The sequence below is a fragment of the Crassostrea angulata genome, chromosome 5 (assembly GCF_025612915.1).
Source record: "Crassostrea angulata isolate pt1a10 chromosome 5, ASM2561291v2, whole genome shotgun sequence".
NCBI lineage: Eukaryota > Metazoa > Mollusca > Bivalvia > Ostreida > Ostreidae > Magallana > Magallana angulata.
The window spans coordinates 34,834,637-34,895,584 of record NC_069115.1 but is presented as its reverse complement, the minus strand read 5'-3'; the positions used below and the strand labels follow the sequence as shown (position 1 = coordinate 34,895,584).

The 60,948-nt window shown below is 32.5% G+C and overlaps 1 long non-coding RNA gene and 3 pseudogenes across 1 annotated transcript; 3 read left to right on the top strand and 1 right to left on the bottom strand.

The window, feature by feature from the left end:
• The first annotated feature begins 5,707 nt into the window (after positions 1-5,707).
• On the top strand, positions 5,708-8,099 carry LOC128183462 (multiple epidermal growth factor-like domains protein 10; annotated as a pseudogene).
• Positions 8,100-12,183: 4,084 nt separating this feature from the next.
• Positions 12,184-22,895, top strand: LOC128185370 (multiple epidermal growth factor-like domains protein 10; annotated as a pseudogene).
• LOC128183466 (uncharacterized) lies at positions 16,101-19,137 on the bottom strand. The gene is made up of 3 exons (XR_008243606.1): positions 18,361-19,137; positions 17,867-17,966; positions 16,101-17,468 (listed from the first exon to the last, which is right to left on the bottom strand). It is a non-coding gene; the product is annotated as an uncharacterized LOC128183466 (long non-coding RNA).
• A 3,113-nt stretch (positions 22,896-26,008) lies between the features above and the next one.
• On the top strand, positions 26,009-28,288 carry LOC128185368 (multiple epidermal growth factor-like domains protein 10; annotated as a pseudogene).
• Positions 28,289-60,948: the final 32,660 nt, after the last annotated feature.

Below are 60,948 nucleotides of genomic sequence, written 5' to 3'. Positions count from 1 at the left end.
CCTTGGTTTTGAAGTTGATTAAACATTACTTTATCTTGCAAGTTACCCAAATGCGAATGTACATATTCTATTATTCAAAACATGCTTATTGTTAGTTAAATCTTTATAGTTTTGTTTTGTTTAATATGTTGTTTCAGAATGTGATATTGGGAGAACTGGAAGAAAATGTGAAACAATTTGCCGTTATCCAAATTACGGAAAGGATTGTCAACTCGTTTGTAATTGTAGCAAGGTGGACTGCAATCCAGCTTATGGATGTCACAGAAACTGTACGTTATTTTTTTATTTATGTTACATTATTGGTAAGTTAGATAAAACGATCTTACCTATCCTATTTCATAACTGATAGCTAGTACATGGATTTATCATTTGAACCTTTGTTTGTTAGATTATAAAGAGATAATCAACTGATAAAGTTTCATCTTTGGAATATTAAATTCTTTTAAACATAAAAAAGTGTCTAACCTTTTAAAGTGAACATTAAAATCCATAGAAACGTATATATTCTAACTTACCTTTTATTACGAGTCAATTTCTTCGCAAAATGCATAAGGCTTCTCTTTCTTGCAAATTGCCAAGCAATTCATAATTTCTGTACTTTTCAAAAAAAAGGTTTATTTTTTATCTTTATGAATGAAAGATAGACAACTCTGTAGTTTTTACCCAAAGCTTATTACATGAATTAGCTATAACTTCAAAAAATCTTTATCATTTAAACCACATTCCATACACTTATATTTTAGTCAAATAGCGAATGGGAAGTTTTGCTTTCTAAATAAATCATTGTCTTTATATTGATGAATTTCACCATTACCCTGTTTTCCTAGTTATTTATTTAAATAAAACGTTGAATATTTATTCAGACATCGTGAATTTTGTCGTCGTTTCTGTTTAGCATGAAAGTTTATTTTTCGTTTACGGTTTAATACCTTTTGTTATATCTATGTTTAATGAATAAATTTAAAGCAGCGCTTAAACAATTTGTGCTTTTCCAAGTAAGTTCCAGAAATATTTTAAATCCCACTCCATCTGAATACATCAGTCCAAATGATACAACAGTTCAGGTCACAGAGAAAAGTAAGATTATATAGTTTTTTGACTATTCTTTTTATATCTAAATGGCGCTTTAATTATTTAAGTAATTAATTAGGTACATTGTACATGTATCAATTTATATACAATCATTTTAATTTTCCGTACATTTACCCACTGAACGCTTAATAAGGGTGGTTACTAAAAGTTGTCCAAAAAAAAGAGAAATTTAGAAGCAAAATGTTATATTCAACTTTTATATCCAGTGAAAATTGTCGCTTTCTCTTATAATATGATGTTGATTCTGTACAAAACAAAACATGAAGGGGTGCGAGTACTTTACAATAAAGAGCATTAAAACGAAAATTGTATTCGTCATGATGTTTATATAATTCAACTGAGTCAATAGTTGTATAGAACTATTGATGAATCAAAAAAAAATAATCAAGTCCATATGCTACTGAAGTAAGCATCATTCAGTAAGAAACGGTAAGCATTGTCATTTCAAGGAGTGGTTTCTCTTGATTTTCCGATTAAAGGTCTTTTGCAAGTTTCATATTAATCGTTAAACCGATAAGTATTGTGTAATTATTAATCACGTGTATTATCAGGTGCAATTTTTAAGTATATAGCCAGGTCTATCGGCTTATTGTTGTTTATTTCATTTTAGGATTATTCATTTAAATAGGCATCATTTTAACTCATACACGGCCATCAAAAGGCATCAGTTAATAATTATTTTCATTGAAAATCATTCTTGTGGATTAAGTTACTACGCCAGGGAAGCTTGTGCTACCTGATATTAGCAATTATTGAACCATAGTTACATGTATAAATATAAAGTTCCCATGGTCCTTCTTTAAAAAACAATTGTACAAGTTGTTACATAAACAACATATTCACAAGTCTCTCTCTTTGGTTTTTACCCCAGAATGTAATTTGAGGAGAACTGGAGCAAACTGTGATATACTTTATCGGTATCTAAATTACGGAAAAGATTGTCAGTTTCCTTGTAATTGTATTCAAGAGGAGTGCGATATGGCGTATGGATGTCAAAGTATTTGTATACAATTATGTGTTATAGTTATAACTTTTATGTAAGATTTATTAATGTTTAATTGAAAATTATGCAAGTGTTTCAATTTCGTATTAGAATGCACATATACAATTATATCTTCCTTTCCACTGAATGTTTTCATCTAATGAAATTCAACAGTTAACGTCCGATCAGATAATTATTTGCTTCTCAGTTTGTTACATCTCTAATCCTATCAACTCTAGAGACTTCAATATTATATACATGTTTGGCATTAACTTGCTAAACATGACAAGTAATTGCAAAACATGCTAAAACCGAGACGTTTCATTTTCTTTTATATAGAAAGTCATAACCAACGTTATCTTTAAACCTTTTCTTGAAATAGAAAAGCGAAATAAGTTATGCTTTTACCAAGTATTACAAATGATTAATGGGTAGTTAATATATACTTATTAAGGTTACTTTTTTTCTCATGGATAAATGTACTGGGTACATTTTTCAATTAAACAAATATTTATTTTAATTCACAAGATTCGATACTTTATATATACACAGAATAATAAAGATACTTGAAGAATAACTGAGTGAAGAGAAATTGTATATACACATGTACAATATATATTTCAAATACAAGGCATGTAAGTTTGAATGTGGTGAAAAGATTTAATTATTGATAAAAACAGAATAAAACAAACGTAGTAGTATTTTACATTTTTCATCCAATAAAATTAAATAAAAATCATGAAATTTAGCTAAATTTATAAGTAGGTGTAAGAACTCATAATATTACACTTTATGGTTTGTTGTTTTTTTTGACAACACATTTTTTGCAGTCAACAATTTTTACTTTACTAGTGAGTTCCAAAAATTCTATAATATCAACTCCGACTGCTGATATCGGGTCACACGACAAAACTTCTCTAAAGATCACAGTAAATTGTAAAAATATAATATTAAAATTAAATTATTATCTTATTCCATTTCCTTTGGTTTTGAAGATGATTAAGTAATATTTTTTTTTTTCGAAAGCGATTCAATTGCCATGTACATATTTTATAATTCATCACATGCTTTTTGTTAGTTAAGTCTCTATATTTTTAGTTAATATATTGATATAGAATGTGATATTGGGAGAATTGGAACAAAATGTGAAACAATTTGTCGTTATCCAAATTACGGAAAGGATTGTCAACTCCATTGTAATTGTAGCCAGGAGGACTGCAATCCAGCTAATGGATGCCAAAGCAACTGTATGTTATTATTTATTTACGTTACATTATTGGTTTGGTAAGATAAAGCGTTTTTAACTATCTTATTTCTTACCTTATAGCCAGTATTTAGATTGATCACTTGAACCTTGATTAGAATTCACACATCGTGAATTTTGTCGTTTCTAGTTTAGCATGCAACTTTTGTTCATTTAAACTCTAATGCCTTTTGTTTTATCTATGATTAAAATAAATTTAAAGTAGTGATTAAACGTTTTGTCCTTTTCCTAGCAAGTTCCAGAAATGCTTTGAATCCCACTCCATCTGAATTCATCAGCCCAAATGAAACAAGAAATTATAAAGTCTTTTAATTATTTTTGTATCTAAATGGAGCTTTAATCATTTTACAAGTACATGTATCGTTTTATGTAAAACCCGTTCACTTTTCCGTACAATAACCAATTCAAAGCTAAAACAGGGCGGTCTGTCGAAGAAAGAGAAACTTAAGAGCAACATGTAATATTTAATATTTTATATCAAATAAAAAATTGACGCTTTTTCTTATTTTATGATGTCGATTCTGTACAAAAAAAACCCCAAAGGTATAAAAGGGTACGCGTACTTCTAAAGAAAAAGCTTCACAGCAAATATTTTATTTGTCTTACGCATATTTCCGTATTATGATTACAATCAAATACATTTTACAATTTTGTAAAACAGAACAGAAATCAACAAAAAGAACTTTGTTTATAGTTCATGAGCCATCATTCCACATGTAGCTCATAGCTAAAACTTGTCATTCATTTTCAATATTGATATGCCAAAGTTTTCCGACACATTTTATAGTTTTACAATCTTCTGATATTTTTTAAAACATTTGCTTTGCGCCTCATATTTTTTTTATTAGATTTGCTCCTAATGACAAAAACATTAACATGATGTACTCCATATACTGTTACACGAATTATTTTTTTTTCTAAAATATAACGAACATCCTATTCTTTTTAAAACGTTAAATATACTAGTATGCTGTTAAAGCGGGAATGTAAATATACATGTATATTTAAAAACAGCATTTAGACTGATTACAGAAGATTATCCAGTGTTCCCCTTTAAGATTTGTTTTCATATTTCTGAAATAGATAGAATATAAATTAGATAAATGTTTAGATTTGGTTATTGATGATGTGATGCATATTATGATTAAGCATCCAAACAACTTATGAACAATTGTTCACGATTTGTTACCAATCAAAATGATTTCTCAGTATCCAAAATACAGAACAACTAATGCATACTGTAGATTCCTAATTAAACGTGAGGAAATAGTTTGTCGTAAAATCGTGAAAAGCAATTCTTGCGGGTTTTAGATTCTTACTTATATTTTTCAGACAGTTTTAAACTGTAATGTTAATTTATAACCAAAAATTGTTGATCGCGATTTTATATTCTAGCGATATAATAAAAAAAAACGTGGAATTAAGTACACGCGTAAAATGAGCAATGTACACTAATAATATATTTAAGAGTACTGAAAGTACTCGAAAGCGGTTAGCAAGCTTGTTGTCAAGTTATTGGAAATATTTGCATCAATACTGTGTTTTACGGTGCTGTACAGTTTATTCATACGCAAAGAATAAAAACCTCAACATTTTAGCTAAAGACATTGCACACCTAAAGTGATAGGGACAACTGCCGATATTAATGTATATTAAAGTACATAAAAATTAGAATACTTTCAGCAGCTTGGTATTTTCCAATTTTACACTATTTAACCGAAGAAATAGCTTTTTAAATTTTCTGGAGAGGTAAAAATGTAAAACCTAAAGCGGCATTCGATCTCCTGACGTACAGATTCGTAGTACACATTCCAACCCACTGCGCTACACTGTTAAGTGACAATATTAAGAAAGAAACTACTTATATAATTAGATTTTATCTTATTGGTTTATTATTCGATAAACAATGCGTCACAACATAGAGGTGTCCCATACCATCTTAATTCTAATGCATACAGAAGAAGAGGACGATGTTCGTGTGTGAGGCAATATACCTAAGATTACTTTTTACTCGGAAATGATTATTCTTTCAACCTAATAATCCAGTTACCTAATCTCATTCAATATGTTGTTTCATTGCCTATCTCTGGATCAAAAGTCAGTAAATGATTGTTTCATATAAAAAAACAATCACTTTTATAGTTTGAAATAGTAATCTGTCATTCTTGTTCAAAAATATTATACACACAAACATCAAACTTGCCCAACTTTCAGTAATCTCAACATCCTGTTTGTTTTGGGGGGTTTTTCTATTAGGTGTAAACTTCATCCTGCATGTATAGATAAACACTGTACACATTACAAGTCTTAAATGATGAAGGAGGTGTACAAATAGCCAATATTTTATTTACTCTTGTGAGGTTTTAGCATTTCCTTGGTTAATAAATACATAAAACGTATCAATTAAGTGCAGTATTTTAAACCGAAATCAAATTTCGAGAACATGAACATTTTCAAGGATGAAACTAAAAATCAACTAGGAAGACGGAAATTTTGATAGACAACAAATATTTACATTAATTTGATTGAAGATATGTTTAAATTAGGCAACATTTTGATCGCAATTTTACGTGTCATCGACACATATTCACACCCATGTGAAGGGTAAGTGTCTGTTACTCCACCTTTTCGACGAATGCATAAATTTTCTTTTGATATTCTAATCACATGGCAATTATAAGATGCATTTTCAAGATAATGATACTAACATACTCATGTTACACTAGATTATCATTTAAATCTAAATTGTACATTGATTTTCATTTTTCTGTTTTTTATAAGACCAAATGGTCCTGATTGCTGCTTTGGATATGTTTGGAACGAAACCATTAATAAATGCACACGTTTGTATCTCAAATAGAAAAACAAACACAATCTTTAACAACTTGATACAAAGTTCTATATATATAAACACAAATGTACTTTAAAGGTTGTAATGTCGGTTCTTTTGGACAAGACTGTAGAGAACGATGTCCAGCTCCTGCCTTTGACATCGACTGTCAGTTCATATGCAACTGTAGCAATGACGATTGTCACTTTGCATTTGGATGTAAACGTTCAGTGTCAGGTACAGAGTAGTCTATTTTTTACGGTATCAACTTATTTATTTTGATTATCAATACTATCTTCAAATTCTCTTTTATAACATTCCTATTACATTGTTTCATTGTATACTGTAGAATGTGAGACTGGGAGAATAGGCTCGTATTGTGAAATACTTTGTCCATACCCAAATTACGGAAAAGAATATCAGCAAAAATGTCATTGTGAGAATGTTCTCTGTGATCCTGCTATTGGATGTAACAGTAAGTCATTATTGTATAATGCTATGCATAAAATATATAGTTTAAAATGCTCTACTGATACATCTTTAAAAGGTTTATTACTCATCAACCAAGTTCATATCCCTGTGAGCTTTATCAACTAAACGTCGCTTGTTTTTCATATTTAAAAGTGGGAAATTTAGAGTGTTAACTTATAAACTTTCATTCATTTAAATGCAATAATCAACCTAAAAACCACGCGATAAGCTTTGTGTAGCTGTGTGACGTGTTTCTTTTATTGATTTGACAGGCACAACAAGAGCATCACACAGGAAGGAAATTACTGGTGTTCCACTTATTCAACGTTTCCTTTAGGACAATATAATAGTAAAGATCTAAAATCTACGTTTAATAGTTTTTAAAGATAAATACAGAAATAAATATATTAAGTATCATTTTAAAAGATACGAGCATTGGTTTTAATCGTTTATGCTTATTGATTTCAAATGTTTTTTAGAGAGTACAAATTCTACCATCATTTCCAGGAAGACAGGAGCTTCTCAAATTTCAAAATCAAAAAACGGTACTTCTTCAGTCATGATATATGGTAAAATTTCCAATGCATGCCATTTTTATAAAATTAGAGTTTTTAAATCAACACTTTGCAAAAGGCTATACAAGGTCTAATAGTATCAATAGTTCCTTTTACGTTAATTTATTGTTGTCTGAGGTCAGGTTTTAGGCAATTACTTCACAATACATTTGAAAACTAAAAGATACACATTTAACGTTTAGACTCGTCTTCAAATGAAACACATCTCCAAATCAAAGCCAATATTTCGACAGCGATGATTTCATTTGGTAAAAATTTGATCTAAATGTATCTGTGTAAGAAGTTGTCAGCTATTGCGTAGAATATAAAAGGAGGGCGATGTATTGTTATTTATTTGTACTGATTCAAATTAAGTTTTTCTTTACAGGCGTAAACATTTTATTCATAAGTACCCGTTGCAATAAAAACGTTAGTTTAACTTATTCCTTAAAGGTTGTCATCACAGAACAATTAGCCAGTGTTATTCATCCTATTAAATGCATGTTGTAGTTTTGGTGTTTCACAAAAACATTTCAGGGTTATATGTGATATCATATTATGTTTAAAGAAATAGTTGTAATATGTTTGTTTTTGCTGTAATCGGATATTTATATATTCATTGATTATATTAATCATTTCTTGCATAAGTAAAAATACATAAAATACATGAATTAATATCATTTTTCTCTTTCATCTGCATATTTTTTCTATTGATTTAATCAACAGGTATATCAACACACTCGAGTTTCAACAATGGCTCAATGAAGAGAATATGCAAGAGAGCTCATACAGGCTCAAATAATTTGCTTTATCGTGTTACAGTCGGCCTAATAATTGTTGCAGCAGTGTTTTTTTATATCGTACATTGGTTTAACTATTTATCAATGTATGTTAAGAATTCCTTAAACAAACACGTTGTCGTATACAGTAGAACTGTAGCTAACAGGACTGTCTTTTTGTGTATCCTTCAGAGATTTACAGTGTGGTTTTAAATTTGCTAGCATTGCCTAATCATTAACAAATGAAATGTAGTAATTTTTGTATTTCTTTATCACTGTTAACATTAAAGTAACTGTTTATGTGTTTTGATAGAATTTCTCATCTATAGATAAGCTATAAATCAGACATCAAATGCAAAATGCAAAATATTTTTGGGTAGTCACAAAGGTTTGATTTCATAATGATAGTCCATCTTTGAAACAAACTGTAAACTAAAGTTATGTAGTAACGCGAGAATTTATTTACTTTTAACGAAATGTCAAAGATGATTTCCAACGAACAAATTTAGCTGGATATTGTCTTGAAAAAAAAAAACAACACCTCAAGCAGTATTAAGGCATTATAAAACATTTAGTTGCGAAATATTAACTATTTTTTTACTACCTAGACCTAATCTAAAGATATAATCCTATAGAATAATTTATTAAGATAGATTTTTATGGTAGACACACATAAATATTAGGAATATTATTAACGACTTAAAATATAACCCAATTTTATGCATGATCTATTGTATTTAGGTTTAAAGGCGTCCAAAACATTGATATATATTGTTTCCTAATAATTTTCTTTCGAATATTTTTCCGTAATAAACATTAAGGGTGTTGTTTACTCAGGGTTTGAGTTCTCAAATTCGGATTGTTATAAAGTTCAATGTAATGAGTAAAATTTGTTCTAAACAAAAAAAGTATTAATAAAATGAATTATTATTGACAAAACATTTGATATTTTTACTTTATTACATAATTAGGCTCAAACAAAAATAGACTTTTAGCCAAACAGAGGAAATTCGGACTAAATTTTGTAGATTTTGTTTTCCGCTAAAACATTTTTGGCAGTACTCTAATATTGAAAGTTAAGATTTTACATTTTAGTCTATATAATTTTTCATATTTTCTGCTGGTTTTATCTCACTTATTCATTAAAATAATTGTATGGCACGAATTACGAAAATATTAAAAAATGCTTAAAAACGATACAGACACCACATCTCAAAATTTTGATCATTGACCTCATATAAATTTTATGCCAACAGAATAAGGTCAATATAAGAAGTTCAATGCTATAAATGTTTCTGTATTATCATCATTCAATTTTTTGTAAACTTAGATCAAAAATGGGTAGGAATTTGAAAACTGATAGAGGAAATTCGGACTGGAATATTTTTTCAAATTGTAGCTGAAATCTTAATGTTTTGTACCTATTTAGTGCCACTGCCATTCATAAAATGTATTACACTTTTTGAAGTGCTTTATTATTTGAAATATATTTACAATTAAGAAAATTTCAATTGTAGTGTAAAATTTGATGGGATTTTTCTTGATTTTTCAAAAAATATTCAATGGCCATTTACTCAGAAAGTAGGTCATTGACCTACTTTTTTGAAAGTGAAAAATAACACTACAATCAAAGGTCTATAACATGCAATAGATGGGGTTTCATTATCATCAGTGGAATTTTTTTTCATTCTGAGTAAACGTCATCCTTAATATTAAATACAGTTAAAATTTACTTTCTTGACGTGAAATTTCGAAACTCGTTCGCACTTGTTGTAGCTTCCTGAAAAAAAATTGAAAATCACCTTTTGCTCATTACAAAACATGTTTCGTTTGGTTACAGTAGTTTATAGCCCGACTTTCTCCACTTTGGTGTCATGTGTTTCTTTTGTTTCACAGTCAAAATGCTTTTTCTGCTTTAGTTTGTTCTTCTGTACGCACGATTACATCGTCTATGTACAAAATACACGTGTTTTACAGTATTCTGAGCGCTGTTAAACAGTCCATACGGCATATTATTATATTCGTAATGTCCTCCAAAAAAGGAAAAGGCAATCTTTTATTTGTCATATTCCTTGACTGGAACGTTGTTAAATCCATGACACAAATCTAAGACACTAAAATATTTGGAACTCTTAAGTGCATCTAGCATTTTGTCTATTCTCGAAAGATGGTACACATCCTCTTTGGTGACTTTATTTAGTTTACAAGACTCGTTGCACATGCGTATCTGCAATCTTTCTTCGGTACAAGGTCGATTGGAGCAGAGTATGGGCTCTTGGACGGTCGTACAATTTTGATAGCACACGTTGTTTATATCTGAGACTCCAATAATTCTCCCAGGCTTCGAGGAATTTTGTACGGCCGCAAGCAAATGCGTTTGCTGTCCCCCGTATCTATCGATTGTTTAACTCAATTAGTCCTATCAAATTCATTGTCATTAAATGCAAACAGTTTTCTAACTTATCTGTCTGCGATGGATTTCTTTGTTTTGTCTTTTTTTTTCATTGTTGTGTTTTATTTTTTAATATTCTTGAAATTTTTATCATTCAAAAATACTTCTATATGTTGCCATTCTAATGGAGTGTTTCCACTGATGTGAGACTGCACAATATCTGTCTATTTCTCCGATGCTCATAAATCTATCTGTACAAAGTTTCTGTCGTATTGCTAACAATGAAATCAGAGTCTAACGGTCAAAGAAGATGTTGTCAAAAATCACTGTGTTCATGTCTCGGAAACTTCATTAGATGTGGTATCTTTTAATTAGTAAAAGTAATTGTATAAGTATTATGTATTGGTAGTTCTTTTATCGATCAGTTGCATAGAAGCATGTATATACAGGTGACACTCGATTGCTCGAACTTCGATCTCTCGAAGTTCTTGATCTCTCGAAGTGAAACCTGGGTCCCGTTATACATATATATTTACATTTTCCAGTGTCTTTGCCTGTGATAACACTACGTATCGATTTTGTACTATATAATCCATAATACAAATAACGCCAAATTGAGGCGCCAGCGGGGTTTGCTTATTTATATTTAATCGTATAATGGCTTAAAATTATATAAATATAAGTAATAAGGAATTATTCTTTGAATATTATGAGATGATAATTTCGGTCGGGGCGTGATCAAATCTATCATAAGGCCCATCGGGCTTTATTGGATTTGATCACGCCCCGACCGAAATTATCACCTAATAATATTCAAAGAATGATTCCTTATTCCTTATTTCATTGTGTTTCACTCTTGATAACTCCAAATGGTTGCTGTATACACACGCGGCCGATCAAGCGTATAATCATAGCTCTGCGTGGACCTTAAGTGGATGGTTGAGTCAACTCCTGGGGGCTAGCGAGGTAGTGTTAATTGGTTAATTACGTAAGTGACACTACCCCTTGCTTCCTTCAAAGGATAGATAGGTAATTTGTAACTGATCTATTTATTTTAATAACTTATAAAGTTATGGTAAACTCCTCTTTATTTAAAATATTCTTACGTAATGATTAAGAAAATATAATATGCTTAAAAGATTTTTAACGTGAAAAATACACTTCAAAACCACACAACTAAGTTCTGTATTGTTTAAATTGAAGTAATGTAGCAGAAAATACGAGTGAAATCATGTTGGACTATCCTTCCATGTTATAAATATAAATTTCCGGCTACTATAATTTTAGAACCAAAAATGACCGGAACGAAAATTTCCGGATTTTTAAAAACTTTCGATCTCTCGAACTCTTGATCTCTCGAAGTTTAATCATGGTCCCCTGAAGATCGAGTTATCGAGATTCACCTGTACATGTCCATATATTAGATTCATGTGTATTCGCATTGTATTTACCTCAAATAAAAGTGTAAACTGTCACTTTTAGTATCTATTATAAGATATATTATCCTTGAGTGTTGTCATGGAACACCAAGAGTAACAAAGCGCAGGAACATTATTACATCTGTTTTTGACTTTTTGAAAGAAAGATAACTCTTTCTCATACATGATGTAAATATATTTTCTTTTATTTCCATGATTATAATACTGGATACAGCACATTTTTATTTATTTATTTTACATCTACATATCTACTAATGTTTTTATGTGCAGCAGTCAGGTGTAATCATACTCTACTACTTAAAATTAGCAAAACCTTGAAGTCATTTCTTTTTCCTTATAAAAATCTATATGGGTGATAATGCATTATTTTTGAAAAACGCATGGAAATAGTATATATAAATGCTTCATTTATTATTATAATCATTAGTATGAGACTGTAAAATGTCATTTGCTTTATAATTTACACTTTCAATTTTTGGTACCTAAGGATCGGGGAACCTTAAATACTTTATTGGCGAAAATTGAAAAAGTAAAAAAAATGTAAATTAGTTTGGAAAATGATTCACTAAACTTGCATTAAAGTTCAATACATGTATATTTAATGTCTATATTTTATGCCAATTGTTAATATGGGATTAAGTTCTTTTTTCATATACACTAAACAAATATAGATATTCAGCCCCGCAGGGCGTGGTACTGACATCCGGTTTTCATTATTTTTTTTTCAAAATCAGGCAAACCATAGGAAATCAAATATCATGATTTGTATAGTTTATAGGGGACTAAAGTTGCATTAAATTTTAAGCAGAAGTTAAAACCAATATAAGAAACACTGGCAGTCAACTATCAAATGAGTTAGAGTCACGTCAAAATCAGCCATGGGACCTTAAATGGCCATCATTAGCATTTATTCGCTATTATTTCACCGTGTCGTTGCATATTCAAATTTATGTCAAGGGTAAGTATCTAAGTATCATAGCTTACAATGTATTGATATGCATGAGAGTTAACGAAGTATCGTTTAAAAAACCGAAAAAAATGCATGAATCTGAAATAATCATATACTGTGTTTTACATTGTCTTCTTTATATGCTAATGTAACATTAATCAAAAAGTACTGACTGAATATGATGCACGCATGTAAATTTAATTTGATTAATGTGCAGATCTCTTTATTTGTTGCAATTGTTATTTTTACATCTAGAAAACGGTAAGTTGTCTAAGATAGAGTTACCAATTTATTAAGAAAAGTATTGATTCTTTTTCATTTGCTACTACGAATATACATATTATATCTTAATACTATCATTTATTTAGAAAAACTGAGCATAGGGTTTAAAATAACGTACTTTTCAAAAACGCCATATGCATTACATATATCTTTTGAAATATAATAATCATTTAAATGATTTTGTCTGTAACAGATAGATAAAAATATGTATAAAAAAGATTGACCCAAACGACATCGTTTAAAAGGTATTGATCATGTAAATTCATCATGAAAAGGTCCTTGTGATTTAGATAATTAACAGAGAACATATCATGTTAACTATATATTATCTATATCATCAGGCGTGTTGGGTTTTTTATCAGTATGCTTACTAGTTTATTTTTTCTAAATTAAAAAACCATATTACTTTTGTCACTGTAAAAATATGTTTTACATCTTAATTATACGATAATACAAAATATTCTGATGTATTAAGCAATAAAAAAATATATGGCTACAGTTCTTACAATACTTTTGACTTCATTAATTATCCCAAGATATCCCCCTTTCTCATTTGAATTCTAAAAATTTTAAGCTGATCTTTCCTAAATAATAATTATTAATAATAATTGCAATTTTTTATATAGCGCTTTTATAATGCTAAAGCATTCTCAAAGCTCTTTTATAATTATTACCCCAGCAGACCTTATAGCATTCCAGTTTAGAAGGACATACTTATTCATTCTAAAAGCCGACTTAACACTGATTGAACTAGAGGGAAAGCAAGACATATAATCGAGGTGTATAGGGAACCAAAAAATATGAATTACAACATGTTTAACAGGTAATAATTTAAATAGAATACTTAGAAAACAGTGTTCCATAATGAATTATGTGATCGGTTTTACCATGAATATTAATGCAATTTAATAGTATTAGGAATTATGGTATATTTACTGAAAGCGGAAGAAAATCATAACGCCTCTACCGTAACATTCGATACGTCAGCTTTCTAGGTGAAATTAGCAAACTTATCTCAGCCATGATTTGTTTAAACCATAAGCAACACATTCCTTCTGTCAATTCATGTTGTATGAACATTCTGATGAGAGTGTAAAAAATATTACACAAAAAATCAACTAACCTTTTCAAAATGTTAACCGTTTGATATAGCGTCGCCAATAGAAAGTAGGCTTGTAAAGTTCAATAATGCTTATTAAAAATATGATCACAAAATGTAAATACTTACAAAAATCTGATGTAAAGCAAATAAATATACGAAAGAATAAAATTCATTAATAGGAATTCTTTTGTTTAGATAGTTATCAACTATGGTTGTGAATACTGTTTTAATTAGAGAACAAGTTTAGTTAGAGTTAAAAACTTTGTATTTGAGCCTTTTTCATTATATATCTTGTAGACGTGATGGTTTAGAATGCTGTGAGGGATTTAAGTGGAATTATACTGAAAACAAATGCACACGTATGTATTATTATGTAAGCTATAGAATTGTTGAATTCCTATTAATATTGTTTTCTTAATTTTGAAACGTTTGTGATTATCTTCAAGGTTGTTTAGATGGGTATTATGGACAAAATTGTAGTCAAACATGTCCAATGCCTAGTTACAGTGGTAGCAACGTTATTGTTGACAAACAACACGCACGATTCTGATACACGAACGATCACGCACGATACACGGACGATCACTAACTTACTGAATCTTCACGATACACGAACAAAAACGATTAAACACGCAACCGAACGATTCTACACCATTAAACACGCAAAATCAAAATTAATTTTTAAGATTTGAATTAAGGAAACGTATTACTTTAATTTGTATTGCTTTATATTTGTATGTTATTGAAAAGCGGCATGTACTTTAGACATGCACTGTTTTGTATTTTACGAGTTAACACTTTTACACATCCATACACAAATATAATGGATTCACACCCAAATTATTTTTCTTGTTTCCTTAACGAATATTAACTTCTATCATAAGTTAAAGAAAATTACATGTAATAGAAAGGAAGATAATGCATAAACTACACAAAATTATTTATGTACGAGTTGACTGTTTATGTAATTTAATTCTCTTACGTACACTGGATGAAATATCTGGTTTCAGCGCTGCGGAAACCCTTTGGAAACTCTGCGGAAACTTAAGGTTACCTTAAGTTTCCGACAGGTTTCAGCACGGAAACTTCAAGTTTCATTAAGTTTCCGCAGTGCTGAAACTTAGGCTGTCCATGAATCCAAATGGTTTCCGCAACGGAAACTTACTGAAACTTGAAGTTTCTGCATAGTTTCAATCTCCATATACGTTTGGGATACATATTGTTTACAAATGGTTCCGCGACGGAAACTTACTGAAACTTGAAGTTTCTGCATAGTTTCAACCTCCATATACAATTGGGAAACATATTGTTTACAAAGGGTTTCCGCAACTGAAACTTACTGAAACTTTTTATATTTTTGCTTTCACAAAAGCTGAGCAAGATTTCTACTTTATATAAAAACAAAACAATTTCAAACAGTTCCAAATTTATTTTATTCAAAAATCTGAAAGTGTTTCCAATAATAAATAAAATACAGCCAAGATACAATAATGGAGAAACATCCATATGGCAATTCCCTTATTAGGGACTTTTATGTAAAAAATGATAAAATTGCACAATAAAAAAAACTCCCATAGAAATCTTTACATTTGTATTTTTTTTATCTCGATTAAATGCCTATCAAATCTCCCTTTAAAAATGCAACAAAGATCTTACTTTTTTAAAAATATGAATGCAATTTACAAAATAACTGCACGTACATGAATAAACAAAGAAAACTTCACTGTTACATGAACATGATACACTTGTCTCAATTTGTTTTGAACTACAATGACTATGTACACCATAAAATAGTTTTGAAAAGTCTAAAGTATCCATCTTTAAAAAAAAAATACACTACAAGATAGTAGTTGACTATAGAGGTATGACCCAGATTTGATTTGAATATGTCAATAAATTCCAAAATGAGGTCAAAGTGACCCACTTACAAGTTGGGATAAACCTTTTCTTTGTTAGTAATATAATCTAATGTTTTACAATAGAACAGGATTTGATATCATTTTTTTGATAATCCATTAAGTCCAAAGTGAACTTTTCATTTCCACCCATGATGTACCAACTGATCAGATTTTAATATCATAAGCCTGTCAGTATTTAATAGATGACCCAGAGGGAGATATGAAAAGCTTGTTGGCCAATAAAAAGCTAACAATGGAGCAGTCTGTCAAATCATGTGCAAAAATATGATGTACACATTTAATTAATTATGCTGATTGCAACACACTTCATTCCTGATGAATATTCTTCTTTACACACGGTTTACCTTCCTACATTTCACTACTTTACCTACATTAATATTTTTAAATATTTTAAATCCAAGACATGAAGTAAAATATACATTGTTTATATATGACAAGTATTACTACATGTACATGTACTTGCTTTTTGTAGCATGAATGTATAAAATACAAAGTATCACACAGATCATTCACCTTACAATTCTCATCAATACCAGCATTTTACTTATGATATAAAAGCTAACTCCAATATATATTAGTTACATAACACAGATTGAAATAAAACCCACATGGAAACAACTTTCCATTCAAGTAATTTTGTTATATAAAAATTGTAATACATGGGGTATATGTTGTCTTTATATATTTTCATATACGACATAATTGAATATTGTTTGGTGTATTTTATCATTTCTATGACCCATGCATTCATCTCCTAATGCAGTGTTTTTACATTTAAGATTGGTTTCTTAATTTTTCATATATTGCTGCAAATAAAAACTAAGTTATCAATAAATGTTTAAACAAAGAAAATGGAAAAAAAAGTAGTTAACACTTATCCACTTGGAGGTGTGAGGATATATGTTACATGGAGTCTAATATTTTATGCAATATTTGCAAATATAACAAATTATTTAAGAAAATGAAAGTTAATATCTGCAAGGTCTAATCAATCATTTAATAAGTCAAAACCATGTGATTTTCTAAGATTCTAGCTTACAGACAGACATTGTAATATACTGGTATTTGATCATATAAAAAAAGTACTTTTATAGTTTATAGGTTTTTTGAAATAAGAATACTTTACAGTTAAAAGTCTTGTTCTGCAGAGGTTTAGTCGGGTCGTAGAGATGTGTCCATTCGAATCAATAAGGAGTGTCCTTGGCTGTTGTTGATGTAACCCGAGTCGTGGTTTATGGAAATATGCCTTTTTGGGGGACTTTCGAGCATTGTCCAGACCGGTGAAGCACTCAAATGATCACATCATGGCTACAGCAGACTTAGTAGTTCTGGACAGTGGTAGCATTAAAATTCTTCTTCTTGCGATGAACTTGTTCCTTTCACTGGGCTGTACTTTATGTCTGTTCTATTTACCTTAAACATGAATAATAAAGTTTCATTTAGATTTTTATAAACATAAGTCATTCAGCCTAACATGTTGTAAAAGCATTCTGAATAAAATTCTGAATACAGAAGCTACTATGCAGTTGCCAGTTGCTGTTTAAACTATGTCATATAATGACTACAGTAGTATCTGGTCTAAAATGTTTCATTTTATGTTTGAAGCTATGTTATTTTCATTTTGATTCAATTATTGTTTGTTGAACAATGGAAAAACTTATCAACAATAAGTGTGTCCCCCCCCCCCCCCCCCCCATCAACATCCTTTTCAAGAACTTAGACCTGGATTTCCCAAACATTACTACAGTAAATTATAAACATCCAACAAATGTATGAGTTAATGGTGAAAATAATCAATTTCAAAGCAATACCTTGCGTTCACATCGTCCAGCTGGTCAAAACATTCACCCGAATCACCGAACAGAGGATGCAACTAATCACCGGAAACATTGACTTTGTATGCTGTCAATGCTGAAAAAGAAAAACGTGATAGATTTCATTTTCCGGGTTTAATTAATAATTTTTTTTCGTTACATTTAGAGTTTGTAAATTGTAAAATGTGCGAAAGATTCATTGTTTGTCTTGTTTACCAACCAAGCATTCATATATTAGGGACGTTTATATAAATATATATGTGTATACCCTGGATAATCTTGATTATCATGCATATGAAGTTGGTTAATGGTTAACTTGGTCAAAACGTATATTTAAAAGAGATACGGTAATAAAAATTAAAACGCCGAACCAAGTTTGAAAAAAAATGACGCCATCTTGATTTGATGGCGCGAGATCTCGTTTACAAATGAGAGATAAATTACAGCCTTGAAAATGTTACTGGGAGTATCTATATTGTGAATTAAGTTACCTTGATATGAGTTCTTCCTTTCTGCATTATCTCCTTGTTGTAGAGGCTATTAATGCTTCCCAATTCTCCATTTTACATCAGCACCTTCTTGTCCATTTTAACCTTCGCTCGGAATCATAAAGTGCGCCAATACTGACCAATCAGAACCCGCTAAATCTTGGAAAAGTGCATCTTGGGATAGTTTAAAATGAATAATGTTTAATCAAAATTATCATTTTTTACCGAATAGTATACTTTTTACATGTATATTTATTTTAAATAAGAACTGTCGGAGTCAGTATTTCCTGGTTAAATACGACAACGTATTGGCGTGTGTTTGTTGCAATTGTATTTGTAACACGTGATAAACCAAAAAAAATGGCCGACCGTTTGTTTACAAATGTCTTATGAAATTAAACAAGTTTTAATGAGACATATGTATCAGATTTTGTCTTTAACTATATTTTATTTACATGTACTGATGATTTTGCCAAACTAAATATGATAGAGCCATATATAGTTTACTGACAAGTTAGTCGTGACTTGTCCAATTTTCACCGCGATTATAAGCACGGTCATATTCTTATTCAAAATATAGAGGTGTGAAAATATTATGTTCATCACAGAGCAGGTTCTGCATGAACACACAGAAATCACAAATATAATTAGATGCCGATCAATTAACAGGGTCCGGTTAACAGCGTTCACCCGTACGGTGAATTTACAACTACGATGAATTGATGGCAATTATTTTACAGTTACACATGTGCACTGATTGGTCATGCAATGAGCAGTACGTTAAGAATACTTATGAAATTAAAATACAAACGCGTTAAACAAGCCGGGAAGTAAGACGTACACGTCGGACTGACCATATATAAACAAAATATAATTTTAATTACTTGGTATACTTTCTACATCAAATGTATACGAATGTATAATCAAATTTTAAAAATGGGATTAAAATCACTTGCACCACATGGCTAGTGCTGGATTTTAAACTGATTTTGTAATATAACGTATAACTTCAGTAAAATCACAAATAATGCTTATTATATCTTATAACAGAAACATGTGCATGTTTCATAAACATGTAACAATATCTGTGTTTACAGTACAGAAAGTAAATACAAAGTATAGAAATGCACGAATCACATAGGCGTCGAACCGAGGGGAGGGGGGGGGGGGGGCTAGGGGGGGGGGGGGCTTAGTGCAAAGTTAGACTTAACCAATAGGCATATAGCCCCCCCCCCCCCCCCCACTTTTTCTCCCCGGAAATGTAATTGTTCCTAAATTTACCTTGAAAGATTGAGAAGTTGGAGTAATAGGCAAACTAGCCCCCCCCCCCTCCTAATATATCAACTTGTTTCCGTAGAATTAAAGGTAGAAAGAGTTTATGCCGTGCACATTGATATCTTGGATAAGCTGCAAGAATAGTAAATTATTTTACAATTGCTCCTTTGATTAGGAATTTCATGATTTTGGGGAAAAAAAATTGGGTAGGGAAATTTATTTTCGGAAGTATATAGTATAGGTATACCCCCCCCCCCCCCCCCCCTCACGGACTAGGATTTTCATGATTTTGGGAATTAGGGTTTTTTAGGGTTTTTCCTCAATATTTCTGAGGATTAGTCTAGCCCCCCCCCCCCCCCCACTTTCAATTTGCTTCCGACGCCAGTGAATCATGATACAGTCATACATGCAGTAAAGTCTGAAATGCATGTAAATAATTAAACAATTATTATATTAGACTCAAACTCCAAGTGGGTTTTACTTGTTATTATCAACTGTAGAATTTAAAAAAAAAATTCCTGTGTACATGTGTTGGCGTGGTATTAAAAAAGAAATGAATTAGCTCTAAACTTCAGGTTGTACGAATATTTGGTACGATTTGTAAAAATTTACAACGACTTTACCTTAATTTGTTTGCTTAATTAGTTACTGTACCTCAATGTTCATTCAAATGATAACTAAATGATTTAAGAAGGAGTCTTACAAAATAGGTATATTAATTTATTTTACTAAATAATTATAATTTACTTATCAGTTTTACTAACTCAGGTACACACAAATTGAAAAAAAATTCCCGCCGGGCTCCAGTTATAAACTCACGCTTTGTACTGTGTATATGTTATGTAACAGTCTTTTGTTCACTCCTGACAGAAAAAACCCTGCAATCCACACAGAATATACAGGAAAATCACAGAGGTGGTCACCTGGACAAAGAATGTATACACATGTATACACGTGCCCGAGTACCTAAGATTAATGATTTCATCATATGCATTAAACAAGATCAGACATCAGTTTTTCTTTTCAAATTCAATTAATTACTTAGTAAGGTTCTTAATCGCCTTATTTGGCACATTTGAAGATAGTTACATGTATACATATAGTTTCAGTCACGCTGAAACCTTACTATACATTTTAGTATGTACGGATTCATTATCATTAGGCTAGAATTAAACTTAAACCTGTTGAAAATAAATGATATCACTATTAAACTCAAATCAATTTTAGTAATAGTTTCAGCAATGCGTAAACCATTTGGAATCTTAACTTAAAGTTTCAAATTCAAAATTTAGTTTCCGCATTGCGGAAACCATCAGGAATCTTAACTTAAAGTTTCAGCATACTGAAACCTAGCGGAAATGTTCTGAAACTGATTGATATTTCCATAATAATTTACACAACTATTCACACGATTCAAATTTAGTTTCCGCATTGCGGAAACCATCAGGAATCTTAGACTAAAGTTTCTGCTGACTGAAACCTAACGGATACTTGCTGAATCGATATAATGGTTTCCGCATTGCGGAAACTATACATGAAACTTCAACTTCAAGTTTCAGCAAGGTTTCCATATAGTTTCAGTTTTGCTGAAACTTGATTTTTCATCCAGTGGTACGATTTAATTATTCGGGATACAGGTAAATTTGTTACCTTGTTCCATAGAATTTCGATTTTTCACATCCAATATTTTCATAATATACAGTACATAATTGATTTATCTCTAATTATTCTCAATTTTAAAGCGTCTAAATAAATTTTATTTCAAACAAATGTGTATACACTCTATTAGATAATAATGCGTATCGTATTATCATTTGAAAGAAAAACGTTGGGAATAATCGTTTAGTTTAAAACGGGGAATGGGTAAGCCTGGCCGCTGTCATTCAACGTGTCGCTTTTGCTAATATGATTGAAATTATTTGTCAAGACACAATTGATGCTTGATATAGGCTGATTATAAAATTAAGCAAAACTAACTCGACCGAACAAAGGATTGAATGAGCTATGGAAATACAAAAATGTATTTTACGACGAAAGAGAGAATGAATGTTGACAACTGTCAATGTTCTTATATAATTTTTTTTTATTAAATTCACATTGTTTTACAAAAACTTCTTGTCTTTCTTTTGAGAATAAATCCTGGCATTCCGTAAAAAAAGTTACAAAACGAAAAAACCGCACGATCACGCACGATAAAAAACGCAAACCAATTTTCCTGATACACGCACGATCCCGCACGTTACACGAACGATCACCCACGTTACACGAACTATTTAAAACGATTGGCTTGTCAACAATAACGTTGTTACCACTGTATGAGTGGAACTGTCAGCTTACATGTAACTGTAGTAATGACCAATGCCACCATATGTATGGATGTAAACGGCTGCAGTCTGGTAAGTATATTGATATCTTAAATTATTACATCGAAATTCAAACTTTTAAGTTATGTGTCTTGATTATTTGAGTATATATTTTAGAATGTAGCAATAGGCGCATTGGCCATTACTGTGAAGTTACAAAAAAAATGTAGTTGTCTTTATCCAAGCTACGGAAAAGAATGCCAATTACAATGTGAATGCAACAAGGAACTCTGTGATCTGGCTACTGGATGTAAAGGTATGTATATTTATTCAACTGTTTCTGTACAAATGTTTTAATGTTAAAAAAAAAGTACACTTTTAAGAAAATTAAGTAATTTTTACTATTTTATAGAGCAGGAATATCGTACTCTAACGCCATCTTTAAGGCGACACATTGACATCATACGTCCTATGAAAGCAACAAATCAAATTAAGGAACACTGTAAGACTACTTATAAAACTATTTTAAATTGTATTTTTATTTTTTAAGCTTGTATATATGTTTCTATATTGCTCATCCTCAGTGATAGATATCATATACAGGTCTGCATAGTCAACTCTTCATAAAATTATATATCGTACACTAGTGTTATATTTTGTCCGTTCGGTTATTTTTTGAGCATTGGTTCTCTCATTGCAGAAAATGTTACGACAGTCCTGTTTACATTCATCAGAAATGGTTCAGGGAATGAACTGGAAATTCGTCGAAGAAATACAGATATCTCTCAAGATATTAAAGACCATGTTATTATCAGTCTCGCGATCATTGTCTTGATTTTACTTGCGTTATATATTAGTCTTACTGTTAAGCAGCGTTCACAAATACATGTACCACAAGATTCAGTTACAAATGAACAAACCCCTCTTGAAAATATTGAACAGCCGTGTTTCAGAAAATGAAATTGAGAAACGTGATTATGAACAACGATGTTTCAAAATGAATGTAAATACATGTATATGAATTTTTGATGTATCAAAGTGCAATTCTACAAATTTTCAAATCCCTTTAATGCTGAAACTTTATTCACAATAAGAAATTTACTTTTAATGATAGTCAAATTTAAAAGTCAACTTATCATGGGTTTTATCTTTACAATTGCATTTACATAACTAATTTTTTTATAAATTGAATTTGCTTAATTATTTTTTTTTTTTTTGAATATTATGACATGTCTTTGTTACAAGACAAATATAGTAAAGGTCAGGTGATACTTCCACTTCTGTGAGATATGTCAACAAATAAACATTGCTTCAAAAATGTTATAAAGCTAAAAAAACAACAGCATTTGTTAAATCATCTGTTCGGTGTAAAAATTTAACCGATTACATTACACACATTTTTCACTTGTTCATCAGTATGATATAGTAACCGTTATGTCAATGTTCACTAAAGTACTGCAAGAGGCAAAATTGTAAAATATACATTGTTCTAACAAAGAGCTATCTAAAAGAATTATAAAAACATAAATTGAACCTAGTAAAAGACTTAAAGTTTATTAACCACGTCAGCTCCATGAGTCCGGATTTTTCTTTCTTGTGGCAACATTTCTGACTCTGGTCTGTTTCCTTTTCTTTTACATGCAGGGATTCGCCTAAACCATTGTATAATATGGAGCAGAACTATTACGGTGCTTATTTTTATTTTAAAAAGTGTGTCTAAAGAGGGGAGTATGTTTAGGAATGGTTACTTACTTTTGTTTAATATGTACATTGTAAAAACTCTTGACAAAGAATACGTCTATATAATAAACGACATTCAATTTAACACCATATAATTAAAATTGTTTTATAATATGTTTATGTCATAGTACTGGATAGTAACCCTGACAATTGTCGTTTGCAACATTCAACTACTTAATCTAAAACAATAATGTTGCAAAAAAGTGACTGCATCTATATGGGTAAGTGATTAATTAGGACGGCATATTATTTTGAAATATGCAAAAGACAGATCAAATGATATTTTAAAATTCACCGTAGTGAATAGTGAATTTAAGCATAAGTTAACACAATTTTTTGCTCTTAAATGGCGGTGTGTCTGTAAAGTGAGCCTAGAACAGAATAAGATATTTTTGACTGCGGATACAATTTGTTGTTCGAATAAAACTTTTACTTCTCGTGGTGTTTCGATTTTTCCAAGCTGCTTAAATGTATTTAAAGTTTCTGGGTAATATGTATCATATTTTAAAAACACATCCTTCCTGATCACAACCAAGAAGTCACCTGAATCGGAAATACCGAGAGGATATGCCTCGGTAGCTAACATTTGTTAGTAATGTTCTCCTCATCCAATTCTGTTTAAGAATTAGAAATTACACAAAAGTTGTACTTTTAACACTTAATCATATGATTCATCAAATAAAAATTAAACAAATTTTACACTTTCATTATAAACGGAATCATGGAATGTCTAATGTTCGGTTTTATAAATTCAAACATTTCCTATTAGCTTGTGCATAAAAAAATTATTTAATATATATACACCAGTCTTAGTTTGACACAGTTGAATAAATGCACCGCTTATCCTAAAGTTAATTATATTTTTACTTAAAAGTTTATTAAATGTTTATTCCCCGTTATTAATATTGTGTATGAACAAAACACCAATAAATTCCTTCTTCTACAATATAATAATACCAATGTTTTACGTAAAAACAACGTATTAAAAAATTTTATACAATAGTGAAGTATCAATAACAGAACATCGTATTATGTGTTTCTCTGTCTGTTAATCACAATGCCTATTCATCTTCAAGACTTTTAGCTGCCTTCCCTTTTCAAGTTTTGTAAATCTCGATGACGGTAGGTTGTGCGGAAATATATCGTCATTGTTAATGCAAATTCACTGAAATGTACAGAATATGAGTTTATCTAATGTTGTGTATACATGTATAAAATAATACATGTATAAACCCAAATAAACTTAAGCGAAGTAAAAAAAAGTTCTATGCTTTACAACTTGAATTATTATGATGCTATATGTTATGAAAACCCTGCATTTTAATCCCTATTTTTTCTACTTGATAATTTCTATAAAAAGGTCACATCACCAACCGTGTACAACATTCAGTTCATAAAATATTTTTTACTCAATTTACTATTGCATTATCTACTCACTTTTTCATATTTTTTATAAACTGAATTTTTACTTAACTTTTTCTTCTGAATAAACAAATTTATACTGGCATCTTCATTCTCCTGAATACTCTATATTTATCTATTTATCTATTTTATACATGTAGCATTGTTGTAAGCAAGAACTGCATTTGAAAAATCATCATGATAATGCATTTCTGGATTAATATCTATCTACATGTATTTCATAACGCAACATCATTTGATTAGCAGTGGATTCGCCCTGTGCCAACAGGTTTGCGACGCATTGGCATTCCTTACATGTTTTCGTTTCATCAGCAGACTATATCATAACTTTCAAAAATAATTACAAAACCCCCTCTTCTTACTGTATATGACAAAACTGGTTTACAGTTATAACGTTGGAGTCGAGAACTTAAGTTTAAACGATAGGTGTTTGTGGGGAATGGCCAACTCACTTTAATGCTTTGTATTGTGATTGAACATTACATGCCCTGGTGTGAATGTTTTGGTTTTTATTGGCAAGCGATGTAAGGACGTTGGTGATGCAGATAGGGAAGATAATAAAAGCAATTATGATATTTATAAATATCTCCCTTCTAACGAATCTCTTTCGACTTCTTTATTTGTTTGGGTTTTTATTTCTTTTCTTTTTTTAATGGTGGGGGTGTTTCGGTTTATTTTTCATTGGAGGGAGGGGAGTTTAAAGATGCCGTAAACATTTTCATTAACTTACACAGAGTTTTATTGCATTTCCTTGGTTAATAAAATACATTAAGCGTTTCAATTAAGTGCAGTATTTAAAACCAAAATGAAATTTCGAGAACATGAACAATTTCAAGGATGAAACTACAAATCAACTAGGAAGACGGAAATATTGATACACAACAAATATTTACATTAATTTGATCGAAGATATGCTAAAATTAAGCAACATTTTGATCGCAATTTTACGTGTCATTGACACATATTCACAAATATGTGTAGGGTAAGTGTCTGTTACTCCACCTTTTTGATAAGTGCTTAAATTTTCTTTTGATAATCAAACCGCATGGCAATCATTAGATCTAAATAGTACTTTGATGTTCATTTTTCTTTTTTTATAAGACCAAACGGTCCTGAATGCTGCTCTGGATATGCTTGGAATGAAACCATCGATAAATGCACACGTTTGTATCTTAAATATAAAAACAAACAGAATTTTTTTACATCTTAATACGAAGTTCTAAATATATAAACAAATGTACTTTAAAGGTTGCAATGTCCGGTTTTTTGGACAAGACTGCAGAGAACGATGTCCAGCTCCTACGTATGGCGTCGACTGTCAATTTACGTGCAACTGTAGCGATTACAATTGCCACTTTGCGATTGGATGTAAACGTTCAGTGTCAGGTACAGAGTAGTCTATTTTTTACGGTATTAACTTAAGAGCATTTACTTATTATGATTATCAATACTATCTTCAAATTCTCTTTTATAACATTCTTATGACATCATGTTTCATTGTATACTGCAGAATGTGAGACTGGGAGAATAGGCTCGTATTGTGAAATACTTTGTCCATTCCCAAATTACGGAAAAAAATGTCAGCAAGAATGTCATTGTGAGAATGATCTCTGTGATCCTGCTAGTGGATGTAACAGTTAGTCATTAGTGTATCATGTTATGCATAAAATATATAGTTTAAAGAACTCTACTAATCCATCTTTAGACGGTTTATAACTCATCAACCAAGTTTATATCCTTGAGAACTTTATCAACTAATCGTCGCTAGTTTTTCATATTTACAAGTGGGAAAGTCAGATTGTTAACTTATAAATATTCATTCATATCAATGCAATAATGAACCTAAAAATCACGCGATTAGCTTTATGTAGCTGTTTGACGTGTTTCCGTTATTGATTTGGCAGGAACAACAATAGCATCACACAGGAAGGAAATTACTTGTGTTCCACATTAAACGTTTCCTTTAGGAAAATATAATAGTAAAGATCTCAAATCTAAGTTAATAGTTTCTAAAGAAAAATACAGACATAAATATATTAAGCATCATTTTACAAGATACGAGTATTGGCTTAAATCGTTTATGCTTATTGAGTTCAAATGTTTTTCAGAGAGTACAAATTCTACGATCATTACCAGGAAGACAGAAGCTTTTCAAATTTCAAAATCAACATACGGTACTTCTTCAGTCAAGACATATGGTAAGATTTTCAATGAATGCCATTTTTATTAAAATAAGAGTTTTTAAATCAACACTTTGTAAAAGGCTAAACAAGGTCTAACAGTATCAATAGTTCCTTTTACGTCAATTAATTGTTGTCTTTCTAATAGTGTTTAAAAAGTACATTCTTGTAGTACTTTCGTTTCATGATTCTAAAAAACAACAAAATCATGCGGTCAGGTGTTAGGTAAACACTTCACAATACATTTTAGAACTAAGACACACATTTGCCGTTTAGACTCGTCTTTAAATGAAACACATCTCCAATTAAAAACTAATATTTCGACAGCGATTATTTCATTTGGCAAAAATTTGATTAAAATGTATCTGTATAGGAAGTTGTCAGTTATTGCATAGAATATAAAAGGAGGGCGATGTATTGTTATTTATGTGTAATGATTTAAATCAAGTTTTACTTTACATGCGTAATAATTTTATTCATAAGTACCCGTTGCAATAAAAACGTTATTTTAACTTATTCGTTTAAGATTTACATTACAGAAAACAATAAGCAAGTGTTATTCATCGTATTGATTGCATGTTGTAGTTTTGGTGTTTCATAAAAACATTTTCAGGGTTATATCATATTCCGTTCAAAGGAATAGTTGTAATATGTTTGTTTTTTGCTGTAATCAGATATGTATTTATTCATTGATTATATTAATCATTTTCTTTTACAAGTAAAACTACATAAAATACATGTATTAATATCATTTCTCTCTTTCATCGGCATATTTTTTTATGTTGATTAAATCAACAGGTTTGTCAAAACACTCGAGTTTCAACAATGGCTCAATGAAGAGAATATGCAAGAGAGCTCATACCGGCTCAAATAATTTGCTTTATCGTGTTACAGTCAGCTTAATAATTGTCGCTGCAGTTTTTTGTCATATCGTACATTTGTTTAACTATTTATCAATGTATGTTAAGAATTCCTTTAACAAACACGTTGTCGTATACCGAAGAACTGTAGCTTACAGGACTGTCTTTTTGTATATCCTTCAGAGATTTACAGTATGGTTTTAAATTTGCTAGCATTGCCTAATCATTAACACATGAACTGTAGTTTTTTTTTTATTTCAGTATCACTGTTAACATAATAGTATCTGTTTATGTGTTTTAATAGAGTGTCATTTACTTTGTCATTTTTTCCAAAATGTGTTGTATTTTTAATGCTCTGTGTTGTAAGTTGTTTCCTCACAAGCTGATTGTTTCTTTTGGTAAACAAGTACCTCGAATGCAATTGATGTAAAATGAAAAACTATGCTTGTTAGATAGCGACCCCTGGGCTGTGCGAAAGCAGTAAATGTATTTAAAGTATTTTAAAAAATTTAAAGTATTTAAATTTACACGTGCACGCTCGGGATTTATTTTTTCTTAAATAAATTTAAAGAATTTGTTTAAACAATTTGCACATCCGCTTTAACTTTGGAATCTCAACTTACATCAAAGACTGCTTCAGATTTACTGCCATTGTAAACAATATTTCATTCCCTTATACAAGGTATAAGGCATAGCTCCATCCTCCCGCCTTACATTGACTTAGCATGTTCCAACGCTTCAACAAACTTTCACTCTCCAGAAAACCAACTAAAATGCAGAACCAAAATTTGCTCATTGATATCGATGATGATATTCCGTCTAACCAAGAGGCAATATCCATAATTCAAGAATTCAAGACTCTACCCGAGTCCACCGATAGCGTTAACGTATCCAATAACCTTCTGAAGGGATGAAACTCATCAAACCTATCCTGGAACAGAGACTGGTACTGGCAAAGAGAAAAGATAGTTTAAGGTACGGAATTCAAACAGGGAAATTCCCAACATGGTTCCACACTCGCATCGTGTGCACCCTAAATCTAGTTGGTGACGACAACGAAATATTCGAGAAGTTTTGGCAAGACCCGTTCGCCCAACAGACCAAAGAAGTTGCTCAAAAAGCACTCGTATACATTGAAGGAGAGATTTAATGAAAAAAAAATGGAGAGCAACTCTGTGAGAACACAGACTCTGCAAGAAATTCGTAAACACTCTATCAACTTTGAACAAGAAAAAAGGCAGTTCGAACAAATAACCAAATTACATGAAGAACAAATTAATGAAATCAGTTATCTCAGAGATAGACTAGCAGCTATGACACACGTGCACGCTCCGGACCAATTCCGACAAGGACGGGGTAGCCCTTATTTTAGACCTAGGCAGCGTAGGAACCATCCCCGCAACAAACCGTACGGACATTATGGCTCCACTATAACAAAGCCTGAATCAGTTTATGCTGAACAGTCATAAAGTGATGGATAACTATCTATCTTTCTCAAGCGAAGCTTTACGCACTGGTTGGAATTTTAGACACTTGCAATGTGTTTATCATGCAAACTTAACACTGACGCTTTAAAATCATACATTGTTTCCTTACACCATTGTAACGGTAAAACATTTTAACTCTATCATTTATAAAAGCTTTATCAAAAAACTGGAATATACCATAGTACTTGCACTTTACTGTTTGTTTTTCTTTTACTTTTAGGAAATTATTTTTTAGCCTCCATAAAAGAAGGAAGCGTATCCAATACCACGTGGTATCTTCAAACATCAACCTGCCGTATGAAACATTACATCCTTTTCCTCTACTACACCAACCAGTCGTGTAATAGGCGGATATTCAGGTTCGCACTCTATACATATTTTATTTTCTATTGAAATGGCTAGACGTTTTAATAGACGGAATAAAATAAGAAAAAACTATCGAAGATCTCAATCTTCTTTAATTCAATTGAAGAGTGCTATCAAAACAGATCTGAGTCAATCTCAGAATTGTGTACTCAATTTATCCAAACACAAAATCAATCGATACAAATACTTGGCACTGAGTAAAGGTTTGAAATTCATACCCACTCCACATAAAAAGAATCTCAGAAAAGTCATACTAAATGACTTTGATGAGTTTGCCAAAAAACTCAGATGCAAATATTACTATGGCAAAGGATACTCCCGATTGCATCCTTTTATAAAACCTCCACTCATGCGTTAGAGCAATACATTGACAAAACTAAACTTGAATTATCATTTATTCCAATCAGAACAATACGCAATAATACTTCCGTACTGGAAAGATATTTCAAATAAACGAAATATTTATATGAACCCCCAGCAAGAACTGCAAAATACATTACTTATCAAAGGATTTTTCATAAAAATATTTTTGACATTATGTCATTATTCACTTGCGCCGATGCGATTTTTATAGATTATTTACCGTGTTAGAATAGACCTGTCACGTGCTTTAGAAAAATATATGACCTCACAAAAATACATCAAATATAGTGTTGGATGTCACTGTTAATTTATGTAATAAAAGTTTAAAGAAACTCGCTCAGTTAAAGTATTTTTTCGATAATTAAAATAGTATCATTTTTCGATATATATTTAGCTTCGGACAGCCTTAACATACCCGCGTAATAACTCACTCTCAATTCAATAATGTGTGACCTATAAAAGGTAGCAAGGGACAGTTTCGAATAAAGTACCCGTCAATATTTTTGTAAAATTGAGAGTTGCTGTACTTGAAGGCTTATGGGTGTTGCTAAAATTCATGAAATGATTTTTAATGATTATCATTAGTTAGAGGGGTGTCTGTTGTTGAAATTGATATGCAATATGTAGGCCCCTTATGTTATGTACATGCGAATCAGAAGTAAAATGCGAAACCTGCGGCTATGACTGTTGTGCTGACTTTACACAGTGAAATTGCAAGTTACAGACGGGAGGTAAAATAACACGAAAAGTAGGTGGATGGGAATTTGTAAACTATATACTGGTAAGTTTCTGACATGTGATAGTGCAACATGCACGCGGTACGGAAGGTCAACCCTCTGCAGGGAATTAGCTGGGGGAGGTCTAAAAAGCTGAAAAATGATGAAAAATTAGCAAAATATGAAAGGGTCAAAATCTCATAAAAACCAGTATGTAGAGATTTTTACAGGTTTTGACTAGTAATTGTCTTCAGAAATTGGTGATTGGCCTTCTAAAGAGTGAATTAAAGGTATTTTTGCTGAATGGGAACTGAGGAAATTCTAGTTACAGAGTTCCGAAGACATGCATTCCTTGGCTACAATGAATTATATAAAAAAACTGTCCCCTGCCACCTAAGGTGGACACCTGATGAGGCGGACCTTAAGAGCAAAAACTTACTTTTTTCTTTAAAAACCGCCGAAATACTCTACACTTTCATGATAGCTCATTTAATGAACACCGATTGAGTGGTCAGAGCGTCGGGTCCTATTAAATTTAAAACAAACTTGGTTCATTAATGTACTTTTTTCAAACTGAGAAAAAGTCCATGTCAGTGCAGACATAGTGGTAATATACATGGAGGAGAGGCAGAAAATCAAGAGTACCAAATTCGCCTGACACTCAGAGAATTTTGGAACGTCCGTTTTTATAATGATAGTCTTCGATAATTGTTTATATATACATGTACACCTCATAAGTCGCACCTTAAAACATATGATAAATCAAAAGTTTTAATAATATACCTAACTGGCCATCAGAAAAATTTGAAACCATAAGTGTGCATTTGGATCATTTAACTTATTTAGATAATCAATGAATAAAATCAGTACTTACAATCATCACTGTAATACCCATCTTCAAACGCAGTGTATCACCCGTTCAAGATAAAAAAAAAATAAGGTTTTTTCTATCTTTGATGTTAATATGGTTTAATCCATATAATTATTGGTACAATTTAAAGATCAATATGCAAACAATCAAACTGAAGTAAAATATTGACTTGTTGCATATATTTTTTTTCATGCTGTAGAATATGACACAATACAATAGCTACGGATTCTACTTAGTAAAAATTCTTTAATGATTTCCACAAAAGAAATCAATATTCTTAAAACTTAATCTTTTTATTTTTTTTTCACATTTTTGATAACAATATTAGGACATTTAACTTTCAAATATTATGTAAAAAAAGATTTACTGTGCGTTTTGACTCAATCTTCCATCCTCTAAAAATACATTTTAGCAATTTAAAACATCTAAAACTTGTTAAATGATGGTTCGAAGCAAATTAGTACATTTGTAATTCATCATGTATATTTATCCATAATCTTGAAGAATGAATATCATGTACCATGTTATGTTAAAAAAATGTGCAGTATGCATATGACTTCCTATGTACTGGTTCATTAGTTTTTCATTTACTTTCACGTTTTTAACGAAATCAAACCTCTGAATTATTGAATACAATAGTCATTTCAATTATCAAAACTTTTAATGTCTTAAAACTCAACTATATGAATCAAGCTCAGTACACTGATATTAAATCGATAATGCGCTCGATGACATTATGCGACAATCAACAGGCCTTAAATGGTATTAACAATATAAATAAGATATCAGGTAGACAGTACGTGCAAAGAAATACAATCAAAATAAAACCATCGAAACTTGTGAGATCATTTGCATTGCTTTCAACTTTACTGGGGCATTTTTTCTATTACATTCTAAGGATAATAAATGAAATAGAATAAACAATGAAGATCAAAAGTGAGATACGAGAGAAAAAAAAACGAAAATATACAGGAAAAATTTGTCACAACACCTATATGAATACATGATTAAACAATTAGCAAATTCTAGTTCCATTAGATGTCATTGTCACAAAAATATTTTAGTTTGCTTATCGATCTGTTCACAAAACATCACTTACCTCCCTGTATGCATAGGATATTGTTAAAAATTCGAGAAACGCATTTAGTATATGCATTTTGGTGCTTTGGAGGCAAACTGTGGGCCATTAAAACAACATAAAGTTGGTATGATTTATCAGATGCCTAATGTTTTTTAAAAGGCAGATTTTTTCTGCTATACATACATACATATGTTTATTTCTCAGATTTACATGTAATAAAATCTTCAATAATTCTGAAATTCTCAATTTCTCAAATTCGTTGACTCTTTGTCTCCGTACCATGCAAAAAGCCATCTTCGCTAGCCAAGGGTGTTCGGTCCACTTTGCTCCCCATAAACCCTTGGCGGATTTCATTACGAAAACTCGGTGATGTGGTGGCGCTATCTAGCGAGCAACTTGAGTTGCTCCCCTTGCATATTTACATTTTAATCAAATTAAACAACAGGTTATATACACACTACGGCATTAATACAACTTGAAAACATGTTGACTACCAAATATCGGAACATAATTAACGATGCTATTAAATACGAATTAAGTTATAACCTAGGGAAAGCACGGAATATTTTATTCATAGTGTTTTGTAGGACCTGTACCGGGATTGAAAAAGTCGCCGATTTATATGAAAGCGTTCATGTCATAAAATCAGGTATCGTTGTCGTGAATATTGCGGACCAAAGAAATTAAATAAAACAGAGCTCACTGAACCTTTAAAAGCAATAACCATAAGCAGGAACGTATATACTAACGAGATAGGCAACTTCTATATTCGCCATGTTTACTTCCCATGCTATCACGCGAGCCTTGACAAGTTTGTAGAACTGTGACCGCGTAGTTTTACGGTGCTAGGGTATTCTTCTGGATCTGTATATCCGCCGTGTGCAGTACGGACGGGGTGAGGGAATGTTGGCGTCGAGGGTATAAGGTATAAGGTTGTGGCGCGCTGTGGGCCGTAAAGTAAAAACGAAGGTTAGGTTTGCCGTTTTCCCGAAGGTTCACCAGTATACAGTTCCAGAGAAATAAACCAAGTGATGAAGGATTCCGTATTTATTGGACGAGATTCAACGATGGCAACATTTTAACAATTTAACAGACAGACATTTTACAAACAAGTCGGATATGGCCAGTAGTGGCCTCCGGACTCAAGACTCTGGGTGAGTCGGACGTGGCCGAGGCTGGCCGCCGTATTCCAGACTGCCGATTGACAATTGTACATAACTATTTATAAGAATATGAACAATAAGTATAAATTGACAAGTGATGACATAAGTAAGCTGAGTGAAAGGTTTACAGATATAAAATAATTAAATAAACTCAATGAGTCTTTGATGTCCAAGATATGAAAAACTGATAATTGCACAATGTTGTTTTAAGAGATTAACAGTCCTTGAGACATGACACTCTGTCTCTTTGAAATCACATTAAGAGTCCGAAAAGTGTCAATCACTAAATAAATAAGTAACTTTGTAAGAAATAAATTGTGAGAAAATATTACGAAACAGATGTTGAATTTTAAAAGTAAAGTCCAAAATAAAGTTATAATTAAACAGTGAATTTTGCACGGTGATAGTTTCCCACCGCTCCGGGGAAAACACGTCCTCGTGTTTTGAATGGAATATCACATTTCTTCCTCTGTTCTTTGATTTTCTTACACCGGTGACGGGCGTTTGAGGACAGCTGAAGTTTCTACAGTTGACCGTTGTTTCCTGGTGATGAACAGAGAAAACTGTCTGCATAGTTCATGGCGGCTGGAACTTTTGTTGTCCATCGTTGTTACGTTGAGCTGAGTTGATGTTCAATGGGGGGAAACTCGCTGGCTGAAGAGGTCCAGGATCTGACTACTGCAAAATATATGCAGCAGCCCCGGGCGTTGTTGTTACCCTTAGGATTTATCCACCAATTGTGACCGCGTAGTTTTACGGTGCTAGGGTATTCTTCTGGATCTGTATATCCGCCGTGTGCAGTACGGACGGGGTGAGGGAATGTTGGCGTCGAGGGTATAAGGTATAAGGTTGTGGCGCGCTGTGGGCCGTAAAGTAAAAACGAAGGTTAGGTTTGCCGTTTTCCCGAAGGTTCACCAGTATACAGTTCCAGAGAAATAAACCAAGTGATGAAGGATTCCGTATTTATTGGACGAGATTCAACGATGGCAACATTTTAACAATTTAACAGACAGACATTTTACAAACAAGTCGGATATGGCCAGTAGTGGCCTCCGGACTCAAGACTCTGGGTGAGTCGGACGTGGCCGAGGCTGGCCGCCGTATTCCAGACTGCCGATTGACAATTGTACATAACTATTTATAAGAATATGAACAATAAGTATAAATTGACAAGTGATGACATAAGTAAGCTGAGTGAAAGGTTTACAGATATAAAATAATTAAATAAACTCAATGAGTCTTTGATGTCCAAGATATCAAAAACTGATAATTGCACAATGTTGTTTTAAGAGATTAACAGTCCTTGAGACATGACACTCTGTCTCTTTGAAATCACATTAAGAGTCCGAAAAGTGTCAATCACTAAATAAATAAGTAACTTTGTAAGAAATAAATTGTGAGAAAATATTACGAAACAGATGTTGAATTTTAAAAGTAAAGTCCAAAATAAAGTTATAATTAAACAGTGAATTTTGCACGGTGATAGAACTATGGTCAATCCCAGTAAAATATATAGGTTTTTAAAGCGATCTGGTTAGACCATCGTTGGGTAGGCACTGTACTCGAGAACTTGTGTCTCAACTTGTTAAAAGCACCGAATGTTTTACCAAAGATCACACATGTGTTTTCTTTTAAAGTTTATATTTACATGTACAAGCACAGCGATTGGGTCAGCTACTCGCAGCTGCAGCCAATCATAAAACGGAGCTTGTCACCGAGTTTTCGTAATGAAATCCCCCAAGGGTTTATGGGGAGCAAAGTGGACCGAAAACCCTTGGCTAGCGAAGATGGCAAAAAGCGTGCAGTAATTCATGCAAGACCCGCCTCCAGACGGACAAAAAAGCGTACCGTACTGTGCAATAAGTGTGCAACTTCTATATACGGCTTACTGACCTAATGTCTTTCGATGAATACGGACGGAGATTATCGCTGACCAGTTAAGTTCAATTTTTTGCTAGAGAGAGAGAGAGATCTCGTTACCTGAGACGTTAAAAAATAGCGTATGTTTAGAAATAAATACATTATGGCTAAACAAGGATTGACATATTATAATATATATTTTTATATCCCTTTCAAATAAAAAAAAATGCCGACCTTTTGATTCGTTACTTAATCTACAGCTAAACTTTAAACCAATTAAAAATGAGAAAAGAAAACATTTCAGATCATGTTTTCAAATATATATATATATATATATATATATATATATATATATATATATATATATATATATATATATATATATATATATATATATATATATATATGTGCTGTAGTAAATGACAATCACATATTTCCGGTGACTCGAGTGATTTGTACTTCAGCTATTTATGTAGCGATAAATAAACAAAAAATCACTCTTATATGATATATCATACATAAATACATGAACAAAATCTTAGTAAATTAAATGCAAGCATTGAACGAAAAAAAGTACATTTCATAAAATAACTTTCAACTTTATTTCCCACTGGTAATGGCGTCGTGATTTCACATGAACAAAAATCACTCGTGCAATATATGTGTACAAAAGCTGATCAAAAACACAACAGCGTCTTTCATCTTGGGTTCTATACACAACATGTGTTATTGTCTTATTTTGTTTTTTGGCAGTTATTGTACTTAACAGCTGACTCTGTATATTTGGACGCTTAAATAGGTGTACACGAGATGCCGGTATTTACACCTTTCCACGGACATCTGTTTGGTAACTCATTACAACCTGTCGTGTGTATAGTCTGAATATATCTTACTTCTACTTTGTTTGTTTCGTGGCTTTTCTTTATCTCTAAAAAAAAAACAAAAAAACTGTCTGTAGATATGTACACAAACAACTACACGGAAGACTATCGGCGCGTGGATCCGAAAAACAATTCAGCTACTCTATACATATTTTTCACAAATATTAACTTGCAATAAAATAGCATTTACCGGGTACATTAATGTACCAAAAAACTGATTAATTACATTGTAAAATGTAAACAGTTGAATGGGATTTTAACATTTTGAAAGTAGATGTAAGCACAAACATAGCTCTTTTTAAGTTTATTTTAAATCTAATATGTGTGATGTGAAATAGCGTCAAAATTTTAAACGTCAAATCAATCTGAATACATCGTCTAATGTACAAACTATTAGTCATTGTGTTGAAATCGTTGCGAAAACCATGAGTCTAAAATAAATGAATTGAATTCATACCAAAAAAATCTAATAATTCCAAATTGTTTGCACACAATTACATACACTCTCTCAGAGAGAGAGAGAGAGAGAGAGAGAGAGAGAGAGAGAGAGAGAGAGATGACGTGTGTTGATTATATTACTTAAATTGAAGTTTTACCCCTGAACTATATTATTTCGCTTTAGGTTTCTATAGTTCGTCATTTGAGCGGGATTTTATCTCAGGACTCCACGTGCTTCGCCTGTCAATCAGTTTACGTATTACAGTATATAAATAGTGCCTGTTTGGGAGGGTAACAGTTGAAATTGACACCCCGAGAAAACCATTGTCAACCGACGCGAAGCGGAGGTTGACAATGGTTTTCGAGGGGTGTCAATTTCAACTGTTATCCTCCCAAACAGGCACTATTTATTTTGTTATACTGAATGTCTTTTTTAAAATTTTTAAGAAAATTTTACTGCTTTTATATAGGAATAACGTGAATTCTACAGCGAACCGTACGCGCATAATTTTCGCGCATGTAACATTTTTTAATGTTACCCGTTGCCAAGTGCATTGCTAACGCTGAGGGTAATAGTAAATATTATTAACTGCGTCTTAACCAATCAGATTTCAGTATTTAACATGAAAGTATAACAATACAGATTACGCCATGAGCCGCGTGCTACTTGGCTCCTCCTATATGGCTAGAAGAAAATTATCGAATGAAAACTTTTTTGTTTTATGTTTTCTTAAATCCCTATTAAAAAGAGTGTTCCTATTCAACAATAATTTCCTTCCAACTTAATGATTACATAACTCAAGTACTGGCGATCAGAGTCTTTTTCCCGCGATGTCGTTTTATTTTTGTAACTAGATAAATTCATTATATATTTATCACTTTAAACTTTCATTTGTTGATTACCGGGTATTTTTCCGTGACCTGTTTACTACAAGTCTGTGTGTAAAAAGGTAAATAAAATATAAACAGGTTAGTCAGCATCTGTAAATCGTCAGCTAAATCGCATGCATACAGTGAAGAGCGGACACTTGTTCAACAGAATGATAAATATCGCCATTAAATGCTATTGACTTGTGTGTATCCAGGTGTGTACATATCGTAAGAAATATGCTACATGTACATGTATAGTTTAACGGAAAAACAAAAACTAATAGTCATATTTTGACTATACACGCGATCTTAGTTCAGATAAGAGAAGCGATGACGGGATACATGTAGGTATGATCTTTGTATACGCACAAGTGCAGAAAATCGTAGAATCAATATTTCAATGAATAAAAACTCGTGTCATTACTCAAAAAACTATATAGCAGTTGATTTCAAGATTTCTTATCTGAAATTCATTGTTTATCTTATCATTAACTGTGTGTAATTTTAAATCGTCTATTCACTAAGGGAATTTGATCGGCAATAGTACAGTAATGTACTACGTACTGTAGTACGCAATAAAGAATGATCAAACGAATTAATATTATGAATCAAGAAAAAGAAAGATGCTTGAAAAATAACAACTAGCCGAGAATCAAGACAACAATTAAGGAAAATTAAGAAATGTCGGAATAAAGTCGGGGCAATTTTTTATAGCAGTTTTAAATGGATTAGAAATATTTAATGACTTCAAGTACATGTATAGAAAAAAAAACTTAAGATGCCTTGTAAAATTATCGACTGCTCGCTGAATTAACAAAAATATATCGGATTAAAGTCAAACAGTTCTTTTCCTCTATCTTAATGATTACATTTATCTAAAATCAAATACTAATAATAACAGACTTATCAAAATAAAAATTACCCCCGCTTCCCGGTTGTCACTGAGTACACTTTTCACGAAACGTATTAAAAACAGGGGAACGGATGGAAGTTCTGATTTTAAATAGATTGAAATACATTTATAAATAATCATATAAATAAACCAAAAATTTCATTATCATATGTCATAATTACCACCTTGCTGAAGTATATCGGGTAAAAACTAAACGAAATTATATCGAGAAAAATCAAAAGAGTTCAGGCCAAACCTACCTCATTAATAAAGCGAGCAAACCGTTCACAAAGCGTGCAGCTATTTTTAGCAAAACGTACCGTGCAAGAAGCGAACCGTTCCATTCACAAAGCGTACCGTTCCGTTCACAAAGCGTACCGTATTGTTCACAAAGTGAACCGTACCGTTCACAAAACGAACCGTACCGTTCACAAAGCGAACCGTACCGTTTAAAAAGCGTAACAAACCGAACAGTGCAACTGGTGTAGAAGCACGTTTCAGGGTATGTATGTTAGTTTTGCTGACAGTCCTAGTTTAGTTACAGGAGTGTATAGCCATATTTTGTCCCATTCGGTGTAATGTGATTCTTAAGCTTCATAGTCAAAATGCTTTTTCTGCTTTTGTTTGTTCTTTTGTAAGTTTTGTAAGTTTTCTTTCACTAGAGTATACATGTGTATGCCTCTAGATCTTGAAGACGAACTTTGCCTTCTTCTTTATAGTCGTTTGCTATGACATAGGACAAAGTGCAGCCTTAACAGGTAGAACGCATCTCGTATGTGCATAAAGTAGAATGGCGATTTCTTTGTAGATTTCTTTGTAGACCAACGTGCGAGTCGACCAGCTGGTTTATTGATGTTTATAAGCCACCGTTATTGATTATGGTCAGTGATCACAGTGAATATTCGGCCAAATAGAATGTGTCTGACATATTTCAAACTAAACACAATAGCAAGCGCCTCCTTTTACATCACTGCATAATTCTGCTAATTTGGTTGTAAACTCTTACTTGCGTAGGCTATTATCCACTCGACATCAAATCCATTTTGTGTTAAATCTGCACCAATACCGATGTCGCATGCATCAATGAACAGAACAAACAGAAGCGAGAAATCTGGGTATCTTAATAGAGAATACCTGGTTAAGGCCTCTTCGAACGTTTTGAATGCACTCTCACAGTTACTATGTGGATTCACGTTGTTCCTTTCCTTCAAAGCATGTATACGGGCGCAAAGTTTTAAAGAAATAGGTCCACGGAACGTTACTTCAGGTTTTTAAAATGAGCATTTCTGGGCTTGTAGCTTTTACCCCGAATCCTCGAATCTCTACAGCACGTACTCGAGTGTTTTGAAGTGGTCAGTGATGGTTTCAGAGAAAACGGTTACATCGTCTACGTACATAAGACACGTGTTTCACAGTAATCCTGAGAGCACAGAGTCGACAAGCATTCTGAGAGTATTGCATAAGCAATACACGTCCCCTACCGGTTTGTAGAAATTTGTGAAAACAATGCACTGTTATGCAGAATATCATTTCTTACCGTCTCAACAGACCAACCCGATAACGAACCCGATTGTAATAATACAAAAAACCCTGTCGATTAAATTTACAACACAATGTTTGATACTATTTTACAGAACTTATTTGTTTATTAGAAACAATAAAAGGAATGGTCTAAGTAATGCACGATATTATTGCTGACAACACACTTTCTTCGTTTATTTGATACACACCGAGCCCGATAACGAACCCAAACATTAAAGAATTGGAATATAAACTAGAGCAAAGCTCGTTGCAAAGCAACGAGAGGGTCTTCCGTTGATGTTGAAAGTAAAGCTAAAAGTTCCTGTAAAAAGAAGTGTTTTAAACTTATAACAGGAGACACGAAAACAAAAAGATTACAAAAATCGAATAATTCTTGGTACGACTTAACATAATCTGAATGGTTTTAAGTACGAGTTAACAAAAACCTTCATGATTTCATGAACAACTTCACAAAAAAAAATCCGAATATGTTAAAGTACGACTTAGCAATTAATTTTTAGGTACGAGTTGATTTAACCAAGAATTTAACACTATTTTCTTAACCAAGAATTTGAGGGGCCAGCCCCTTTTATTTGGTATCAGTTAAAAGGTCTTGCAAATATAAACATATTTTGTTCAACAAGTGTTCAGGAATTGTTAACCTCTCTCGAGATATCTGAACAACTGTGTATTAGGGGCCGACCCTTAAACTCCTTACCGGGGCTACCAACAACAAAGTTTTAGTTTTCGTATTGTTGAGAACATTATTTTGAACAACTTTTGTTCTACAATGCTATTCAAAATATTTCTCCTTTTTCTGATATTAATGATGAAATTTTCAAAATTCTGGCCCCTTGAAACCCCTAATTACGTAACATATGACTTAGCTATGGTACTGTATAGATAAACAGCTGTACAGTGAACATTTTTTCTTCTATAATTAATAACAAAATATTTTTCAGTAAAGAGTTATTGTAAGAAGACTTAAGAGCCCTCTTGGTTCCTAATTTGAGGGGCTAGACCCTTTTTCTTGATATCAAATTAAAGGTCTTGCAAATATAACCATATTTTGTTCAACAAGTGTTCACGAATTGTTAACTGTTCTCTAGACATCTGTATAAATGTGTTTAAGGGGCCGACCCTTTAACTCCTAAATGGGGCCACCAACAACAAAATTTTAGTTGTCATATTGCTGAGAACATTATTTTGAACAACTTTTGTTCTATAGTGCTATTCAAAATATTTCTCCTTTTCCTGATATTAATGATCAATTTTTTGAACTTCTGGCCCCTTGAAACCCTTAATTACGTAACATATGATTTAGATATGGTACTGTATAGATAAACAGTTGTACAATAAACATTTTTTTCTTCTATAATTAATAACAAAATATTTTTCAGTAAAGAGTTATTATAAAAAGACTTTAGAGCCCTCTTGGACCCAAATATGAGGGGCCAGCCCCTTTTTCTTGATATCAAATTAAAAGGTCTTGCAAATATAAAAATATTTTGTTCAACAAGTGTTCACGAATTGTTAACTGTTCTCGAGACATCTGTATAAATGTGTTTTAGGGGCTGATCCTTTAACTCCTTACTGGGGCCACTAACAACAAAATTTTAGTTATCATATTATTAAGGACATTATTTTGAACAACTTTCGTTCTACATTGCCTTTCAAAATATTTCTCTTTTTTCTAATATTAATGATCAAAGTTTTGAACTTCTGGCCCCTTAAAACCACTAATTACGTAACATATGACTTAAGTATGGTACTGTATAGATAAACAGTTGTACAATGAACATTTTTGCTTCTATAATTAATAACAAATTATTGTTACGTAAAGAGTTATTGTAAGAAGACATTAGAGCCCTCTTGGCCCCTAATATGAGAAGCCGGTCCCTTCTTTTCTTGATATCACATGAAAGGTCTTGCAAATATAACCATCTTTTGCATGATATGTCTTAACAAAATATTTATACATCAAAAGATATTACAGAAAATGTGCGGAAATTTCATGGACAAAATTGGTGCTAATTTTCAGGTTCAGGCGATCTTCAAAGCCTTGCACAATTTCCATTAGTGAAGGCAATGGGGTACATCTACATACATTCATCTACAATCCGTGAAAATTTCAAGCTTCTATCTTGATAAGTTTCGGAGGAGATGCATGGACAAAATGACCCTTAACAATTTACAAAATCGTCAATTTCTGAAACCGGAAGCGAAGTCATAAGTTCAAAGTTTGATAACCTCGAGTATTTACGATACCAAAAAAGTTCTAAAAATTTCGTGAAAATCGGTTAAATAGTTTTTGAGATATAAGCCACCAAAAAAGTCAGAGGAAGAATAATAATAATGAGCTAGTGCAAAGCAACGAGTGGGTCTTCCTTTCATGTTGGAAGTAAAGCTGTAAGTTCCTGTAAGAAGCAGAGCTCTTATACCTATTGCAAGAAAAACTAAAATACAAAGATGAAAAAAATCGAATTAGTCCTGGTACGAATTAATAAAATACGAATCATTTTAAGTACGACTTAACAAAAATCTTTCCGATTTCAAGAACGACTTAACAAAAAAATTCGATTGTGTTGTACGAATTAACAATTTCCGAATTATTTTAGGTACGAGTTAATATATCTTTGAACACAACACTATTTCCTTAACCAAGAACGTGGAATCAAAATTTCCGGAAAACTCAATTTTTAAATCCCAATATCTCTGTAATGCATCGTCCGATTTTAAAACAGATTTCAGTTTAAATTAAGCTTAATAAAAGCTCCTTTGTTGCTTTATGATTTATATCAAATTATTGATCAGAAAAGAGTTATTATAAAAAGACTTAGTAGCCCTTCAGGCCCTTAATTTGAAGGGACAGCCCCTTATTCTTGATATCAAATAAAAGGTCTCGCTAATATAAACATATTTTGTTCTACAAGTGTTCATGAATTGTCAACCGTTTTCGAGATATCTAAACAACTGTATTTTAGGGGCCGACCCTTTAACCACTTACCGGGGCCACTAACAACAAAATGTTTGGTATCATATTGTTAAAAACATTATTTTTAACCACTTTTGTTTTACATTGCTTTTCAAAATATTTATCCTTTTTCAGATATTAACGATCAAAATATTGAAATATTGAATTATGGCCCCTTGAAACCCCTAATTACATAATTTATGACTTAGGTATGGTACTGTATAGATGAACAGATGTACAATGAACATTTTTGCTTCTATATTTAATAACAAATTATTGTTCAGTAAAGAGTTATTGTAAGAAGACATTAGAGCCCTCTTGGCCCCTAATTTGAGGGGCCAGCCCCTTTTTCTTGATATCAAATGAAAGGTCTTGCAAATACAAACATATTTTGTTCTACAAGTGTTCAAGAAATGTTAACCGTTCTTGAGATATATGTACAAATATGTTTTAGGGGCCGACCCTTTAACTCCTAAATGGGGTCATAAACAAAAACATTTAAGGTAGCATACTGTACAAAACATTATTTTGAGCAACTTTTGTTCTACATTGCTTTTAAAAATATTTCTCGTTTTTCAGATATTAATGATCAAAGTTTTGAATTTCTGGCACCTTGAAACCCCTAATTACGTAACATATGACTTAAGTATGGTACTGTATAAATAATCAGCCTAACAATGAACATTTTTGCTTCTATAATTAATAACAAATTAGTGTTCAGTAAAGAGTTATTGTAAGAAGAATTTAGAGCCCTCTTGGCCCCTAATTTGAGGGGTCAGCCCCTTTTTCTTCATATCAAATGAAAGCCCTTGTAATTTGGAACAACTTTTGCATTACATGTTTTAACAAAATATGTACAAATCGAAAGGTATTACAGAAAATGTGCAAAAATTTCGTGAAAAAATTTGGTGCTAATTTTCAGGTTCTGGCGAGCTTCAAGGCCTTGAGCAATTTTCATAATTGGAAGCATGGGGGTACATCTACAGACATTCATCTACAATCCCTGAACATTTTAAGCTTCTACCTTGATTAGTTTCGGAGGAGATGCGTGGACAAAATGACCCTTAAAAATTTACGAAATCGTCTATATCTGAAACCGGAAGTGACGTCATCATTTGAAAATTTAATAATATGTAGCGACGACGGTGTTCTATCACTCCTGAAAATTTCGTACAAATCAGTTGAGTAGTTTTTGAGAAATGACGCTCCAAAAAAGTCAGAAAAAGAAACTAGAGCAAAGCTCGTTGCAAAGCAACGAGTGGGTTTTCCGTTAATGTCGGAAGTAAAGCTGGAAGTTCCTGTAAGAAGCAGAGCTCATAAAATAATTAAATAGTAACTAAAATATAGAAGATGAAAAAAATCGAATTATTCCTGGTACGACTTAACAAAATACAAATGATTTTAAGTACGACCTAACAAACACCTTTCCGATTTCAAGAACGACTTAACAAAAACAATCCAAATGTGTTCAAGTACGACTTAACAATTATTTTTGGTACGAGTTGATTTCACTTTAAACATTACGCTTTTTTTAAACCAAGGACGCGGAATCAAAATTTCCGGAAAAATCAATTTTTGAACCCCGATATCTCTGTAATACATCGTTCGATTTTAAAACGGGTTTCGGTTTTAAATTAAGCTTAATAAAAGCTTCTTTGCTGCTTTATGATTAATGTCAAATTATTGGTCAGAAAAGAGTTATTATGAAAAGACTTAGTAGCCCTTCTGGCCCCTAATTTGAGGGGTCAGCCCCTTTTTCTTGATATCAAATAAAAGGTCTCGCTAATATAAACATATTTTGTTCTACAAGTGTTCATGAATTGTAAACCGTTCTCGAGATATCTGTACAAATGTGTTTTAGGGGCCGACCCTTTAACCCAATACCGGGGCCACTAACAACATTTTTTGTATCAAATTGTTAAGAACATTATTTTGAAGAACTTTTGTTCTACATTGCTTTTAAAAATATTTCTCCTTTTTCAGATATTAATGATCAGAGTTTTGAGTTCTGGCCCCTTGAAACCTCTAATTACGTAATATATGACTTAGGTATGGTACTGTATATATGAACAGCTGTACAATGAACATTTTTGCTTCTATAATTAATAACACAATATTGTTCAGTAAAGAGTTATTATAAGAAGACATTAGAGCCCTCTTGACCCCTAATTTGAGGGGCCAGCCCCTTTTTCTTGACATCAAATAAAAGGTCTTGTAAATATAAACATATTTTGTTATACAAGTGTTCACAAAATGTTTACCGTTCTTGAGATATCTGTACAAATGTGTTTTAGGGGCCGACCCTTTAACTCCTAAATCAACAAAAACATTTAAGGTAGCATATTGTACAAAACATTATTTTGAACAACTTTTATTCTACATTGCTTTAAAAAATATTTCTCCTTTTTTAGATATTAATGATCAAAGTTTTGAACTTCTGGCCCCTTGAAACCCCTAATTACGTAATATATGACTTAAGTATGGTACTGTATAGATAAACAGCTGTACAATGAACATTTTTGCTTCTATAGTTGATAACAAATTATTGTTCACTAAAAAATTATCGCAAATAGACTTTAGAGCCCTCTTGGCCCCTAATTTGAGGTGACAGCCCCTTTTTCTTGATATCAAATAAAAGCCCGTGCAAATTGAAACAGCTTTTGCATTACATGTTTTAACAAAATATTTATACGTCAAAAGATATTACGGAAAATGTGCAAAAATTTTGTGAAAAAATTTGGTGCTAATTTTCAGGTTCAAGCGAGCTTCTAGGCCTTGCGCATTTTTCGCAATTGGAAGAATGGAGGGAAATCTACAGACATTCATCTACAATCCCTGCAAATTTCAAACTTTTATCATGATTAGTTTCAGAGGAGATGCGTGGACAAAATGACCCTTAAAAATTTACAAAATCGTCCATATCTGAAACCGGAAGTGACGTAATCATTTGAAATTTTAATAATCAGTAGCAACATTGATGCTTTATAACTCCTAAAAATTTGGTGTAAATCGGTTGAATAGATTCTGAGAAATAACGCAACAAAAAAGTCAGAAAAAGAAAAAAAAGTATAACTAGAGCAAAGCTCGTTGCAAAGCAACGAGTGGGTTTTCCGCTAATTTCGAAAGCAACGCTAGAAGTACGTCTAAGAAGCAGAGTTCTTAATCTAGTAACAAAGAAACCTAAGTACAAAAAGATAAAAAAAAATCGAATGATTCTTGGTACAACTTAACATGATCCGAATGTTTTTAAGTACGACTTAACCAAAAACCCTTAACCATTTCAAGAACGACTTAACAAAAAAACCAATGTGTTTAAGTACGACTTAACCAAAAACCCTGAACCATTTCAAGAACGACTTAACAAAAATAAAACAATGTGTTTAAGTACGACTTAACACATTTGACTTCATTTTAGGTACAAGTTTACTTTACCTTGAACTAACATCTTTTTTCTTAACCCAGAATGCAAAATTAAAATTTACGTAAAAAATCAATTTTGTTTAAAACATAATTCTGAGCAAATTTTCCTCTTCACTGCTTTTCAAAGGGTTGACCTTTCGTACTGTGTGCTCGTTGCGTCATTAATTGTCAGAAACTTATCGATGTAAAGTTTACTTTACTGTACCTCTGTGAATATTTTCTATTTAAAATTACTATGAACCAGACAACATTGAAATGGTGAACATTTCAAAGGGCCCCGCTTGTGTTATTTCAGAGAAATCTGCTTTGACCTTGACCTATAACTTGAAATTTTTCCAGCTGGCATAGAACTTTTAATTCAATTTCATTCCCCCTAACATACATGCATTTTTGTTCAATCTGACCAAGATTAAGCATATTTGGAAAATAATCTACTGTCTAAAACCAATAAACTCTGTAAAGGTAAAATATTAACCAAATAGGGGCTGAAAGGAGAGTATATCTATGCTCTTAAAATATGGATTTTTGTGTGATCTGATATGACCTTGACTCTTCATCTACAAATATCATTCGAGGTCATTGCATATATTTTGATCAAAGGCATCATGTGGGTGAAGTATGAGGCTGAATGGAGCAAAGGGAGAGAAGATATACTCCGGACAAGGATTTTTAAAAATATAATTCTGCTATGACCTTCAGTTTCTTTTCACTGAAAATAGGTTCCAGGTCACTACACACCCTTTCACCCTTTACTCAAAAGCTCTGCTTATGTGAAGTCTGAGCCAAATAGGGGTTAGTAGAAATTATATATGCTCTCAAAAAAGGATTTTTACATGATCCGATATGATCTTCACCCGTTACCTAGAAATTTCATGCAAGGTCACTGCACATCGTTTAACCATAGAGACACTCTGTGAGTATTAGCCAGATTGGACCAAAGGGAAAAAAGATATGCCCCAGACAAGGATTTTATATATATAATTCTGCTATGACCTTAACCTTATACCTAAAAACATGGTTCAAGGTCACTGCACATCCTTCAACCAAAGGAACCCTGTGGATGAGGTATGAGCCAGATTGGGCCAAGGGGAGAGAAGCTATGCTCCTGTCAAGCCATCTCGGATGGACAGACGGACAAATTGATCACTAGAAGGCGCCCGCATAAACATGCCTTTTTATCTTATTTAAAATAGTATCCATGCTATCTGCCCATGGTGAATAGTCATCAAAACTATTCATCAGCAGAATTTGATTTCCCTCCTTTTTAAGGTGGTATGGGACATCTGTCGATATTAATGTGGATTAAAGTACTATATAATTGAAAAATTTTCACCGGTTTAGAATTTTCAAATTTTACAATATTTAACCAAAAAATAGCTTTTAAAAATATTTGAAAAGGTAAAAATTGTAAAAACCCCAGCGGGATTCGAACTCATGACTTACAGGTTCCTAGTAAACCCTCTAACCCACTGTGCTAAGGAGTTAGGTGACCATTTTTGAAAAGAAACTACATGTACTTATATAATTACACTTTATTTTATTGTTTATTTCGATAAACAATACGTCACAACATGGAAGTGTCCCATATCACCTTAAACTCGGAACACCTCTGACCTAATAAGATCGCCGCATTAAATACAAAGTTTGATTTAACTCTAATTTGTTTATCATCAAGAAATTCTGCATCGCTGACAAATAAAGTTTTCTTCTGTATAATGAAATACCAATTAACTGAATATTCGGACAATAGCAAGTTTATTGTCCCACTCCACAGCAACTATTTCCCTGGCTTTGCCTCATTAAATAGTTGCTGTCTTGGGGGACAATAAACTTGCTATTGTCCTCATACCCAGTAAATACTAAATAGGCATATAATATCCCATCCACCTACATTTCATGTTATATAACCTCCTGTTTGTAACCTTCAATTTCACTGTAAAGTCAACATATCTGTCATAGCCGCAAGTTTTACAATTTATTTCTGCTTCTCAAGTACTTAAAATTAGGGGCCTTAATATTGCTTACCAATTCCAACAAGAGACATCCCTCTAACTATTGATAATCATTAAAATTCATTTCATGAATCTACGCAACAATGATAAACCTTCAAGTACATTCACTCTCAATTTTACAAAAATATTGACGGTACTCTATCCGAAACTGTTCCGTGTACCTTTAACTTAGTACACTAATATTTTTATGAAAAGACGGTTTGTCTTAGAATAAGAAAGCTAATGCAATTCTGAGAAAAAGAATACCACATATTGCCAATTCCATTGAGGTTTAATAAAAATATGGCCATTTAAGTGAACCCACCATTTCCAATTTCCTTTAGTAAACACAGATTTACAGGGTTCCCCATAGTAAAACATCTTTACCTGACCTTTTAGAGGTCAACTTTTGTTCAACCACCTTTAAAAAGAAACCTTATTCAATACAACATATGCCTACATGATAAATCATGATAAAAGCTTCACGTCGCTTAAAAATACCCTTAAATGTATACCCCCCACCCCCCAATCTTTTGATTTTCATAAAAAGTCATGGTTTGATATGTTTTACCTAATTTTATGAAACGTGTGGCAATTTCCTTGAGTCATTTCTCACACATTTTTGAAAACAATCATCAATGATTCTAAAATTTGATCTTTATTTGTTTATTGTATGATTTGTACCATTTTAATTAACAAATAGACAGCTGTCCTGCTTGTGATTTTTTGTTTTCATGAAAAAAGTAAGCTAACAATCATATTTAGTGAATATCTAATCTATTCTGATTTCTAGTCTCCTTCTAACCATGCTAAAACAGTTAGTTACAATCTACAAGTTAGACATCTGCCTTAAATTAGAATTAAATTCAAACACACCCAGGTAGCTGGAGACAGAGTTGATTTCAATGAAAAATGTTCAAATTTGACATGTTTTTCTACTTTTTTTATGCATATATACCTTAGAAAGGTAGAAATAGGTTGTTTCTTGTTCATTTCAAAAGTAATTATCATAGCAGATGTTATTTCAAAGTCAAATGTACATTTACATATCCTACATGTAATCTTAATGCAGACAATTAAATAGAGGGGGGGGGGGGGGGGGGATTTTTCAATTATGTAAATTATTAACACATCTAAAAATCTTTATGAAATAAAAAATAAAGGAAACATAATTGCATACTTTTATTGAAAAACAAATTTTCACAGCAATTATGAATTTCTTTAAACAGCCTTAATTTTGTTTTTATAATTTCTTATCAAACACAAACCACAACATGGCATGATGCTTTCTTCAAGTTCCATTATTGATCATGCATTATCGGTTTTAATTTGAATTACCGGTAAATAGTCTGTAGAACACAAGGAATATGCATGTGGATAGAGGTGACAGGTTAATCTCAGGAGCTGACCCACAAGAATCAACAGGTACCGGTAAAAGCCATGTGGTATCAAGAGTCTGTTTTGAGCTGAAATAAAAAAAATAATTAGCTGTGTTTACATACATGTACTAGTAATAGCTGTGTTTACATTAACATATGCATAGTATTTCTGGAAAAAACACACTGACCATGCAGTGTAATAAGTATGATATATCCCAATACATGACATAACATCTAGGCAGTACAAGATCAAAAATTTGCATATCAAGTCATAAATATAATATTAAAAAAATATCATAGGTATAAACACTTATCAAATTGAGAGAGAGAGAGTTTGAGAGAGAGAGAGTTTATTACCGTACTTATAGTGCAACAGTCAATATTTCAATTCGTAAATTACAAACGAATATTACCCACCGAACAGTGTCACGTCTTTTAACCCCAAGGAACCCCAAGGAACCCCAAGGAACCCCAAGGAAACCCCAAGGAACCCCAAGGAAACCCCAAGGAACCCCAAGGATACCCCAATAACAGAAATGAATAACTATTGATACCCAAGGGGGTCTCATTAGAGTGCAAGGGTCACCCCTTACCCTTGGTACCCCAATTATACCCCAAGGAACCCCAAAGATAACCTAATAATACAGATATATAACTCCTGATACACCATAGGAATCCCAAGGAACCTCAAGGATACCCTAATGATACAAATTTTAAACTCGTGGTACCCCTGGGGACTCACTGGTATTCCAGACACACCTCTAAGAACCACAGGGAACCCCTGGGATATCCCAAGGAACTCCAAGAATACCCTAATAATACAGAATCATAACTCTTGATACTCCATAGAACCCCAAGGATACCCTAATAATACAAATTTAAAACTCTTAATATTAACCCTGAGGACTCATTGGTATTCCAGATACACCTCTAGGAATCCCAGGGAACCCCATGGATATCCCAAGGAACTACCCTAATAATACAGAATCATAACTCTTAATACTCCATAGAACCCCAAGGATACCCTAATACATTGTAATACAAATGTAAAACTTTTGATAACCCTGGGGACTCATTGGTATTCCAGATACACCTCTAGGAATCCCAGGGAACCCCAGGGATATCCCAAGGAACTCCAAGAATACCCTAATAATACAGAATCATAAATCTTGATACTCCATAGAACCCCAAGGATACCGTAATACGCTGCAATACAAATCTAAAACTCTGGATAACACTGGGGACTCATTGGTATTCCAGATACACCTCTAAGAATCCCAGGGAACCCCAGGGATATCCCAAGGAACTCCAAGAATACCCTAAAAATACAGATTCATAACTCTTGATACACCACAGAACCCCAAGGATACCTCAAGGAACTTAAAGGATAACTTAATAATACAAATTTAAATTCTTGATACCCGTAGGGACTCATTGGTATCTCAGACAAAACCCACGGATACCCCAAGGAACTTTAGGGATATTCTTATACATGTATTGGTTATATAAATTTTATAACTCTTGATATCCTTTGGAACTCCAAGGATACACTATATCTCTTGATACTTTTCAGGGTTCGACATTAACCTTAGTCCGTTAGTCACAGACTAATTGATTTTGAGTCGGACTAACAAAATTTCTATCTAATCAGTCCGGTTGGACTAATAAAAAAATCTGCTTAAAAATTGTGTAAATTATCGATGTTGCAAATCCACTGCAATTGTCGACAACTTCCTGGAAAACGCTGACTTTATTTTTACAGTAAATTGATACATGATACATTTTGGTGATTATAGAGTTACCGAGTGAAAACAACAGAGGTTTGCAGGATGTTATGGGTGATTTGATAATTTTTTTGCCCTAAGGGGATGTCTGAGAAAATAGGTAACGAGCACACATGTTCACAACAACCCTGGCTTCGATAGAGACGCTTAGGTGTTAAAAAAAAATAAACTGAAAGGTGAAAGGAAATTTCTTGTTGTTTAATTTAAATGAATTGTGCTTAAATCATTTGTCTTAAATTGCTTATTATTTATACCTGATTTTTAAAGAACTTAAATAACAAAAAGAACATGGTAACTCAACGCCCTGATCTATTGCACAGATCTATTTTCAAAAACTGTAATGGCGGCTTCTACCATGTACACGGAGATAGTGAATACGCAGCTTCTTGCTATGTACTGAATAGTACAATACAACTAAGCCAGTGATTAACATGTAAGAAAAAAAACATCAAAAAATTCCTTGTGATGTATGATACCCACCCCTTCTTACAAATTCTAATAAAAAACAGTGTTTTATATTAGACAAAATACGGTAATGCATTTCATTTATTTTTGACGGACTAATAAAATTGCCTGCGGACTAGTTAAAGTTAACAGACACTAGTCCGGCAGGACTAATGCATAAAAAAGTTAGTGTCGACCCCTGCTTTTTGGGTCTCTTTGATATCCTAGACAAATCACAAGGTATCCCAGGAAACCCCATGGGTACCCCAAGAAACCTAAAGGATACCCTAATAGTACTCTAATAGTAATAATACAGATACCCCATTGTTATCCCTGACACACCCTATGGATACCTCAAGGAACTCCAAGGATACCCAGTAATATAGCTTTTGATACCCAAATGAACCCCAAGGATACCCTAATAACACAATTTTATATATCTGGATACATCCTCGGGGCTTTTTGATATCCCAGACACCATTAGGTATCCCACGGAACCCCATGGATACCCCAAGGAACTTAAAGGATACCCTTATAATACAGATTCATAAAACTTGATACCCCATAGAACCCAATGGAACCCCAAGGATATAGCCTAATAATTCAAATTAAAAATTCTTGATACCACTTGGGACTCATTGGTATCCCAGACACGCCTCTAAAAACCTCTATAAACCCTAGGGAACCCCACAGAAATCCCAAGGAACTCCAAAAGATATCCTAATCATACAGATTTATAACTCTTGATACACCATACAACCCCAAGGATACCCTAATATGTAATACTTTAAAACACATTTGGTCTAGCCGAAAATTTTTTGTCTATAAATTTGTTTCGGACTTGTGATATTGCATCACATTCTAAAATATAATGAAATTCATCGGCTATACGTTTTTTGTAACAGAGAGGACAAAATCTTTCATTTAATGGGATACCTTCCCATCTTCCCACTTCAACTGGTAGATGGTGATTTGAAGTACGAAAGAACTATATATATGATATGAGTTAAATTTGGCCCCCATTATTCGCAATTTTTTAAAGTGTTTCAGGTACAATAATATGTTATGTTATATTTTAGAAGAGTTGATGTAAAATTTATTTTTCACCTATTTATTTGATTTTTTTTGCACTCACTGGCAGAAAATGATGTCAGAAGTGACGCTATTTCTATATTTCAATCAAAATCAGTCCAAAATTTACATTTTTCTTATCTTTTTATGAATGGGAAATATAGAGGGCATGCTTGAACAGGGAAAATTTTTTTGTCACTTATTAGCCTTGGCTAGATACATCTCTGATTAAAATATTTTGTTTGTTCAAGCATGCTTTCTATTTTTTCTGAAAGAAAAACTGCTTGAAAACAAGCTGTTTTATGCTAAAAATGCAAAAATGGCAGGAAAAGGTTGTCTTTACGATGTCATATTTCTAAATTCTGGAACATGATAGAACAAACCCTTTTTAATTATGAAAATTTACTTCTATTACAAGTATCTAATTAATTTTTTAAACTTTATATTAAACATAATCTCAAAAAACTGCCTGTGATTTTTTTTTATTAAAAATTTGCTTAAGGTCAATAATTGAACAGACTATAATTTACCTGTAATTAATTTCCTTTGTTCTTTGAAACCCTTACCTGAGCACCATTCCCACTTAGCTAAAATCAGTCACCCATAAAAATTTCAGAATTATAGCAAAGTGGGAAGACACCCAAAATTCACAAGGGTTGTCTACCAATAAACAAGGAGATGTAGGTGTAGGTAAATATATTGCAACAGTGATGGTGAAGCCATTGTGTTTACATGTAAAGGGTTATGTTGGCCCTTTAATCCCTGTCCAAGAGCTACCACCAATATACAACGGGTGTCTACCTGCAATTAACAGGTATTTTGGTGCCTCTCAGGTGAACATTCTGCGTGCTAATGGGTCAATCCATTGTGTTGTACCCACGAAGGGGAGATAGCCCCACTCCACACTTCCATGATCACTTCTTGTCTTTTCTCAAAAGTACTCCAATAAGGGTAACACCCCCTATGTCAATAATAAAACAAGTTTGGGTCTTTGTAACTGAACAATATCTTTCCCCACTTCATTTGAAAATTTCACCGAAGAAACATTGTCATATTAAGTGTTCATATGAATGGTTCACCGGAAGAATTGCAGACTTCCTTGTGGTGACATGAAATTTAGTGCCCTATTTTCATGAATTTGATATAATTTGTTACTGATTCAATATTGGCTGATCATCAGTTGGTAAGAGACAACAAATTCTGCCGATTAACGGTACTCGATTATGATTTTCAACCGATTTGACAACATTAATTGTTAAATTCATCCAAAGTGAACAGATATTTTAAGTCAGGAGAAACATTATTTTTATCATACCAGTATGTATTGGGGTATCACAAGTGTTCCTTGGGTTGCCCAGATGTTTTTATGATATTCCATTGAGTAATTGGGTATTAATTAGTAATATGTTTTACAGTACAACCATTGGGGTGGTTATTAAATTTTATCAATTGGGTACCTTGCAATTGGGGTTCCTACAGGTATCCTTGGGGTACCAATAGTTGACCTTTGGACTCCAATGAGTATCCTGGGGTATCAATAGTTATCAATTTTTATAATTGGGGTATCCTTGGGGTATCAGGAGTGACCCGTTGATTTTTAATGAGACCGGCCTTGGTCATCAAATTTACTTTCCAACATTGAGGTATCTATGGGGTTCTCAAGGGTATCCTTTGGGTTTTCATTGGTATACTTGGGATTCATTTGGGTTCTTTGGGGTACTTATCACTTTAAATACATATGTATAACAGTAATATATTTACAAATTAATGTATCTGATGATATTTTTTTTTATTTAATTGTTTTAATGAAAAACCAACAAAATGACAATAATCCCACCCTTTGCAGTAAATGGAAATACCGGTAGCCAAGCAATGCTCTTCTGTTGATAAAACTTTGAATATCTTTCTAATAAGAGTCTTAACAGATGCAGTTAGTTGTTTCAAATTTTCCTCACTTTCTGCTATGGTTCAATGGAACTCCATATCAGAAAATTGATCCCATAGGACTTTATATATGATTTTCTTTGACAGGCTTGTTAAATTTAATAAACTCCCAAAACATTACCATAATTACTAACTATGTAAAAATATGTAAGAAAGAAAATTATTATTACAAACAATTTTAAAATTGCAGAAACACTACAATCATATCACGACAGTAATTTTAAATCTAATTTAAATTAAATTCCCTATAGGGTCACTTCATCAACTTGCATGACTAATAAATTTAAACAACTTCTAAAAATAGTTCACTTCTTTATTCTAATAATGATATTATTTATTTCCTTTTAAATTAGCCCCAAAGCCACTGCCCATTTTACAGATTATCAATTTTCCATACACACATGCTCCATCTAAACCATGGCTCAGATAATGGCCCCCTTGGGACAAATGAATTCAACCAGCTCCTAAGAATTTATCATTGACAAACAAAAAATCTGCATTGTCAGTTGATAGAATACTTATAAAAGATAAATTTAGTAAACGCATAAAGACAAAAAACCTCCATTTGAATGTATTTATATAATTTTAAAATATATTTTAGGGTGTTTTAATGCTATAAATTAATTAATAAAATCTGTAAGGATTACCTCCCTTACTTTACAACATCAGTGAACAAAAAATAGAATGAGGAAAATGAAAACTGTCATAAAATCATTAAATCTTGTCTGATCCTAAAAAAAATTACAGGTGCACATCTTCAGATGGTGATCAACATATGTACAAATTTTCAGACTGTTCCATGCAGTAGTAAAAAATTCTATAGGGGGGACAAAGTTGCATCTACAGAGAGACGGATAGACGGACGGATAGGGTGAAACCAATATACCCCCCTAAACTTCATTTGTGGGGGTATAGGGGTATAATGAGACTCCTGGGGTATCACTAGTTATTGATTTCTATTATTGGGGTTACTTGGGGTTCTAACGAGTATACTTGGGGTTCCTTGGGGTATCCTTGGGGTACTACGAGGTGACCCTTGGATTCAAATGAGACCCCTTGGGTATAAATAGTTATTAATTTCTATCACTGGGGTACCTTGGGGTGAGCCTTTGATTTGAATGAGACCCCTGGGGTATCACTGGTTAATAACTTTATCATTTGGGTTCCATGGGGTTCTTACGGGTTTCCTTGGGGTTCCTTGGGGTACCCTTGGGGTACTAAGAGGTGACCCTTCAAGTCCAATAAGACCCCTTGGGTATTAAAATTTATTAATTTTTGTCATTGGGGTTCCTTGGGGTATCCTTGGGGTTCCTTGGGGTTTCCTTGGGGTTCCTTGGGGTTCCTTGGGGTTAAAAGACGCACCCGTGTCAAAGTACATGTACTGGTATTAGCTTCTGGTATACCATTTTTTATCAATTCTACTGTGTTGTTTTTTTTGCAAATAAATTTAGCGGGGGTTTTTGTTTATTTTCTTATAAATTACATGTTTTAAAAACAATACTATGTGTAATAAGCATAAAACATGTATGAGTAAACTTAATGAAGAATTTTTAATAGATTATTTTTCACAGAATGTGGTACATTACATGTATGTCAATCTTTATAAAACTAGCGTATATTTCGTGCGCCATAAATTGCAAGTTTTTTGTAAATATCATTTACTTGCATGATAGGTATATATGGTCTAACCAAAATTTTCTTCATAAAGCTACAGCTGTATGTACCACATATATGTTTTGTCATAAGTATAAATCTTTTAAAAAAATACCCAAATTCCAATAGTTGAAATAAACTCAACTCATTCTCTGATAAGTTAATTGTGTTTTGTGCGTGCATATCTTATTTGTCTGCTGCAACAGCAGCCAATAAGCGGTAAGCTGAATCCACAAAAAGAAAGTTTGTGTTTTAGGAGCGGGTAAATTGTTTATGCGACACTGTCAAGAAAACCACACCAAATAATAACAAGAAACATAAATATTCACTTAAATGTATTGTTTTGTAAAGTAAAGGTTTTTAACACTTATTGTATCTTGCAAAACATGTGATGACCCTTAATCATCTGTCATATATCTGATATACATGTACATGTAAAAGATGGAAGAAATAACGACGGAACAAAGTGGGATTCGAACCTGGCCCTCTGAATCTCTAGTCAAGTGCTCTACCAACTGAGCTACATGTATCTGGCACCGGTATTCAAACCAGTCTGACCGTCACATTCCTCCCCCTTAAATGATCTTCACCCTCGAAGATCATCCCTGGCAGGATCGAGTTAACCTGTTAGTTCCAGGGGTTGGTCACAACACCAATATTGTAACAGGATGGAAGAAATAATGAAGGGATTTGAACCTGGGCCCCCTGAATCTCTAGTCAGGTGCTCTACCAACTGAGCTATCTCAAACCGGTCTGATCGTCACATATATAAAGAATTATTTTAAACAATGTTGTTTAATTAAAAATAACACTCGCAACCTTCAGTTTTTGTCTGTAATTAATCAATATTGGCGTGCGATCAGTTCTCGCCGAGTACCATTTCTCACCAGTGCATTGTTACGTCATTTTATCAACACATAAAATTATATACGAAAATATGATGTAACAGTGCACCAGCGAGAAATGGTCCTCGGCGAGAACTGCTCGCACGCCAGTACTGCCAGTAGTCAGATTAAAAAAAGAGAATAAAAAATTACATTTAAAACATTAACAAGGACAATTTAAGTACACATCATAACTGCTAAACAAGAAAAATTATGTGAACTGGTAGAATGGTAGGCATAGTTCTAACTTGTAACCTACATGTACAAGTACATGTACCGGGTACCCGTTGGTCTGCTATACCTCTTTAATGATACAATGATCGGCATCATAAAGATATTAAAGTCATGTTTTAACTCTGAAGTCTGAAGTATACAATTTTATTTACTTGAAGTTATGTCTACAGGGTATTCATGACTACATTTGGAGTCTTCTGCACAAGAATATATGATATGTTTCTAATTAGACCCTGCTTTGAATTTTGAGTTGAAAATTCACAATCTGTTATTTTTTTAAATAGATAAATTCAGTTACCCTTTCCAGTCCCCCATGAACCTCGAGCGAGTCTAAACACCCATGAAACATGTAAAAATTACACGTTAGTAAACAAACACCCACACCATAACAAAAACATCTAACAGTGTGCACGTACTTACATGTACATCTATACTATATACTAAATTTTAACCAGTTAACAAGAAACTTTAAAAGGAGTAAAAGCCTCACCTTCTTCAGTAACATCCACATAAATCACACACTTTAATGTCCATCTTTTCTCCTTTATTACTCGTAGCTTATCAACGGCTGATCGTCGACAGAAGTGTGGCTGTCAGAATTTCCTCGTAAACGATTCACACGAGAAAAATATCCTCCTTAAACAAATACGTAGTATTGTTCCCTGTGCATGTTCATATGTTTCACAGCAAATTGAAAATGCATGTGTACACCGAAAGAATACACAACTTCTCTTCTGCATTACGGCTCTCTCTTTTCTACAATGCCGTTCGTTACTGTTTACATTCGGCGCGCGCGCGCGGGGGTCACAAACAGGGGCGCCCCGACAAATAGTTGCACATAGAACGTTTAAATAATGTGTGTTCATTGAATTCATAAATGATATAGATGAAAAAAAATGAAACTGAATCACAACAATTTATCTAAGACACAACACAACGTAATGCAGTAAATGCCTGGGCCTTAATGTGGCATTTGTTCGCTTGTGTGTCTATGTAGACATATTAACTCGTTCATGTACGATTCTCACATATTTGTTTTATGAAATTTGAAAAAAAATATAGGACAGAACTTGTTTAATTTGATACCAAATAACATTATTTAATATATTAACAATAACTAAATTAATTTTTTTTCATAAAATGATAACGATTTTTGCTATCAGAAAAATACGTGTATGAGCTGCTGACCCCTAATTATAGGGGCCAGCCCTTTTTTCTTAATTTTAAATGAAAGCTCTCGTTATTCTAAACAACTTTTGTTCTATATGTATTAACAAAATATTTTTAGTTTAAAGGTTATAATACAAAAAGCAACAAAATTTCAGCCCCGAAAAAATCTTAAACTTTGGCGACAAATAGCTCAAAAGCTAACAAAGAAATTACCAAAATTTTCATGCCAGCAAAATTATAAAATGTTACCGACAATTTCGCCAAATTTCATGCATCTATCATCTGTAGTTCCCGAGATCAACTCTGGACAAAAGACCCCCCAATTTTCAATTAAAGGGCAATAACTCATAACCGGAAGTGAATTTTAAAAATTTGAAAAAAACGTCTAGAGATATTAATATCATCTACGTACCCTGAAAGTTTCATAGCAATCAGACAAAAAATGTTCGAGAAATCTCGTGCACAAAATTTGCGGGAAAAAAAAAATAATAATAAGAAACAGTAGAATAACAGAAGGGTTTTCCGTTGAAAAACGGAAAACCCTAATAATAAAGAAAAAGAAACCGTAGAATAACAGAAGGGTTTTCCGTTGAAAACGGAAAACCCTAAAAAAAGAATAATAAGAACTAGAGCAAAGCTCGTTGCAAAGCAACGAGTAGGGTCTTCCGTTAATGTCGGAAGTAAAGCTGGAAGTTCCTGTAAGAAGCAGAGCTCTTAAACCAATAACAAGAGTAACTTAAATATAAAAGATGAAAAAATCGAATTATTCCTGGTACGACTTAACAAAATACGAATGATTTTTAGTACGACTTAACAAACACCTTTCCGATTTCAAGAACGACTTAACAAAAAAAATCCGAATGTGTTGAAGTACGACTTAACAATTATTTTTTGTACGAGTTAATTTTACTTTAAACATAACGCTATTTTTTAAACCAAGGACGCGGAATCAAAATTTCCGGAAAAAAAATAATTTTTAAACCCCGATACCTCTGTAATTCATTTGAGGGGTCAGCCCCTTTTTCTTGATATCAAATAAAAGGTCTCGCTAATATAAACATATTTTGTTCTACAAGTGTTCATGAATTGTAAACCGTTCTCGAGATATCTGTACAAATGCATTTTAGGGGCCGACCCTTTAACCCCTTACCGGGGCCACTTACAACAAAATTTTTGGTATCATATTGCTAAGAACATTATTTTGAAGAACTTTTGTTCTACATTGCTTTTAAAAATAGTTCTCCTTTTTCAGATATTAATGATCAGAGTTTTGAGTTCTGGCCCCTTGAAACCCCTAATGACGTAATATACGACTTAGGTATGGTAATGTATAGATTAAAAGCTGTACAATGAA